At 41.1% G+C, this 72089-nt stretch overlaps 2 protein-coding genes across 2 annotated transcripts in view; both read right to left on the reverse strand.

The window, feature by feature from the left end:
- LOC122745678 (zinc finger protein 501-like) overlaps positions 1-8180 on the reverse strand; it is a 13320-nt gene extending 5140 nt beyond the window's left edge. Inside the window, exons 1-2 of the mRNA XM_043991086.1 lie at positions 8016-8180; positions 6300-6487 (exon numbers count right to left, since the gene is read on the reverse strand). Coding sequence (XP_043847021.1) covers positions 6300-6485 — 186 coding nt within the window. The 5' untranslated portion in view covers positions 6486-6487; positions 8016-8180. The remainder of the gene's footprint in view (positions 1-6299; positions 6488-8015) is intronic.
- A 29348-nt stretch (positions 8181-37528) lies between these two features.
- Positions 37529-55886, reverse strand: LOC122745498 (cytosolic phospholipase A2 gamma-like). The gene is made up of 16 exons (XM_043990835.1): positions 55850-55886; positions 55546-55599; positions 55226-55272; positions 54888-54999; positions 54291-54427; positions 53344-53542; positions 52730-52847; positions 48973-49128; positions 48488-48541; positions 48297-48362; positions 44156-44263; positions 42968-43105; positions 42348-42443; positions 40570-40724; positions 40125-40302; positions 37529-37825 (listed from the first exon to the last, which is right to left on the reverse strand). Exons 2-16 carry the CDS (start codon positions 55558-55560, stop codon positions 37665-37667), a joined length of 1740 nt encoding a protein of 579 aa, XP_043846770.1. The 5' UTR covers positions 55561-55599; positions 55850-55886; the 3' UTR covers positions 37529-37664.
- Positions 55887-72089: the final 16203 nt, after the last annotated feature.

Consider the following 72089-nt stretch of genomic DNA (forward strand, 5'->3'; position numbering starts at 1 on the left):
GTATTTGCAATAAGGAATCCTACATAGATCCTGTTTGTATACATTTATTTAGTTGCTTCTCTCCCATTAAAATATGAGTGCCTTGTGGAGAGGAGCTATTTCTGCCTTTCTTTGTATCCCCAGAACTTAACACAGTGCCTGGCACATAGTAGGTGCTTAATAAATGCTTGTTGACTTAACCATTTAAGGCCCCAGAATGTAGAACTGGCCACAAAGGGTGGCAGCAGGGAGGCAGGATCAAAGAAGAAAACATTTGCTGATGGTTCAAGCCATCCCCAAAGGCAAGGATGCTGATGCTCGTGGGGCCTGTGGGCTGTACAGGAGACTTCTGCATGGGGGGCTCAGGCTCGGCCAAGACGGCTCCGGAGGGCTGCCTCTCAGCTCTGACTCTCTAACTCTGTGAAGACAGAGGTGGAGGAAGGAAGAAGGAAGAGAGTACCAGGCCTGGGCCCCTGGTACAGGGGCAGCTGGCAGGACAGAGCACAGTGGGCCTAACCTCAGCCCCCCTCCCCAGCCCTATGCCCTTTGACATTTGGCTTCACTAAGCCCATAGGAGCTTTCCCTCTTGCCAGTCAGACCATCAGCTCCTTTGTTCTTTGTCTCAGTATCCCCATCCTTTGGCATGGTGCCCAGTACATAGAAGGCACTTAGTTGATGTTTGTTGATTGACTGATACAATGAGTTTACAGTCTGTCAGATCATTCCAGGTCAATGGCTATCCAGTCACAGCTCCTCATTATGTATATGTGAAGTTGACTATTTTTTAACCCAATGTAATGACTGGAATGACGCCACCTGCTGGAGACTTACTGTAGAAAAGCTCTGCCATGAGGTGAAAGTCTCTGAGGGCAAGACCATGTGTCTTTTCTTTGTTGTCAGGAAGTGACATTTGCTTGTGGGAGGAAGAATGGGGAGGCTGGCGCTCTGACTCACTCTCCTTCCTGAGGACTCTGGCAGAGAGCAGAGCTAGGAATGCACTCTCCCTTTAATAGGTAGATGAATCTAGGCCTTTCTCTTTCTCTTCACCATATTCTTATTCTCCTTAATAAATGCTTAAAAGTCTAACTCTTGCTAAAGCTTATAATTTATTGGCGACCACTCATTAAATATTTTAGACAGACTAGCTAGAATTTTAGCCTTAACACGAAGAAATAGTCAAGAAATAGGCTGATAAAATGAGCAAACAAAAAAAATTCTGATCATAAGAAAGTTATTGTGGTGACAAGGAAGATCAGAATATACCCTCAGAAGAAGGTAACAAAGCATTTGTATCCAAAGCCCCCAAGAAAAATATGAACTGGTTTCAGGCAATGGAAAATCTCAAAAAGGATTTTGAAAATCAAATAAGAGCAGTAGAGGAAAAATTGGGAATAGAAATGAGAATAATGCAAGAAAATCATTTTTAAAAGAGTCAACAGTTTAATAAAGACACAAAAAATACTGAAGAAAATAACACCTTAAAAAACAGACTGGGCAAAATGGTAAAAAAAGATTTTAAAATAAAAAAAGCCAATGAGGAGAAGAATACCTTGAAAAGCAGAATTAGCCAAATGAAAAGAGGCACAAAAATTGACCAAAAGAAAAAAGTCCTTAAAAAGCAGAATTGGTCAAATGGAAAATGACATACAAAAACTCACTGAAGAAAATAATTCCTTAAAAAATTAGAATTGAGCAAATGGAAGCTAATGACTTCATGAAAAATAAAAAAACAATAAAACAAAGCCAAAAGAATAAAAATTTTAAAAGAAGACAATGTGAAATATCTCACTAGTGTGAGAACTGGGGAATTGGATTGACACCCCTTGCTGGAGAGATACTATAGGAAAGCTCTGCCATGAGGAGAAGGTGTCTGAGGGCAAGCCATGTGGCTTGGAAGGTCAGTTCCTTGGCATCAGGAAGTGACGTTTGCTGGTGAGTACTGTCGATCAAAGCTACCAGCCAATTAGCTTGGAGCTGTGTGTGTTTGGACAGCCCTACATCTGGTTTCACAGGAGGCTTCTGGGATGAAGAAGGGGCGAGGCTCACTCTCTTTCGCCAAGGACTTCGTGAGAAATGGAGCAGAAATGCAGGCTCCTTTAGATAGATAGATGTAGGCACCTTGGCCTCTTTCTCTCTCCTCACCAAATTTTTGTGCTCCTTAATAAATGCTTAAAAGTCTAAACCCTTGCTAAAGCTTCTAATTTATTGGCGACCACTTATTAGATTTTTAGACAGCCTCGCTAGAATTTTAGCCACTTTACAGACACCAACTAGTCACTGGAAAAACTATTGACCTGGAAAACAGATCTGGAAGAGATAATTAAAATGAATGGACTACCTCAAAGCCATGATCAAAAAAAGAGCCTAGTCATCATCTTTCCAGAAATTATCAAGGAAAACTGCCCTGATATTCTAGAACCAGAGGGTAAAACAGAAAATGAAAGAATCCACTGCTCACCTCCTGAAAAAGATCCCAAAATGAAAACTCCCAGGAATATTATCATAGCCAAATTCCAGAGGTCCCAGGTCAGGGATCTCAACAGGAATTAAAGTGGAACTCACTGGCTCCACCCTGTCCTTCCTCTTCTCCACGACCCTTCAGAAACCTCTGGCAGTGGCTAGGTTGTCTCTGCCATTCATCTGATTTGGTCTTTGGAGAAGGCTTGCATCCCAGCTCTGTCACTGACTATGTGTGACCTTGGACCAATCTGCTCCCTTCAGAGGGCCTCAGTTTTCTCATCTATAAAATGAGGCAGTTGCCTACATGCCATCTGAGACCCCTGTTGGCTCTAGATCGAAGGTCCTGTGATCTGAAGACCTGAATAGGACTTCTGGGACATGGGACCAACAAGATGGAGGACAGGACCCTCTCTCTGAGCCACGCAAGAGATAAAGTGATTCAGCTGCTCCCACAAGGTACCAAGAGCCCCAGCAAGGTAAAGGAGACTCAGTCAACAAGCACTTATTAAAAGCCTACTATGTAAACAGGAGATGGAAAATATTATGAAATGCAAGATGGATGGCTTTGATTATATTAAAATTTAAAAGTTTTTGTACAAACAGAAGCAATGTAGCCAAAATTAGAAGGGAAGCAGAAAGCTGGGAAACAATTTTTACAGCCAGTATTTCTGATAAAGGCCTCATTTCTAAAATATATCAGGAACTAAATCAAATTTGTAAAAATCCAAGTCATTCCCCAATTGAGAAAAGGTCAAAGAATATGAACAGGCAGTTTTAAGATGAAGAAATCAAAGCTATCTATTGCCATTTGAAAAAATGCTCTAAATTACTATTGATTAAAGAAATGCAAATTAAAACAACTCTGAGTTACCACCTCACATCAATCAGATTGACTAATATGACAAAAAAGGAAAATAATAAATGTTGGAGAAGCTGTGGAAAAATTGGTTGGTGGAGCTGTGAACTGATCCAACCATTCTGGACAGCAATTTGGAACTATGACCAAAGGGCTATAAAGCTGTGATACCCTTTTTCCCAAAGAGATTATAAAAAAGGGAAAAGGACTCAAATATACAAAATTATTTATAGCAGTTCTCTTTGCGGTGGCAAAGAATTGGAAATTGAGAGGATGCCCATCAATTGGGGAATGGCTAAACAAGTTGTGGTATATGAATGTATTGTGCTATAAGAAATGATGCTAAGTGAAATGAGAAGAACCCGGAGAACATTATACACAGTATCAACAATACTGTGTGATGATCAACTGTGATAGACTTAACTCTTTTTTTTTTTTTTTTTGGTGGGGCAATGAGAGTTAAGTGATTTGCCCAGGGTCACACAGCTAGTAAATGTTAAGTGTCTGAGGCCAGATTTGAACTCAGGTCCTCCTGAATCCAGGGCCAGTGCTTTATCCACTGTACCACCTAGCTGCCCCCTAGACTTAACTCTTCTCAGCAATACAATGATCCAAAATAATTCCAAAGGACTCATGATGGAAAATGCTCTCCACATCCAGAAAAAAGAACTATGGAATCTAGATGCAGATTGAACCATACTTTTTCTACTTTTATTGTTTTTTGTTTTTGTTTTTTTTGCAGGGCAATGAGGGTTAAGTGACTTGCTAGGGTCACACAGCTAATAAGTATCAAGTGTCTGAGGCCAGATTTGAACTCAGGTTCTCTTGAATCCAGGGCTGGTGCTTTATCCACTGTGCCACCTGTCCCTGTTTTTCTTTTTTGAGGTTTTCCCTTTTGTTCTGATTCTTCTTTTACAACATGATTAATGCAGAAATATATTTAAAGTGACTATACATATATAACCTATATCAGATTGCTTGCTGTCTTGGGCAGGGAGGAGGGAAGGAAGGGAGAAAATTTTGGAACTAAAAATCTTATAAAAACAAACGTTGAAAACTATCTCCACATGTAACTAGAAAATAATAAATACTTTTATGATTAAAATATTTTTTTAATTTTTTAAAAGTCTACCATGTGCTGGGCACTGGGCTAAGTGCTGGGCATACAAAGAAAGGCAAAAATAGTCCCTGCTTTCATCCCCTCCAAGTAGCAAAGATGACCAAAAAGGCAAATGGTCAATATCAGAGAGGCCATGGGAAACAGGAAGGCTGATACACTGCTGGCCAAGCTATGAATGGGCACAGCCGTTCTGGGAAACAATATGGAATGATACACCAAAATTTACTAAAGAGCACATGCCCTTTGACCCTGCTATAATTAGGCCTATACCCAAAAAAGACTAAAGAAAGAAAAGGTCTTACTTGTACAAAAAATATTCCTAGCTCTTTTTGTGGTGGCAAAAACTGGAAACTAAGGACATGCTCATCAACTGGGGCGTGGCTGAATAAGCTGGAACACAAATATGGCAGATTGCTATTGTGCTGTAAGAAATGAGGAAACCATGTTTCCAAAGACATGGAAAGACTTATGTGAACTGATGCCAAGGTGGGTGAGAACCAGGACAGTTTAGACTAACATCACATTTCAAAACAACAATTTTGAGGACTTTTTAAACTAAAAATCAATTAAATGAATAGACCCAGGGTAATCAGTACCATGATATGCAATGACTCAAGATTACAGAGAAATGATGATGAAACATGTTAACCATGACAGAGGGATGATGGATTTAGGATATGAAATGAAACATACATATTTTTGTACAGCCATTGGAGGAATTTGTTTAGCTTGACTCTGTATATTTAATACAAGAAATCTGGTTTTTTTTCCTTTTTTTCCAAAGGGATGGGAAGATAGGAGTGAAAGAAAATGTATTTCTGGGGCAGCTAGGTGGCACAGTGGATAGAGCACCAGCCCTGGATTCAGGAGTACCTGAGTTCAAATCCGGCCTCAGACACTTGACATTAACTAGCTGTGTGACCCTGGGCAAGTCACTTAACCCCCATTGCCCTGAAAAAAAAAAGAAAGAAATAAAATGTATTTCTGAAAATAGAAAGGGGGGAGGGATGCTATAGATGTCAAATGTTGCATGCGTTTTCTGATAAGGTCACTGTGTTGTTAGTTTTATTACTTAACTGTTTTACTCTGTTATGACAGATGTCTCACAAAGTGGGGGTAATCTGTGAATGTGTGTAATATAAAAATAAACTACATCAATAAAACTGAAAGTCTCAAAAAATAACATAAAGCAAGAGGGAAGTTATTAACAACGGAATAGAACACAGCCTCCACATCAGCTAAAAGAGCCCAGAGATCCGTTAGTAAATGTTGCAGTTGAAGGAAAACGAATCAAAGCACAAGGAGGCAGAGCCTCTGGAGGATTCCCTAGAGGGCTAGGGACCACAGCAGCCTGTGCCAGCAGGGTCTAAAGGAGAAATCACAACTGTGAGGGCAGAACCTCTGGCCTACACAGCAGAAATAAAAGGCAGAATCAAAAAACTTGAATCCTCGGTGGCTGCCCTTGTTTGAAAAAGCAAAAGAGAGGGACAGCTAGGTGGCGCAGTAGATAGAGCACCAGCCCTGCAATCAGGAGTACCTGAGTTCAAATCCGGCCTCAGACACTTAACACTTACTAGCTGTGTGACCCTGGGCAAGTCACTTAACCCCAATTGCCTCACTAAAAAAAAAAAAAAAAGCAAAAGAGAAAATGACTGACTGGGAACGCAAATACAAGAAGTGGAAGACAATTAGGAAGAAGAGCAGCCAAGCTCTGAGTTCTAATCCTGGCCCAGCTTTCCACTGCATATGGAACCCAGGGAAAGTCCCCCTCCTTTCCAGGCTTCACCTTTCCCATCTCAGGACTCTGCCTCACCGTAGGATCAATAATGGGAGCACGTCCCCCTGGACCCAACCAAGGCCAGGATGGGAATTCCCGTCACTTACCTTGGCCTTCAGGGTCTCCTGTGCCCCAGAGCCCTTTTGCCAGCCTGGAATGGAGTCCCGGGGACCTGGTTCCCCAGGTCCCTCCCTCACTGGGTGATGGCTTCGAGGATATGACTGGCGGGGCAGTAGGGCACTCACCCCTGCTTCCCTGGGCTGCCTGCCCTGGCCTGTAGAGTCACACTCCATGTCTGTAAGAGAGAAGAGGGGTCTGAATCCAAAAGGAGCCCAGACACAGGTAAAGGGAAGTGGAAGAAAGCCCAGAAGGCTGTCTGGAGAAGGGGGCCCAGGAAAGGGCCCGAAGCCCTCACCGGGAATGACTCAGGACCGAGAGGAGTCGGGGGAGCCAGGGGAGGAAGCACCTCACAGAAGACATGGAAGGGAGGGCACTCAGAACCCTTGGGGCACAACCTGGGAACACAGGTTTCTGCCACTCTCTGGGCCTTGGCCTCTCACCTTCTGTAGCCTGAAGTGAGCAGGCCTCAGGCACCTCCAAGGACCATCCTGACCCAGAGAGCCCAGAGGGGCACGACAGAGGGCACAGCAGAGGGGCACAGCAGAGGGCACAACAGAGGGCACAGCAGAGGGTTCTTGCCCCCCCACACACACAATGACCCTCATATAATAATGGCAGCCTTCACTCCAGGCAGCCCCCATGTCTTCCAACCTCCATCCTCCTTCTCATCATGGTCTCGCCAGCCCCAGGAGCAGCTGGGCCGTATTTGCTCTTCCTTTCATACTGATCTCAGTCATCACGTTGATTCTCCTTCTAAACAGGCCCCCAACTTGTCTGACCATCCCCAGAGCTGCCCAAGTCCTAGGTCCTCTAGAATCCTAGTGCTTTCTTCTCCTCCGGACCGCCTTCCCCAGCTCCCCAATCCTAACTGGGATCCAGGCAACAAGAGGAGTGGAACTCTTCAGAGTCTGGAAGGTTTACAAAACACGTTCCAGACCATGCTGACTCTAAGCCTCCCAGAAAAGGTGGGCCTTGAGCTATTATTATCCCCATTTTTCTCATGAGGAAACAGCCTTGAGAGGAGCAGCAGCATGCCCAGGGTCACATAGCTAAGAAGGGTCAAACAGGACTTTGATTCCTCTGCACAGCATCATTCTGTTTCTTTGGCCAGAGGTTGAATGGCCACTTGCTGGGGAGCAGGCCTCCTCTGCCCCTTCCAGCCTGAGCCAACCTGGGCCAACCTGGGCCATGTGGGGGATGCTCTGGGCCCTGTGACTGGTCATCCGTGCTCCTGCCCCAAAGGAAGGCCTCCACAGACCTGGGACTTCTCCAGCTGTCCTGAGCTCAGGATGCAGAAGCCGCCCAAAGGTCAGGGCAGAGCACACATCTGGACAGGGGCATGGCACTGAGGACCTTGGACATGTCCTCTCACTTTTCCAGGCCTGCTTCCTCACCTCTAAGAAGGGGGCCTAGGACTAGGCCCTCCCCACACAGCCTCCAGGAAGAATGGAAGCTCCTCGTGGGGAGGACCTTGTTTCATCTTTGGCTTGGTCTTTCTGGCCCTGAGGCCCGGCCTGGGAGTGCAGCAGGTGCCTGGTCAGCAAACTCCTGCTCTTTCAGATGCCCCCATCTCTCCTGTGGGACTCAGCTGGGCCTGGCTTGGGCCTCAGTCCACACACCCTGCTGATTATTCCTTCCCCCCATTCAGCCCAGCCCCTCACCCAAACCTTACAACAAATCCCCCAACCTCCTAGCAGGCAAACCTTCTTGTCTGACCCAGACCGGAACAAGAGTACTTCTGGGCCAGACTTCAGAGCAGCAGGAGGGACCCCTCCCAGCCTCCTCTCCCTGGGCTCCTTCGGCGACTATTTCAACACCATCAGTCAGCAATGGAACAAGACCTGTGTGGGCTGTGGCCCCAAGACGGATTCCACCTACACCTGTCACACGGGGCTCCCCAGCCAGCAGAACGACCCGCCTGGGACTGGGTACTGCAGGTGTCCCACTGCAGCCAAGTATCCCAACGGGTGGATTCTCACCCGGCCTCTCCAGGCCCAGGGTTCCTGCCCCTGCCTCTCCTTTCCCAGCTGTCGGGGAGCCCAGCCAGGCACCTCAGCCTGATGACCCACACAGAGAGGGGTAGAGTCCCCTTCTGCTAGCCCCAAACGGGCCTCTTTGTGCACGGCCGCCAGGGGGCACCGCAGGACAGGGGGTGCTTAGCCCCCCTTGGCTGCGGGATCCGGGGCAAGGCCCCCCCAGCCTCAGTTCTTCATCCACCAAATGGGGGTGATAATAGGGACAGCCTGCAGACTTCAGACAATGGCTGGCTTCTCTTTCCTCCTTCCTTCGGGGGTGACAGTACCAGGAATGGGGCCCTCCAGCACAGGGAGAAGGCAGGGCAAGCGCCCAGGTGCTCTGCCCCCCCTCTTCCCTCCCTCCCTTCATCCAATAAACACTGATTAACCTACTGTGTGCCAGGCCTTGGGCATGGGAGCGCCACTTGGGCTTCCTTCCCACTGCAGGGAGGCAGCCAGGCACCTGGTACACAGTTGGCACTTAATCAATGCCAGCTGACTCGACTGGAAGGGAAGGTGGGCCTGGGGGAATGGTGGAAAGGCAGAGGCTCTGGGTTCGAATCCCATCCCTGCTATTTGAAGGCAGGGGCTGTCTGCCTCTGGGTATCAGCAGCACCTAGCCCACGGTAGGCATCTAATCAATGCTTCCTGCCTCGCCGGCCCAGGTGCCTCTGGTCTCCAGGGCCTATGGATCCCCCAAGCCCCCACCCCACTTCCCACCGTGACCTAGAACTAGGATCCCGGGAGGACCAGGTTCCTATCGGCCTAGGACGCTTAGCACGTGAGGCCTGGGGCACTTCACTTTTCTCCTGCGTAAAATGGATGCGCGTGACCCGCCCCCACGCGTCCCCCTTAGGGGTCTACGCTAAGCCCTCCCCCCCTCCACCCGCAATGGTCTCTTCCAAACCCCCCCCCCCCCGCCGGGCCGGCCAAGATCTCCGCCCACCAATTTCCAAATATGGCCATGCCCGGCCCGGCAATTGTCTCTCTTCCCCCCACCCCCAGACTTCAGGACCCGCCCCTCCATTTGCACGCAGGCGCGCTTAGGTAACGTTTCATGGGAAGGGGAGTCTGCACCCCACCCTGAAGCTCTGTCTTCACTCCCCACCCCATTTACATGATAGTTTCTCCCCCCTCACTCACCCAAACGGGGCCCCCCTCAAACCGCTCCCTCCCCTCCTACATCGTCCCGCCCGTCAGCCAACGGGCGTGCCCACCCCCTTCCCTCCCCTCAGCCAACGGGCGTGCCCACCCCCTTCCCTCCCCTCAGCCAACGGGCGTGCCCACCCCCTTCCCTCCCCTCAGCCAATGGGCGTGCCCACCCCCTTCCCTCCCCTCAGCCAATGGGCGTGCCCACCCCCTTCCCTCCCCTCAGCCAATGGGCGCGCCCACCCCCTCTTGCTCATTCATTGGTTCCCCATCCCCCGCGACTCCGTGAAAATGGTCTTTTCCACTACCAACGCCACGGGCCCCGCCCCCCCGCGGAGAAGATGGTCTCGCCCACTGCAGGAGGCGGCCCCGGCCGCGGAGAGAGGCCAAGTCTCCGCGCAGGGGACTCACCAGGGCCACGGCCGCCGCTCGCTCCTCAGCCCCCTTTTCGGCCCTTCACAGCCGTCTGGCAGCCCCCTCAAATCCCTCCGACCCCCCCCTTTCCGAATCAGCCCACACTTCCACTTTCCCTAGCTTGCCCCAACGGCACCACGTGACTGGGCTGCAGTGCGAAAGCGGCATCGCAACCTGCGCATGCGAACAATGGCTCTGGGCGGGAGGGGGACTGAGCATGGAGCTAAACCCAGTGCGCAGGCGCATCCGCTTCGGCGCACGTGGGCTTGACGTTAGGGGATTACTTGTCACTGATTCTTGGACCGCAAAGGCGGTGGCGCTTAGACGTCCTCGTGGGCATCCCAGCCCTGTTATAGATGGGAAAACAGGCCCAGGCGGGGAAGGGGGTTCCAGAGTAATTAGAATGCAGAACCGAAGAGTCCTTTAGAGATCCCGGAGGTCACCACACACAGTTACAGATGGGGAAACTGAGGCTCAGAAATGTCACTGGGATGTAGAGGTGGAAGGCTCTTCGAGTACCTTAAACTTGTCTTCCCTTCGGGGTCTTCTGCCCCCATTACACTGGTCCCATCACCTCCCCTGGGCTCCCTGCCTCTACTTCCTCACCGTTGTTCTGGAATTAGCCTACCTGACCCACCCACCACTCAAACTGAAACTGCTGGGGGGAGGCGAGAGCACATATATAAACATATATACATACATGCGTATATGGGTGGGTGGGTATGTGTGTGTGTGCATACAATATATATGTAATGAAAGGTAAATGGCACCTTCGGACCTCAAATGACATTGAAAATAACCATCAAACTATTTGGGACCATTAATAAAATAGAAAAGTAAATGCGTGGACAAGGCTAGATAAGCAAGAATGAGAAACAATCAAACCTAATTAAAGAAGTATTTCTGTGAGGAGCTAAAATCCTAGCTATACTGTCTAAAATATCTAATGAGTGGTTGTCAGTAAATTAGAAGCTTTAGCAAGAGTATTTAAGTATTTATTAAAGAACATTAGAATCTAATGATCAGAGAGAAAGGTAAAAATCTAACTATTTCTAAGAGACTCCATCATCTGACCTGCCCTGGGGAGGTCAGGAACAAAAAAGGACCCAACGGCCTCTTGTAAAACTGGGAACATCCTATCCACACATAGCTCCAAGCTGATTGGCTGGTAGCTTTGATAGACAGTACCCATGAGCAAACATCACTTCCTGACACCAAGGAAAATCCACATGGCTTGCCCTCAGACGCCTTCTCCTCATGGTGGATCTTTCCTACAATAACTCTCCAGCAGGTGGTGTCACTCTAGTCATTACATTTCTTAACCACTTCTGCGCTAAGCACTGGAGACACAAATGCAAAATATGACACAGTCTCTTCCCTCAAGAAACTTGCATTCTGACACTGAGAATGAAGACCAATAAACTTTAAGAACATAAACTAGTAGAAGAAGTTCTTAACCTGGAGTCTGTGGATAGATTTCAGAAAGTCTATGAAGTTGCAGGGGTGGGGGTATACATCTTTATTTTCATCAACCTATAGATAAAATGTAGTATTTCTTTCCATTGTTTTTGAAGCATTATTCTGAGAAGGGGTTGTAAGGGACTAAAATTCCAGCTAGTCTGTCTAAAATATTTAATGAGTGGTCGCCAATAATTTATAAGCTTTAGCAAGAGTTAGACTTTTAAGCATTTATTAAGGAGAATAAGAATTTGGTAAAGAGAAAGAGAAAGAGGCCTAGATTCAGCTATCTATCTCAGGGAGCTACAGTTCAGCTCCACTCTCCATGAGAGTCCTGGTGAAAGAGAAGAGTGCCAGCCTCGCCCCCTCTTCTTCCCACCAGCAAACGTTACTTCCTGATGCCAAAGAAAAGCCACATGTCTTGCCCTCAAGCGCCTTCTCCTCATGGCTGGGCTTTCCTACAGTAAGTCTCCAGCAGGCAGCATCATTGTAATCATTCCAGGGTTCACCAGACTGGTAAATTAGTCCATATCACACACACACACAGACACACACACACAATTAAACATCCCTGATCTAAAGGGAAAATGGCTAAACATGTTGGGGCACATTAATGAAATAGAATATTATTGTGCCATGAGAAATGATGACTGAAAAGGATTAAGAAAATTATGAGAAAACGTGAACTAATGAGGAGTGAAGTAAGGAGATCCAGGGGGAAAGTATATGCAATGACTACAATGATGTAAATCACAAAATAAATTAATTGAATGTGCATAATTATAATAGCCAAGCCCAGACCAGAATGAGTTGAGAAAACACATCTCCCTCCCTTCATGACAGAAATGGGGGCAAAAGGGGGTATGAGTGTGGATATATTGCATATGCTATCAGATACAGTGGATGTATTTGATTGGTTGTACAGAGGTGTTGGGATTTTTTTCTCTTTTTCTTTTTTAATCTTTGTTGTGAGGAAAGACTCACTGAAAATTGAGAGGAAGATGCATTCGGAGATGAATATGATGTAAAAATAAAATGTATCAAGAAAAAAAGAGAACATGAATGAATAAAAAACTCTTACAAAATTTCTATTCATCATAAAAAGTAAAGAATGCATTATCAACATGTCACATTTTCTTCATGGGCCAGAAATGATTTCCCATTCTGAAGAACAAAGCAGGACACATTCTTGTGATTTTTTTCATTATTCCTCCCCACATTAGATCTTGACCTTTGCCCCCCCCTCCCCACAGATGAACTTTCTGTTATTTTTACCCAGCCATGCTTCACTTTGCTAGTAACTCTCCAGCTGTCTCCTTGGCAACTCCCACCCCACCCCACTCCAGTTCTGAAACCATGAACCATGATCAAAGCAATTAAGCCATTGTTCCTGAATAAAGTGGATTGCTCTGCTACCCTGTGGCCCCATTCACTATCTCTTCAACTTAGCTGACCAGAGCTGGCTTTGCTTCCCTGGCCACCACTGCCTTAGAACGATAAGATCTAGCTAAAGTGGGAGTTAGAATTTCACTTTCTCAGCTGGTAAGCCACCCCACCAAGGAGAGGTCCCACCCTTGGGACTACCTTTCAGGGAGTCACTTCTTCTGGTAAGATACTTCCAAGAGGAGAGGGCACTGACAAATGACTCATGAATTGTGAGGAACATTCTGCCCGCTATCACACACACACATTCATGCCTGCAACACACACACACACACACACACACACACACACAATCCATCAAAACAAATCAACATATTGGCTCTATCTGAGAATGCATATCAATCTCCTTCATCTCTAGTCCACAATCTCTCTGGCAATCAGTAGGAGGTATGTTACATCATTAGGCTCTGGAAGTTACTGTGGTTCACTTTGATCTGAAGGATCTTTGAATCAGAGAGAGGGAGAGAAAGGGGATGGGGGGAGGTGCTCAGAGCCAGACCTGAGTGGAGTCCAAATCTGCCATTGGCTCACTCTGTGACCTTGAACAAGTCGTTTTTCTCTTAGGTGCAATGAGGGAAGGAGAGACTCAAGTATGTTTATTTATTCATCCCTTCATTGACCTTCCTGGATACCTCCTGAGAGAACCAAGGGGGAGCCCAGAATACCATCCCCTACTTGCCTTTTTGATTCCTGACTTCTCCGCCTGCTCGGGGCAGGTCTCCAACCATTCTGGGAAGGTTGTTAACATGTTTCTAACAAAATACAAACTTGCCAAAGAGTTGTTGGATGGCTTTTCTTTTGTGTTCCTCTCCTCAGCCCCTAGCATTGTGCTTAGAGCATAACGAGCACTTAATAAATTATTCTTTCATTTGTCCAGTCATTCTAGAAAGTAACTTCTTATTGTTTCGATTGTTGTGAAATTAGATTTGCAAATCAGTATGTGTAGTACTGTCATTTTTATTATAATAGCAAAGCCTAATCATGAACAATGAATGTCCCTTCCCTTATACAAACATAAATTAATAATGTATTGTTGTCTTCCCAATTATGATGTAAGCTCCTTAAAGGTAGAGACTCTTTTTACCTTTATTTTTTTTTGTTCTTGTTTTCATATCTTTAGCACTTAGTACATTATCTGGCTCATAATAGGCATTGTGATAAGCACCTACACAAAGCAAAGCACAAAGAAAAGCAAAAACAGTGCCTGCTCACATTCGTGCTCTCCTTCTTTGATACTCATTTCCTTCCAGATTTTTGTGATGCTGCTCTCTCCTCCCACCTAGCTGACAATTCCTTCTCACTTTCCTTGGCTGGATTCTCATACAGGTCATTTCTCTTAACAGTGGGTATCCCCCCCCCACCCCTGGGCAAAGATCTGTACTCTTTCCTTCACCCTCTATACTATTTCAACTGAGTTTTCATCCATTCCCATGGTTTCAACTATCACCACTTTGCCGATGATTATCAAATTATTTATCCAGCCCTAACCTCTCCATTTCCAAGCTCCCATCTCCAACTTCCTATTGAACATTTCAAACTGAATGTCTTACAAACAACTTAAATTCAACATGTTGAAAACCAAACTCATTATCTTTCCCCCCACAAACCCTCTCCTCTTCCTAATTTCCCATCATCCTTCCAGTGACTGAGGCTTAAAACCTAAGTATCATCCTTGGTTCTTTACTCTCTCTCATTACCCAATATCCAATAAATTTTCAAGTCCCCTTACCTTTGTAACATGTCTTATAAATGCCCCCCTTTTCTCCTTTGACACTACCCCCATCCTAGTTCAAGCCCTCATATTCTTCCTCCTGGTTGGTCTCCCTAACTCAAATTTCTCCCCATTCCATCCATCTTCCATTCATTTGTCAAAGTGATCTTCCTGAAGTACCAGTCTGAGTATGTCACACCCCCCCTTTACTCAATAAACTCCAGTAGCTGCATATTGCAGCCTATTAGGGCACATTATGAGCTGTTCCCCCTTCCAGACCTCTTACTCCTTCCATCTGCCCCCAACATACACTTCAATCTAGTGACACAGGTCTCCTTGCTGTTCCTCACACCAGATCCCCCAACCCCACTCTGGCCATTTGCTCTGGCTCTCCTTTATGTCTGCACCTCTCTCCCTTTCTGTTTCCTAACTTCTCTGGCCTCCTTCAACTTTTTTTCCCCACAGGACAATAGGGGTTAAGTGACTTGCCCAGGGTCACACAGCTAGTAAGTGTCAAGTGTCTGAGGCCGGATTTGAACTCAGGTTGTCCTGAATCCAGGGCCGGTGCTTTATCCACTGCGCCACCTAGCCACCCCTCTTCCTTCAACTTCTATCCCACCTTCCTCAAGAAGCCTTTTCTGATCTCCTTTGATGTTGATGTTGGTGCATTCCCTCCAAGATTCTCTCCAATTTCTCAAGTCTAGATCTTGTTTGTACATAACTGTTTGCATATGGCTCCCCAATTTAAATAGACTGTGAGATCCTGGGGAGCAGAGATTGTCTTTTGCCTTTCTTTTTATCCCCAGTGCTTAGCACAGTGCTGGCCACATGGTAGGTATTCAAGAATGCTTGTTGGGGCAACTAGGTGGCACAGTGGGTAAAGCACTGGCCCTGGATTCAGGAGGACCTGAGTTCAAATCCAGCCTCAGACACTTGACACTTACTAGCTGTGTGACCCTGGGCAAGTCACTTAACCCTCATTGCCACAAAAAAAAGAAAGAAAAGAATGCTTGTTGACTGAGGAGACATGGGGACTGGTTCCAGTTAGGGTCCCAGCTAGGACCAATATCTCCTAAGTGGTGTCTGGAGCTGTCCTGAACCCTCATGCTGCTTACAGAGGCATACAAGGAAATGCAAAGGATGGGGCAACCACATGTGATTATGAGAAATAAGATTAAATCAGTTCGACACTGACTTTGGGGGAATAAAAGGACATGAGTAGGAAACCCTCTGAAGTAAGGCAAGGGGATGAAGGTGGGACATGCCGTCAGTCCCTTTGTGTCTGTTTTTTTTCCTCAGTGCTGCAGTTATCAGAGTAAGTTGTGATAAAGTATAGTAATATCATACCTTACTACTTGTCCTTTTCTGCTTTCTCCTTTCAGGGTCTCCTTTGAAGGTTTGGACTTTAGGAAGGGGACTGTAGCTGTTGATGCTAAGGTGCTCCACATGCTGGAAGAAAAGCCCTACCATGTCTCTACTAGCATTCTTCCTCTTCTTGATAGATCCTTCAAACTGTCCTTCACCTGAAGTCCTGATTTCACCTTAGCTTTCTCTCTTGTCATGAGGGAAGAAGCAAAAATCCTTCTGTAGTCTTTAGTAACAAAGGCCTTCTTTCAAGGCAGCCGACCTGAAACTTACCTAAAGGTTCCTTATCTACTGCAGTCAATGGAATATCACTCTCTAATAGATCAACAATGTTCGCTGTGTGTGTGTGCCTCCCTCCCTCTCTCCCTCGTCCTCTCTCTCTGTCTTCCCCGCTCTGTCTCTCTGTCTCTTTCTCTCTCTCAGACATCACTCCCTAATGGGCGGCATTGCCCCTATTAGAATATGAACTCCTTCAAAAAAGAAAAGCAATATATATATGAACTCCTTGAGGACAGGGACTGTCTCCTTTGGTGCCTGTATCCCCATGACTGGCACATGGTAAGTGTGCAAAAAGTGTTTTTTCTTTTCTTTTCTTTCTTTCTTTCCCTGTTTTTGTGGGGCAATGAGGGTTAAGTGACTTGCCCAGGATCACACAGCTAGTTAGTGTCAAGTATCTAAGGTCGTATTTGAACCCAGGTCCCCCTGAATGCAAGGCTGGTGAGTTATCCATTGTGCCACCTAGCTGCCCCCTAACAAGTGCTTTTGAATTCCTTTATTCTAAGGATTCCTGCAATAGGGCTGAGTGGAGCAAGTGGATGAAAGAATATCATTCTGGGGCAAAGTCCACACTTAGTGGTACTGGGGCTAGAGCCAGTGCAGATCAAAAAGGGTGACCTAGAGAGGGGTCACAGAGTACTTTCTGCTGGGGAAGGGAAGGGATTTATTTAAACAGAAGACAAATATGGTTCCCTGAGCCTGAGAAGACAAATAATCAAGAACATCCTGAACAGGCAAATGAGTGACAGATCAAAAAGACAGAAAGTCTAGCAGTTGCCCTGGGGACAGTCTCTATAGGTGTGACTCTCACCTGGCAAAAGCCATCCGACAGGCCCACCAGGCAGGCCAGGGCATGGATCTTTTTCATAATCATCTTGTGTTCCTGGCATTTGCTGTAGGGTATTCCAACAAAAGCAAAGCTCCTACATCCAAAACCTCCAAGAAAAATACAAATTTGTCTCAGCTCAAAAAGGATTTTGAAAATAAAATAAGGGAAGTAGAGAAAGCCCTCTGTTTCACTGAATGTCCATTTCCCCCCCTAAAAGATTATACTCAGTTTTGCTGGGTAGGTGATTCTTGGTTGTAATCTTAGCTCCTTTGCCTTCCAGATTATCATATCAATCCCTCTGATCCTTTAATGTAGAAGCTGCTAAATCTTGTGTTATCCTGACTGGGGCTCCATGATATTTTGGAAAAGAAATGAGTGTTGTAAGAAAATCATGAAAAAAGAAAAGTGAACTGCTTGGTAAAGGAGACACAAAAAAAATTCTGAAGAAAATAACACCTTAAAAACAGACTAGGCCAAGAAGTCAAAGAGGCACAAAAATTCACTTAAAAAAAAAAACTCCTTAAAAAGTAGAAATATTGGGGGAATCTAGGTGGCACGGTGGATAGAGCACCAGCTCTATCAGGATTGAGGAGGACCTGAGTTCAAATCTGGCCTCAGATACTTGACACTTACTAGCTATGTGACCCTGGGCAAGTCACTTAACCCTCATTACCCTGTAAAAAAAGAAAGAAAGAAAGAAAGAAAACAAAAACAAACCAAAAAGTAGAAATATTTCTTGCAGCTCTTTTTGTGGTGGCTAAGAATTGGAAATCAAAGGAATGACCATCAATTGGGGAATGGCTAAATACACTGTGGTATACGATTATGATGTAATATTATTGTGCTATAAGAAATGATAAGCAGGGTGATTTGAAAAAGACCTGGAAAGACTTGTATAAACTGATATATAGTGAAGTGAGCAGAACCAGGAGAATGTTGTGTACAATGACAGCAATATTGTTCAATGAAGAACTGTGAAAGACTTAACTATTCTTAGCAATACAATGATCCAAGACAATCCCAAAGGGCTAATAATGAAGCATACTATCTCCAAAGAAAGAACTTATATTGATGGAACATATACTGAAGCATGCTATTTTTCACTTTCATTTTTTTCTTTTATTCAAGTTTTCTGACACAAAATGACTTATATGGTAATGTTTTATATAATTGCACATGTATAACCTATATTTGCTTACTGCCTCAGGGAGGGGGGTGAGAATGGAGGAAAAGAAAGATAAAATTTGGAACTCAAAACTTTAAATAAAAATATTTATTATTTTAAAAAATAAAGGCAATTTAACCTGCAAAAACACCTTGCTCTGGCTCACTATTGATTGTAGAAATGCAAATTAAAACAATCCTGATTATGTTAGCTAATAAAACAGAAAAGGAAAATGACAAATGTTGAAGGGGATGTGGGAAAAATGAGACATTAATGAACTGTCAGTGGAGTTGTGAACTGAAATCAACCACACTGTTGAGGAATTTGTAACTATGCCCAAAGGGATATAAAACCATATATACCCTTTGACTTAGCAATACTATTACTAGGTCTGTGTCCCAAAAGTGATGATAAAAAAAAAGGAAAAGGACAGAGTATGAACCTGATTAGATCAGGGGATCCCCAAAGTATAGATCTGAATGTCATATCCAGGCCTCTCTGAAGAGAGCAACAGATGACCAGAAAAAGAGCTAAAGAGAGAGAAATGCCCCAATCCCTTCTGTAGGTTTCCCATGTAGTGAAAACAGCCCTGGACTTAAAGTGAGCAAACTTTAGTCTTAGAATCTCAGCCCTTCCTTGACTCCCTAGTTCACTTAAATGTGAAGTTCCCAGTCCACTTCAGGGAACAGTTTCCCACTTTGAAAAATGAGGATTTGGGACTCTTTCAGTATAGATCTGAACAGACATGCCCAGGAGTAGTGTCTCTTTCCATAGTTCTGAATGCCCACAACCACACTAAGCCACTGACTTCACCCCTGATCTTTAATCTGGTCAATGGAGCCCTGCTTCCCTACTAATCATGTTAGGTCTTTCAGGATTCACTTCATTGATCAAGAAAGCATGGGTTAAACTCAACAGGTCCTACAGAATCAGTTTCAAGATGTTGCTTGCTCAGGAAAGACAAGTATGGACAGAAGCCTTGCTGCCTGTCAGCCCCTAGAGCCAGCTGGTTCTTTGAAGGAGAAGCTTCTATCAGGTTCAGATACAAAGAGCTCTGCCCATCATTGCAGACCTCTGTATGAGTGGCCCCCAGGGCTCAGCCCTTCACCCTCCTCTTCCCTTTCTATCCTCCCTGTGACTCTATCAGATCATATGTGTTTAACATTGCCTATCCATCCTCTTCTCTCCATTCACTTAGCGACCACGGCTGTTCACCCTTATCATCTCTCTCCTGGACTACTGTGATAGTCTTCTAATTGGGATATCTGACTTCTGTCAGATCTGTCCTCCACACAGCTGTTAAAGAGATGTTCCTGAAGTACAAATCTGGTCCTGTCATTCCCCTGCTTTGGCATCTTCAATGACTATTGCTTCCAATGTGATCTTCTCTGCTTGACATTCATAAACCTTCAAACTCTAGCTCCTGTCTCTCTTTCCAGACTGATTTCCCATTACTTTTCCCCATACTTTCTGGCTCCCAATCAATAATCAGATTGAATCAAATCACTCTAGTTACTAGACAAATTTAAATTTGTCTCTATCCAACACTTCCACCTATTGCTCCTAGAGCCAAACAAAACAAGTTTCTCCCTCCTTCCATATCACAGACTTTCTTTTTTTCTGTTTAGAATTTTATTTTCCAAATTACATGTAAAAACAAATTTTGACATTAACTTAAAACTTTGTGTTCCAACTTCTCTTCTTCCCTCCCTTCCCACTCCCCACCCCCAAGAACTAAAGCAATTCAATATAAGTTATACATGAGTAGTCACAGAAAACATCTCCACATTAGCTAGGTTGTGAGAGAAAACAGATAAAAACAAAACGTCAGATTAAGGAATTGTCAAAAAAAAAGTGTTTCAATCTTTTTTCAGATACCATCAGTTCTTTCTCTGTAGACAGATTGCAATTTTCATAAGTCCTTCAGAGTTATATTGGATCATTGCATTGCTGAAAAGAACCACATGCTTCCCAGCAGATCATCTTACACTATTGCTGTTATTTTGTATATAGTACATTTCACTCTGCTTCAGTTCATATAGGTCTTTCCAGGTTTTTCTGATAGCATCCTGTTCATCATAACTTTTATATAGTACCTTAAACTTGACAAAGAATTTTCTTCTCAGTAGCCCAGCAGAATAGGTACCATACATTTTGCCATTATAGTCAATCATCATAACTATGTCCCTCCATCCTATTCCCTTCCCATGATATTTACTCTATTTTCTATCTTCTTTTACCCTATTCCTCCTCAAAAGTGTTTTACTTCTGACTGTCCCCTCCCCAACTCTGCCCTCCCTTCTTTCACCCTTTCTTTCTTATCCTCTTCCCCTCCTACTTTCCTCTAGGGTTAAATAGATTATTCCCAATACTCCCAATTGGGTGTGTATGTTATTCCCTCCTTGAGCCCACTCCATATCATAGACTTTCAAAACCTTGACAATAATATCCCCTCCCGCTTTTAGATTTCCTCTTCTTTAGACTTAAAATGCCCAGTTCCTTCAACCAATTCTCTGATGACATGAACCAAGGCTCTCCTTTCTCTCTCTTAGTTGCCCTCCTCTGAATACTCTAGCTTTTCAATGTCCTTTTTAAGCCATCCCCAAATGAACACCATCACCCCCAGGGAGGCTGACTTCATCAGTTCAAGTATTACCACCTGATTCCAGAAGGTCATGCTTCTCTTGATAATGCCCAAAATTAAATTGGATTTCTTAGAAGCAATACCACACTGTTGACTTACATTCACTTTTCGATCCCCTAGAATGCTCAGTCTTTTCCAGATAAACTAATGCATAGCCACAGGAACCTCCATTTGTTCTTACAGAGTTGACTTTTTTCACCTCAGGTGTAAGACTTTCCATTTATCCCTTATCCATATTTTAGATTTAGCCCAATGCTCTACCCTAACAATGATCTTTGCAAGCATAAGTGTCATACAATATATTCTCCCCAGTTGCCCTTTCTCTTTACTCCTCAGGGAAGAAGACTCCATAGTTTCCTTTGGTACACTGAATCAATCATCCTATAAGGAAATTCTCCCTTGCATCTAGGCTCAGTCTACTTGATTGGGAGGAAGGACAGACAGAAAGCACCCTGGCCTGAGAGTCAGGAGATGGAGCTTGGAACCTAAGCTCCCATATGTGTTAGTTTTGTGGTCTTGGTCAAAGTCATTCCTTTCTAGAGGCCTCAGTCCACCCAGTAAGACATTGAACTAAATGTGCTCTAAAGTGCCTTCAGCTTCCAATCCTGGCTCTGACATCTACTTTTATGATTTTGAAAGTCACACCCTAGAAACAGTCAAGAAAAACAACATATAGAACATTAGACCTAGTGCCAAGAAAACCTGAATCAAATCCAGGCCCACACACTTTCTGTGTGCCCATGAACAAGTCACTTAATCTCTTTGTGCCTTGGTTTCTTCATCAGTAAAATGAGGCTAATAACACCTCTCTCACAGTTTTGTTGTGAAGATAGAATGTGGTAATATTTAGAAACCACTCTGCAAACTTTAAAGTGCTACATGAATGCTAGCTATAATAATCAACAATATTGTTATTGTTATTATTACTATTATTGCTTCACATCTCAGAACCTCAACTTCCTCACCTGTAAATAGAAAGAATAAAAATTGTGGTACCTACCTTCCTAGATGCTTGATGGGAAAAATACTCTGAACCCTCGAGTGTTAATGATGACAACAATGACAATGATGATGATGATGGTGATGGTGATGGTGACAAATAAGTTCGTAAATGATGATGTTATTATCAAAAACCACAAACAATTATGTGGTTCATAGGCTTTTTGAAAGCTTGTGTCTCTATTCTTGCCTTATGGCCCTTATTCACTGGACACTGGGGAAATAACAACAGATTTGGACTCAGAGAACATAGGTCCGAATCTTGACTTTGTCACTTACTATATGTGGCCTTGGGTAGATCACTTAACTTCTCTTTACCTCAGTTTCCTCATCAATAAAATTAGGGAATTGGACTAGATGACATCAAAGGTCCCTTCTGGCCTTGAACCCTAAAATCCTCAGAAGCCCCTTCCCCTGTTAGTTATTTTTTAATTTTGTTTTTTTATTATGAATGTAATAGTCATTTTATTTTTTAAATTTTTATGAGTCATTTTCAATGAACAAAGAACAAGAAAATTGTTGTGTGCCATGAGCTTCATCTGTAGAATGTGTTTGGGGAAGGGGAAGGTTAGATGGGCTCTAAAGTGAATGCTAGATCTATCTCTTTAACCTGTGATTTCTTTAGCATAGGAAATTCCCTTTACTAATGCAAATTGGCACCTAATTTGCAGCTTGTATTTTGGAGAAAGTTGCTTAGTGCATGAAGATGCAAGCTTATCTCAGGCTCAGATAGCCAGTATGCATCAGGACCCAGTTCTTCCTGATGCTGAGGGTAGTTTTTATCCACTATACCACATTTCCCCTCTCCCAATTATATTCCTAAGTCCCCTCCTCCTTTATAGTCCCCATATACTCAACTGGGAACCAAGGGGATGAGATCAAGTGGTCCCAAATGTCTATTTGCATTCTGAATTCTGTGTCTCTATAGGTTACAGATGGAGCACAGTAAGGAAGCATAGCTCCCACTGAACTCAAGGCTGTGTGTGTCAGACATGACAACTGAGCCAAGGATTCAGTCCATCCCATAAAAGTGACCAGGCCAAGTGGGTGTTCTAAGCAGGATAGAAACACCTAAGAAGGACAGAGTTAATATTGCAGAGAGGAAGCCTTAGAATCTAACTTTCCCACCATACCTCCTTGAAACAAAGATCTAGATGAGAGGATTAAGTTTGATCTTGTATCATTTTCTTATTGATCCTATTTACAATGAATTGATTTTGTCCTGTAACTACTTAAGTCATGGTTCTTTGTCTCTGAACTAAGTTCAAAGTCCAACTGACTTGTGATGGATTAAATTTTAAAGTTTAGCTCTTTGCTCAAGGAATTTAATTGACCTTAGATAATGTGTGTGAACAGAAAGGGAGTTTGGGGCCAGATATCTTTACTTCACCAAGCTATCCTTCAGTATGTCTGGTTTACTATCCAAAATTCTGGGCTGTTATCTCACACCTGCACTCAGACATTGAGGATTTCTTAGTCTCATGAGAGAAGGGAGGTTGTTACTGGCCCCCATTACCAAACTTCCAACCAATCATGTTTCTTCCTGCACCTCAACCCTGTAACAAATTATGTTGCCCGTAATTCCATGATGATGTCATCTACGCTGTTCTGTTCTTTGTTCTGTTCAAAACCCTACATAAGGAGAAATATATTTTTGCTTGGGGTCTTTGGTAACAACAGTGAGTCATCAAACCCACTAGCATGTCCCTGCTAGTAAATGTTATCTCACTTGGAGAAATGCCTCTGTTGACCCTTTTGTTCAAATCTGCAACATGACATAGAGAATGCATTAGACTGAATTCTTATGAGAAAAAAAAATCCAAATTTACAGTGAGTCATTTTTTCAGCCCAAGGAAGCTTACTTAGATGGACAGAGAGATATGAGGACACCAAGGAATGGATCTGGTCAGGAGTGCATATGGCAACAGGGAGTATTCCAGTGCCTAAACACTGAAAGGGCACCAGGACAAGGCATCATGGCAGGAAACACCGGGTCATAAAGAGATCCCAAAGAATCCCTGAGCAAGTGGAGAAGGCAGAAAAAGATACCATCTGACAGCTCTGTCATCTAATACCTAGTTCCAGGTCACATATCCAGGGAGGAGAGAAATAGTTGTGTCAACCCTAACAATTTACTGAGCAAGGAACAAGTTCTGGAAAGCAAATGGTAGCCATATGACTCTGATCCTAAGAATAGAGCAGGATTCCAGACCAAAAAAGAACCAGGAGTTGAGTTCCTGTATGTCAGCAAAACCTCCCCATGGGCAATGTTGCTGAGTGAAGTAGCAGTTTACTTAAATTCCCAATCAGAAACAAACCAATAGACCCAAACCTGCCTTGGAAACTTGCAGAGTTCAAACTGGGGGCGAGGGGGGAGGATGGGAAAAGAAGAGCTAAGCAGGACATTATGAAAAGAGAATCAACAACTTGGGGGAGGGGTAGATGCAAAACCTTACTGAAGAAAATAAATCATTGAAGATCTGAATTGACCAAATGAAAGCCAATGACACTATGAGACATCAAAAAATAATAAAATAGTAAAAAAAAACCTGAAAAAATTGAAGAAAATGTGAAGGATATCATATAAAAATCAACTGACTGGGGAATAGATTGAGGAGAAATAATTTAACAATTTCTGGGCTATGTAAAAGCCATGAACAAAAAAAAAGAGCCTAGACATTTCAAGAAATTATAAAATGGAGAAATATTAATTGTTCATGGGTAGGCAGAGCCAATATAATAAAAATGACAGTTTTACCAAAATTAATCTACATATTAATACCATACCAATTAAATTACCAACAAAATTACTAAGCTAGAAAAAATTAATAAAATTCATTTGGAAGAACAAAAGGTCAAGAATATCAAAGGAACTAATAGGGGGCATGTAAAGGAAAGAGGTTTAGCAGGAGCAGATTTTAAACTAAAAGGCAGTAGTTATCAAAACTATCTTGTACTGGCTAAGAAATGGAAAGGTAGATCAGTGCAACAGAGAAGACATACAGTCTATAGCAGCAAACAAATATAGTAACCTAATGTTCAATGAGTATAAAGACATAAGTTTTGATGATAAGCATTCATTATGTGGGGAAAATTGTTGGGAAAGCAGGAGCGCAGTCTGGAAGAAATTGGGTATAGAGCAATATCTTACACCATTTACCAGGATAAGGTAAAAATGGATACATGACCTAGATATAAAGGGAGATACTACATGAAAATTTGAAGAACATGGAATATATTACCTATTAGACGTGGATAAGTGAACAATTTGTGAACAAAAAAAGACATAGAAAACATTGTGAGACATAAAATGGATAATTTTTATTACATTAAATTAAAAAGGGTTTTATACAAATTAAACAAATGTGCCACAATCAGAATGAAAAAAGAAAATGGGGGGGGGGAGATTTTATAGACAGTTTCTCAGGTAAAAGTCTCATTTCTCAAATATATAAAGAACTTTATCAAATCTACAAGAATATGAGTCATTCCCCAATTGACAGTCAAAGGATATGAACAGGCAGTTTTCAGAACAAGAAATCAAAATAATTTATACTCATATGGAAAAAATGCTCTAAATCATTATTGATTTAGGGGAAAGTAACAAATGTTGGAGGGGATGTGGAAAATTTGGGACCTTAATTCATTGTTGGTGGATCTGTGAGCTGATCCAACCATTTTGGAGAGAGATTTGCCTATACCCTTTGACCCAGAAATACCACTCTTAAGTCTGTTTCCCAAGATGAATAGAGAAAAAGTAAAAGAACCTACATGTTCTAAAACATTTTATAGCAGCTCCTGTGGTGGCAAAGAACTAGAAATTATAGGGATGCCCATCAATTAAGGAATGGCTAAACAAATTGTGGTATATGATTGTGGTGAAATACTTCTGTGCTATAGGACATGATGAGTTCGATGATTTTAGAAAAGCATGGAGAGACCTCTATGAAATAATAAAGAATGAAACTAACAGAACCAAGAGAACATTGTATACAGTAACAGCAGTATTGTTTTAAGAACAACTTTTGAATATGAACACGATATTATATCTTTATCCCTTAGGTTAATGCTGCAATATCTGAGTTAGTTTAGTGAGATGCAAATATAAGATTTAAGCTATTTAGCCTAGAAATTCTGGTCCTTTCTATATTTTAAATAACTGAAGTAGATGAATATCTGACCTTGTCATCCATCTGTTACTAGTTATGCATCTTTTATGTATAAAACAAGGTTCTCATATGTTTTGTTTTTAAAAACTGATGTAAGAATAATTGGGTATGGACGCAATAGTGTTGGGGACCAAACTATTATTCTATTAATTATTAAAACTGAATCAGGGGCAGCTAGGTGGCACAGTGGATAGAGCACCAGCCCTGGAGTCAGGAGTACCTGAGTTCAAATCCAGCCTCAGACGATTGACACTTACCAGCTGTGTGACCCTGAGCAAGTCACTTACCCTCAATTGCCTCACCAAAAAAAAAAAAAGAATCAGAAACAAAAAGTTTGTTTTGAAAAAGAGAATTTTAATTCAATCAGTTTTCTTAGAGGATAGTAACATGGAATATTTTGTGGAAATTAATAACTCAATTTTATTTGAGTTTATGTGTAATGTGGAAATCACATCTATATAAAAAGCATGTCCTATAATACAAACATGTTTTGTTGTAAACAATTTATTTCATATGCACTGTTTTGAAATTAATTACTTAAGTGTCATCCTAAGTCCTTTGCTACAATTGAAGTAAACTTGGTCATTTTTATGTAAAAAAAAAAAAAACAACTTTTGAGCAACCATGTCATTCTATTATAAATACCCAAATTTACCACAAAGATTCCATGAAGGAAAATGCTGTTTGAATCCAGAAAAAGAACTGACACACATACATGTATATGTATGTATGTATATGTACATATATATATAAACACACATATATATATACATGTATATATAAAGAGAGACAGAGAGAGAGATTTGTGTCAAATGGTAGCCATCTCAAAGTTTAGTGGGGAGCATCTAGGTGGTGCAGTGGATAAAACACTGGCCTTGGATTCAGGAGGACCTGAGTTCAAATCCGGCCTCAGATACTTGACACTTACTAGCTGTGTGACCCTGGGCAAGTCACTTAACCCAAATTTCCTCACCAAAAAAAAAAAAATTAAAATTAAAAAAAATCAAAGTTTAGTGGGGAAGAGAAGAGGGAAAAAGGAAAGTTACATGATAACTTTACTATATATTTGAAAGAGTTAGCAAGATGTATATAATGGATCTGCAATTTCAGGTGCAATCCTCTTTTGCTATTCTATTTTGTTATGGAAATGCTTGTTTTGTTTCTTATGTTCAGAATAAAATAAATATTTTTAAAAGGAAAAAAAAGTTATAAAACAAAGCTGTCCATATATTTTAAAACCAAAGGGCAAAGTAGAAGAAATAATTCACCAGTAACCTCCTGAAAGAAACCCCAAAATGACAGCTTTCAAAAATTTTATAGCCCAAATCCAGAGATCTCAGGTAAAGAAAAAAATATTGCAAGCAGTCAAAAAGAAAGAATTCAAGTACTGAGAAAATGCAATAAGGATCACACAAGATTTGGCAACCACCCCCATAAAGAAGTAGAAATCTTGGAACAGGATAGTTCAGAATGTCTAAGAAAGGATCTAAGCTTACAACCAAGAGTAACCTTCCCCCCCACCACCACCCTGAAAAAACTGAATATAATCCTACAGGGTAAAAAAATGGATCTTTGTGGATAGAGTACCGGCCCTGGAGTCAGGAGTACCTGAATTCAAATCCGGCCTCAGACACTTAACACTTACTAGCTGTGTGACCCTGGGCAAGTCACTTAACCCTAATTGCCTCACTAAAAAAAAATGGATCTTTAATAAAATAGAAGACTTCCAATCATTAAGCCAGAGGTGAATAGAAATTTTAACATACAAACACAGGGATGAGGAGAAGCATAAAAAGACTCTGACTGTGACCAAAAAAAGGGAAATGGGCACCAGAATATCCTAAGGGATTAAAAAATAATCTATTGAATTTCATTGGAATGTCTGAGAACCAGCACCAAAGATTCATTAACCAAAAAAGAACAGAAAGAGAAAATAAAGGTAATTTTGAGTGACCTAATCTTCAACCACTTTTTTTTTCATTCACTTATTAATGTGGCAACTTTCTATTCCTTTTAAATATATAATAAAGTTTTCTTTCTATTCTACTACATCATGAAAATGCTCATTTTATTTCTTAAGTTCAGAATAAAATAAATTTAATTTTAAAAAAAGAAACAAAAGCCACTTAATGTGGCAGCAATCAGAAAACTGTTGACACATTTGCCTTAAAAAGACTGATTCCTAAAAAAAGGCATATTGTTTTGCATTGGCCCACTGTTTTTCTCTATACTCTCAATCTTTTTTTTTTTGTAGGGCAATGGGGGTTAAGCGACTTGCCCAGGGTCACACAGCTAGTAAGTGTTAAGTGTCTGAGGCTGGATTTGAACTCAGGTACCCCTGAATCCAGAGCCAGTGCTCTATCCACTGTGCCATCTAGCTGCCCCCTCTATACCCTCAATCTAGAAGGACATGAACTGGTGATTTACAAAAGAGGTACAAAGAAACCAAGAATAAAAGAATGCACCAGACTGGGTGGAGCCAAGATGGTGGAGGAAAGGCACAGGCACACCAAGCTTCCAACCACAGAGAATCAGATTTCAAGCAGACATCAGCTTCTGGGTTGAGATGAATAGGCAAAGAAAACAGTGGACAATAGAGAGCTTCTTTGGGGGCAAGATAGACCAGAATACACCCTCAGAAGAAGATAATAACAAAGTCAAAGCTCCAACATCCAAAGCTTCCAAGAAAAATACGAATTGGTCTCAGGCCATGGAAGCACTCAAAAGGGACTTTGAAGAGCAAGTAGGAAAGATAGAAGGAAGATTTAGAGAGGTAGAGGAAAAAATGGAAAGAGAAATGAGAGCAATTCAGGAGAGTCATGAGAAAAAAGTCAACAGCTTGAAAAGCCAAATGGAAAAGGAGATACAAAAGCTCTCTGAAGAAAATAATTGCCTAAGAATTAGGATTGAACAAATGGAAGCTAGTGACTTTATTAGAAACCAAGACATAGTAAAGCAAATCCAAATGAATAAAAAAAAAAATAGAGGGCAATATGAAATATCTCCTTGGAAAAACAGCTGACCTGGAAAATAGATCCAGGAGAGAGAATTTGAAAATCATTGGACTACCTGGAAACCATGAAAGAATGCACCAAATCATCCTTTGGGGGAAGGGGGAAGTCAGTGAGGGTTAAGTGACTTGCCCAGGGTCACATAGCTAGTAAGTGTCAAGTATCTGAGGCCAAATTTGAACTCAGGTCCTCTTGACTCCTGTGCCGATGTTCTATACATTGGGCCACCTAGCTGCCCCTCACCAAATCATTCATAAGAGAAATGTTGATTAAATCTATTCTGAGGTTTCATCCCATACTTATCAGAGTAGCAGAGGTGACAAAGGAAAACCATCAATGTTAGGAGTATTGTGGGAAAACATATTCACTGTTAGAATTGTGTATTGGTCAAACCATTCTGGAAAAAAATTTAGAACTATATAGAAGAACCACTAAGCTGATTATATCTTTTGACTTATTTAAACAATTATGAGAATATACCCTGAGGAGGTCAAAGACAGAAGGAAAGGTCATATGCATGCATGCATGTATGTGTGTATGTATATGTGTATGTATATGTATGCATGTGTGTATATGTATGCATGTATGCGTATTTGTATTTATATTTATAGCAGCAATTTTATGGTATCAAAAATGGAAAAAAGTAGAAAGGGGTCTATTAATTGGAGAAGAGTATATCAATTGGGAAAGGGACTAACCCCATGATTTCATTGATATAGGGATCTCACTGGATAAAGAAACTCCTTTTATCAATGCAGGAGATAACTCCTTTTACCAATACAGGTCAACACATTCTTGGGAACTTCAAGTTCTAAAGATTTTTCTAGAACACAGACAACTTGCCCAAGATCATGCAGCCAGTACATGTTAGAAGTAGAACATACACCCACGTCTTCTTAGTTTCAAAGCCAGCTCTCTACCCACTCAGCCAACTTACTTCAATGTGTGGAATAATTCTTCTGACAAAGCTTAGGCTGGATGCCTTGTGGGAGAGATTAAGTCATTATTTCTTCCTACTCTAGAGAAAGTATTACAATCCTCTCTTCTATTAACTCAGTTATTGGGGAGACTGGACCAGTAGGAAAAAATATATCCAACCATTAGATTGACTAACATATGCAAATACTAACAAAAACAAAAACAGAAATATCTGATGGAGGAGGCAATTTCAGGGAATGTTACACACACACACACACACACACACACACACACACACTCACAATTATCCAAATTAACTACAAAGGAACTATAAAGAAAGAAGCTATCTGCATCCAAAGAAAAAACTGATAAATAGATGTATGTATAGAATAATTTTTACAGATACATACACATTTGTTTCTAATGGTAGCCATCTCTAGGATGGGGGAGGGAAGAAAAAAGGGGGAAAAGAAATTTACATGATAACTTTAAAAGAAATAGCAAGTTGTACATAATAGATTTGCAGTTTCATGTGCAATCATTTTTATTATGCTATGTTATAAAAATGATAGTTTTATCCCATAAATAAAAAATTAAATAAATATTAAGAATGTTAAGGGGTGGCTAGGTGGCACAGTGGATAAAGCACTGGCCCTAGATTCAGGAGGACCTGAGGGCCTGCACTAGACTGATAGCATTGTCAGAGGAGAGAAGAGGGCATATTCAAGAGATTTCACAAAGGTGAAATCAACAGGCCTTGGTAATAGGTTTGTGATAAATTATTATTTGTAACCAATATCTTGGAGGTTCAGTCCATTGTGAAAAATTTATTATTTGTAATTAATGTCTTGGATATTTAATCCTGACTTCCTGTGATAATTGGAATGACACCCCCTGCTGGGAGGGACATTGTGAGTTCTAGCCATGAAAAGAAAGCATGCCACTTTAGCATCCAGAAGTGATGTCTGCCACCCGTGGGACCTGTCAATCAAAGTTATCAGCTTGGAGTTGTGCGTGTGTGTGGACAGCCCTGTTTCCTATTTCACAAGAGGTTCTGGGAGAAGCCACTGAAGAGTGGCCTTTTTGTTTTAGGGACTGAGGCTTGGCAAGAACACAGATTCTGGGCTCTCTTAGATAGATAAATGAAGTTTGCTTTTTACCTCTCTCTCATCACTAACTTCTGATGCACTTTAATAAATACTTAAAAGTCTAAACTCTTGCTAAAGCTTCTAATTTAAAGCAACCACTCATTAGATTTTAGACATCATAGCTAGAATTTTAGGCCCTTACACTTCCCCAATCCTGATTTCCCCCATTCCAAAGTCCATTTTGATAAGATAAAATCAACTCTCCTTGGTCCTGGTCAGGGTTATAAACCTCTACTAATCTTCATAAGATAAGATACTAACCTTGGACTTGGCCACAGCTATAAACCTGTAGAAATCCTGACAAGATAAGACTGACCCTTCTTTAGGGCCATAAGAGTTTGGTCTGGGGTGAAGGTTACCATTGTGTCCTGCTAAAAGAGACAGACCTTTTTTTTTTTAGATAGAAAGGCCTCTCCTCCAGTAAGTGGTTATTCAGCTTATTTGTTTGAAAGAGGATTATTATTTGAATAGTTAGCCCAAGGTTGAGTGTGGTCAGGTACGATCTAGCCTACCTTTAATTAAGTTGACTCAAGAGATTTGATTGCTTCTCAATGGACCTCCTCTTGGCCCAAAAAGCATAAAAACCTGAAGAAATGTCCAGGCTGGGACTCTTTTCTTTACTTTTTTTTAACTACACGAGTCTTTGTCAATCTATTACTGGTTGTGATTTTTAAACATGGTTATAATTTACCCAGAATTTTGTCTTTCATGATTATTTTGCTCATCATAGGTTGGATATAGAAGGAGAGATCAACTTTTTGAGGAGTTTAGCTACAAAGGGCAAAAAGGCTATAAGACAATAGAGATCATGGAAGTATCAAATGAGGGTTTTTTTTTAAGATGGGAGAACACAGGGATGTTTGTAGGCAGCAAGAAATAAGCCAGTACACAGGGGGAGATTGAAAATAAATCAAATAGTGGAGATGACAGAGGGAGCAATCTGTTGGAGGGGATGGGATGAAATGGGATCACTTGAACAAGTAGAGGGATTGGCTGTGGTAAGGTGGTAAGGCTACATCATCAAGTAAGACAGGATAAAGGAGGAGAGATGGGCAGAAGTCATCTGAGTGATAAGAAATGTGAAAGAGAGAAGAGTGAGCTCACATTGAATGGCCTCATTTTTTTCTATAAAATACATGGCAAAAAAAAATTAAAGATGACAGATGAGAGGCAAACACCCTGCTGAACTTTCTCAACATTCCTCTCCAAACAACTTTAAAATAATGCTTCATATTATTTTTGAAGCGGCATAGACAACCAAATGTCAGAGTGAGACATGTTTCAACCTAAGAAAACTTAGGTGACCACAATAAAGATCTATGACACCAGGGTGGAGGCCTGTCCAGAGTTCACAATCATTGTGCAAAGTAACAGCAATGTTATAATGATGATCAACTAGGAAACACTTGGCTATTCTGATCAATATAGTTATCCAAGACAACTCCAAAGTACTCACGATGAAAAAATGCTCTTCATCTCCAGAGATAGAACTGATGAACTCTGAGTACAAACTAAAGTATAATTTTCTCATTTTATTTTTCTTGCTTTTTTTTACTATATGACTAATATGGAAATGTTTTGCATAATTCCACACATATAATTGATATCATATTGTTTGTCTTTTCAGTGGGAGGAAGGATGAGAATTTGGAATTCAAAATTTTTAAATAGTGCTAAATATATATATAGATGTATATAATTAATTTTTGAAAAATTAAAAAATATTAAGCAAGATTCCCAGGTGAGAGAGTGGAAGGTGAGAAACCATAGGAGATTTAAGGAGGTATAAAAAGGTTTAAAAGAGCTGTTGTGGAAAGTGGAACAATCAGTTAATAAGGAAAGTACAATAGGATTGCCTTATAGGAGTGAGGGCTTTTTGAGGTAGAGTAACATAAATGTGTAGTGGACCCAGTAAGAACAGTTGCATGAATTGCTCCATCTTCATCATCAACACATGTGTAGGAGCAAAGGCAGCAAATAAGGGGAATGATACAAAGTTGAGGCTTGACTGGGTTTAACCAGAACTATGACAAGGAGGGCTAAAGATTCAAGAAACGAGGATAGTTTAGAGTTGAGTTGCTTAAGGAAGGGATTAAAATGGGCAGAAAACTAGAGTGGCTAGTGAAGGGGAGATGGCCTGGAAAGTAACTGAAGAGCCAAGAAATTGGAGGCCATGGTGTGGACTAAGAGTAGGGTTTTGTAAGGGAAAGGAGAGAAAGAGGTGAAACACCAACAGTTTATGGTGAAATTAGGGATATTATAATTCTTGAACATGGAAATGGTACATTTATAGGTAATGGCAAAATCAAGAGTATGACCATCTGTGTGTGGGACTGAGGTTTAAAATGTCAGAAAGTGGGTTAGCGATCACATCTGCTAGTGATTTTTTTTTCTTAAGGAACCAAGGCTGGAGCAGGTTACTAGAATTCACCAAGGGTAGAGAGCTAAATGCTCTCTTACTCTCTCTTTACTTATTTTGAGTATAAACTAACTCCCTATGAGTCATTTTTCTTCAGTCATTCCCAATGTAATTCTCCTTTGCAGACAAAATGGAAACCAAACTGTAATTGGGTATCTCTGCCTTGTCTGTTACCAGTTATCATAGCGCCATCCACCCCAGGCAAAGGTCCTGTCCCTTCTTTGATGCTTCTTTCAATAGAATTTTTGTAAAAAAAAAAAAACAAAACAAAAAAACCACTTTTTGTTGCCCTTAACTTCCTTTGAAAATCTTTGCTCATTCTGAGCCCTAGCAGTCCTGACACTATTTTACAGGAACCACATTTGTGTTCACATTCAGCTACCTGGCCTTCTTCCATCTTCTATACATGTCTTTTTAATGTCTAAATTGGTTGGTGGGTTCACTGTGCATTGATCTCTTCAGACAAATCCCACTTTTCCTCCCCAGAAGAATTGGTTCCCTTTGGGTACTGATAATTTCTTGAGCAACTCACATCTTTCCTGAGCTGACATCCCCTGAAACACATTTGCCATGGGATCATGATTAGTTTTCCTCTGAACTCGATGAAATAATCTTTCATAAAATTCAAGCTGTATATCAAACCACACCCATGTTTTCTTTTTTTTTTCCTTTTTTTTTTTTTTTTTTGGTGAGGCAATTGGGGTTAAGTGACTTGCCCAGGGTCACACAGCTAGTAAGTGTCAAATGTCTGAGGCCGGATTTGAACTCAGGTACTCCTGACTCCAGGGCCAGTGCTCTATCCACTGCGCCATCTAGCTGACCCTATGTTTTCTGTTCTCTATCATAGGATAGAATGTTCACTTCTACCATGTGAAAATCAGATCCAGGAGAGAATTTCCCCTTTGCTATCTTGTGAAGGATTGAATTGTCACTAACTCAAGTCAGTAAGTTATTAGCTGCTTTGCTTTTGGCAGAGAGAAAAAGAGACGTAGAGACAAAGACAGAATATATCTGGATAATTGAAGTACCCCATCACTACTATACCATTCCCCTATGCCAGGCTTGTAGGCAGCTTCCCAAAGTGCTCTTCTAGTTCTACTTTCTGTACAGGTGGTCTGTAGTATATCCCAATAACTATAACTTCTATTTTTCCCTCCTCTGACTTTCACCCAAATATGCTTCTCCCTCCATTTCCTAGATTTCCTCATTAAGCACACCTTCCTAAAATACAATGCTACTCCACTGCATCCAACTTGTTTCCTTTGAATATTAGAGTCATTAAGATCCATGGTCCAGGAATGGATGTCTTCCCACCAACTCCATTATATCTTTCCTTGAATTAGGCATGCTAGTTCCTCTTGTTTGTTGTCCAAACTATGAGTGTCTGTGTAAAGCCACTTAAGGCCATGTCTTTAACCTTCTGTGAATCGGATATCACAGTCATCATTCTTCTTTCTTCTTTGAGGCTACTCCCTATAGGAGCTAACATAGAAGATGTAAACAGGCAGTCTCCTCTTTCTCCCTCACCATCCTTTTAAGTTTAAAACATTTCATTAGTTTTGCAAAATATCTGGCCAATACATCCTTAGTAGCCTTGGTTAGGTGTACTCCATCTCCAGCCAGGAATCTGTCAGTCCTGTATTATAAACTGTGACCCAGAAATCCAAATCCCATTCTCAAATACTTCATTCTTACCCAGGTATTCACTTCCCAAATTCAATTTCCTCTTCTGCATCCCTTTCCTTTAGTATGTAGCAGTGAGGAACATGCAACCCATGCCCCACGATCTTCAGTTTCTCACCCAAGACTTCATGGTCATTGATAATATGTCTTAGGTTCCTTCTAGTACTACCAAATATGTCCATGTGAATCACCAAAGATGGATATTTGTAATTCATTTTGATAAGTAGAAATTCTCTTAATTATCTTGGATGCATGCCCACCAGGAATATAATAGGCTTCTCTGTTGTTATCAGGATCAACTAATAGCTCACATTACTCCTTTGGCAGGGAATCACCAACTACTATTATTCTTCTGCTCTTTAGTGAATCTGCATCTTACTGGATTTATTGCCATATTTTTTAATGTTATAATATAAAGGTACACTGTAATTTGTTTTATTATTGATGTTGTTTTTGTTTTTTCAGGGCAGTGAGGGTTAAGTGACTTGCCCAGGGTCACACAGCTAGTAAGTGTCAAGTGTCCGAGGTCAGATTTGAACTCAGGTCCTCCTGAATCCAGGGCCAGTGATCTATCTACTGTACCACCTAGCTGCCCCCTACACTGTAATTTGTTGAAAGTTTTTCTGTGTCTACATAACCTACATGTGGTTTTATTAATTTTATTATTAAGATGATCTATTATACTTATAGTTTCCTAAAATTGGACCAACCCTGCATTCCTGGTACAACTCCAACCTGGTTATTGTGTCTAATCCTTATGATATATAATTATATCACCTTTGCTAAAATTTTATTCAATAATTTTGCATCAATACTCATTAGAGATAACGGTCTACATTTTCCTTTCTCTGCTTTCTCTCTCTAGTTTAAGTAGCAATATCTTGTTTGTCTCATAGAAAGAATTTGGTAAAATCTCTCTCTATTTTCACAAATAATTTAAATAATATTTGAATTAATTATTGTGTTTGATATAATTCACTTATAAATCCACCTGGTCCCCCCAATTTTTTTCTTTTAGATTTGTTTTTTATGACCAGCCTTATCTCTTCCTACTGTGAGATTTTCCCCAACCCTTAGAGATAAGTAATTGAACTATTGTAATCATCAGTATTTAGACTATAAGTTGTGATTTAAACTGTTTAGGTAATCTTTAATAGTTTAAGCAAATGATAATAGAGTGAGATAGATATTAGGAGAGCTTATATAAACCACATAATTGAAACCATTTGTTTAATCCACTGTGGTTAAATATCCAGCAATCAAATCAGCTTGGACACCAAATACTAAAAATAGTAACTCCTGAGATCTCCTGGACCAATCAGGACTTAAGAAAAGCCATCATCAAATGGAAGTTGATAAATTCCAGCAACTGCCATTAAAAGAAATCGTAGTGGTTTTAAGGAGTTAATACTTCTGGATTACATAATTTTGCATAAGACTAAGGTCTCCATCATTCTATGTGAACTTGTTTTACATGCACCACTTGAACTGTGTGGTGTTTGTGGGAGGACTTTGTCTAAAAATAGCACTGTATAAATACTTTTGAGCCCTGATTTGAGTATAGAAACCCCCGGATCCCTAGGCTCAGGGTCTTTGGGTCCTAGACTGAGACCAGCTTTATTGTGAGACAGGATCCCTTGCTCAATAAAACTATTTTCTATAGCTTAGAGACTTCACTGTTTCTTTTTCTTCATTGGACTTAGACATTTTTGCGACATTACCAATTCCCCTTCTTTAGAATACCCCCTCTTCTCTGTCCATGCTGCTTACATTCCCAGAATGAACTCTCCCCAACTTCAGTCTCTTGAAAGCCCTCCATTCCTTGAAGGTCCATCTTAAGGAATCATGTCCTACATGAATCCTTCTCTGCCAGCCTCCAGATAAGAATGGTATCTCCCCATAAAACTTTCCATAACTTTTTTTCTAGATCTTTCCTTTTCCCCTATTGCATTATTATACCTCATGACAAAGTAATTTGTGTTGTGCCTAATACCATATGAGGTTCTGGTCCAGTAACTACAGAAAACAATTAAGTGCTTGTTGATTATGTCATACACCCCAACCTCACTTAACAAACATGTGAGCTAGACATTGCATATATTACCATTTTATAGATGAAAAACCAGAAGCTCAAAGAAAGCATGTGAGTGACCCAGTGTCACATATCCAGTGTCTGAGCCAAGAGTCAAACTCCTGACCCTAACTAAGATCATCACTCCTCTTGATAACACTAAGCTTCTGCAAATAGAACTGAGTAAAGTAGACAGATGAAACAACAGACTGCTGGGAGCCAAGCCAACATTTTATTGGGCTGGGGAAAGGGCAAGTAGAATGTGGGTAAGTTACATGAAGCATGAGGGTACAAAGCAAAATTCTGGGCCCCTAGAATGACTCAGCAGCTTGACACATTTAAGTGAGAAGGTGAATGAGGGCCTCTCTTAAGAGGGCAGAAGGAATGACAGCTGCTCCCAGGTAACAGAAGCCAGTGTACTCTGCACTGTGCACTCTAGGAAGACAGAAGCTATCGGGGCTGCTTCCTATAAAATGGCCTCTGCCAGTTCACAGATCTTTGCCAAGATACATTCCTTGTTGTTTCTGACATTTGCCTTCGAGTCTTCCAGGAGCTGACACACCTCAGCATCAGAATAGTCTTTGAGGCGGAATGATGAGTATGTCTTCTGCCTCTTCTCAATGACCTCTAAGACAGAGACAAAGAAAGCAACATGTTACCCAGCAGCCCTTTCTGGACTGTGTCCTTCTCATTAGAAGACAGCTCTGAGGCTCAGCTATCAAAGGGACTCTAAGAACAGGCTGCCACAGAATCTCAGAGCAGGAAAGGCTGGACCTCAGGGAGACTCTCCATAGACTGTAACCTACTGTAGTAATACTCAAAATTCATGGGGCATTTGCTAACATTGACATCAGTTACCAACTTTAGAATATTTATACAGACAGCCTATGGAATGCCTTACAATGATTATAAGCAATAAAATTCACTGTGGAAGGAACAGCCCATTAGAACAGCAGTGATGCTAACCTTTAGTCAGGGATACTGGTTGCTACTGGGTTAGGCACTGAAATGTTGTCATGTTCACTAAATTAGAAAATAGAAATGGTGCTGGCGGTGATTTCAGAAAAATCAACAAGTCACCAAGCAACAGGAGAACGCTTGCAGGCTGCTGATGAGGGCATTTAGGGACATACCAGAATATTAATTACTACCTGCATAGCTCAGTGGGATCCATGGGCAAGCATGGGATACCAGGGTGAAGAAGGTTGTGACAAGTCTTCCTGACATTCAACATTTTCTTCCCTCCCCTGAAATGAGCAGCCCCCATCTAGTTGACCACAGGTCTGATTATCATACCCACTTAATAAATGCTAGTTGATGGGGCAGCTAGGTGGTGCAGTGGATAAAGCACCAGCCCTGGATTCAGGAGGACCTGAGTTCAAATCCGGCCTCAGACACTTGACACTTACCAGCTGTGTGACCCTGGGCAAGTCACTTAACCCTCATTGCCCCGCAAAAAAAAAAAATGCTTGAGTTGACTTATATTCCTTGGACAGTGTGAAATTCTAGCATATTAACTAGTTCTTCTGAACCTTACCCAGGGTCAAGTTATTGCTATTGTTTGTCCTTCATTCTCAAAAAGGACCATGAGATCAGTAGGTGATATTATGACTTAAAGTGAATTGGATTTAAATGAGGGAGGCCTGTGCAAGGTCACCAGCCTCATCCTTTCCTTGAGAACAATCTAGATCCAATGACAAGATAAACATCAAGGTGACTGGAGATGCTGAAGATGTTTGAGGCAATTGGGGTTAACTGACTTGCCCAGGGTCACACACCTAGTAAGTGTCTGAGATTGGATTTGAACTCAGGTCCTGCTGACCCTAGGGCCAGTGCTCTATCTACTGCACTGCTCAGGATCAAATAGGACTCAAAGAAACTAGGTCCAGCACTGCTAACCTGCTTCTTAGATATGGACGTAATGAGACATAATCAATATCACCTTAAGAGTGTCCCTTACCCTATCTCACACTAAATTCTCCTGGTCCTTAAAGAGAATGGCCAATACCTCTAAGATGAGCATTCATACACACCTAGCTGGCAATGGCAGAAAGGTTTGGAGAACCTGGATAGATCAGGAGAGAGATGGAAGAGTATGTATGTCTAAGACATATGTACCCCTGAGACTTCAAAAGGTGGGGAGGGACTGCACCACAACCCTTTGCTCTGCTTAAGCTTGGGTTGGCAATATCCTGTTGCTATCCTGTGGCTTGATTCTGTTTTCCTAAGCACAAGGAGTACTTCTCCTCATCCCCCAATATCCACCAGGTTAGGAGCACCCAGGCCCAGGATTGACAAGATTCCAAGCACTAGTGATACCTTGCCAGGCTACAGGGTTGTCATGGCTGATAATGGCTTTTGAGAGGTCTCAGAAATCCAAACTGCATGTGCAATTCTAGAAATTCCAGTGTCTTGTCCAGCAACTGGGCCTATGCTGCTAGGAGATCAGGTGCAGTCCAAGAGTCAAAGCCAATTTCCCTATACTAACTCTGGGAACATGCCCGGTACTTGCCATATTGTGGAAGAGGATGAATACCCCTGGGCCTGACTAAGCCCAACCCAAGTGCCTTCATGCAAGCTAGTTTGCTTAGAGAATCTATATGTCTCAAATCCCTCCACCACCACCATTCAGATGCTAGCTACTTAAGCCCTCACAACACTGGCTGCTGCATTGTCCCATTTCAGGCAGGACTGGAGTAGAGGGGAGTATAAAGAAGGACATATCAAAACTCAGAACTACCTGAAGGCTGGTAACATTGCCCTCTTGCTTGTCAAGCAGTCTTCACCAAAGCTCATGGTTGCAACCCCACAGTGAGCATTCCAAGTGACAGGAAACCCTTCAAACCCAGAACCACAATGCTCTTTAGCCCTACCTCCACCAACCCAGTACAAGGCACCTCAGTGTCTGTATAGTCCAAACCCATACCTGCGCTGCCACAATTCACTTTATTGAAGAGTGGGAAGTGCATGACCACAGGTGTGTTCTCCCCTTCAAAGATGTAGAAGTCAGATGGAGTCTTGGCTTCTTGGTTGAGCTTAGCTTCATCCACTGGAGGGAAGGGGATATTGCAGGCTTTGCAATACTTTGCTGTGGCCTTGATGGTCTGAGGAGAGGAGACACAGGCCCATTCTAGCTACCGCCTGAGGGGCCTCCAGAGCCTTAAAGGTCTCTAGAGACTTTTAAGCCTCCTCCAAAATTATATTTCCTATAGAGGGAAACTGATGCTAATCAAAGAGAGGTAAGGACTGGATGAGGGTCATACCATGAGTTGGAGATGAGGACTCAGGTGTCATATCCCAAGTCAGGGCTCTTTCTTTCTTGATTGCTCCTGACTAGGGTCTCTGGGAGGGTAAAATTCCCTTTCAAATACCTTAAATGGATCCCCACTACTGAAATCAAAGGAGAGGATGATCTCTGTGTTCCGCAGTGGGGGCAGGACCAGGGGATAGGCACAGTTGATAGTGAAGCCAGCATCTATCAGATATATATTTTTCTTTTCTGTAAGCAGCTTGTCTTCAATGGCTTCTGGGGGTGGGAAGAACAGAGACTCTTTGAGAAAATCACAGAATCTCAGATTTGGACCTACCCCAAACCACTTCTGAACAACAATCACATGAGCTATAGCCTAGAAAGAAATAAAATCTCAAAGATGTGAGTTTGTTCATTCTTATGTCTAGCTATGACCTCACTCACTATCAACCAGAGAAACATTATCTTCCTTTCATTAATAAGAAATTATTCTATGTATGCCCCCTCAAAATCTCCTCCACATGTCTAAACAAGCTGTGGTATTTGATTGTGATGCAATATTGTGCTATAAGAAATGACAAATAGGACAATTTCAGAAAGGTCTGGACAGACTTGTATAAACTGATGTATAGTGAAATGAGCAAAACCAAAATGTTGCGCACAATGACAGCAATATTGTTTGATGAAGAATTGTGATTGACAACTATTCTCAGAAATACAGTGATCCAAGACAATCCCAAAGGACTAATGATGAAGCATACTATCCATCCTCCAAAGAAAGAACTGATATTGATTGAACACAGACTGAAACATGCTATTTTTTACTTTAATCTTTTTTCTTTTATCCAAGTTCTCTTATACAAAATTACTAATATGGTAAAGTTTTGCATAATTGCACATGTATAATGTATATCTGATTGCTTACCACCTCAGGGATGGGGAAGGGAGGAAGGGAAGGAGGAAGAAAATTTGTAACTCAAAACTTTAAATAAAAATGTTTATTAACAACAACAAAAAAAAATCTCAGGATCACTTAAGGAATCCAGCTCTCAGCCAAAAAGAAATTCCCTCCACATTTCTCACTCTTGCTTTGTTTCTCCACTTTCTTACTTCTTTTCTGAACCCCCATGCCAAGAGGTTTCTAAGAATTGCCTTTGGTGGAGTGAGAAAAGGGGAGGGTGGGGAGTAGAGAATTTCTCTCTTCAAATATTTGAAAGATCAATATGGGAAAGAGGGATTTGATTGTTCTGCCTGGTTCCAGAAAGCATTGCTAGGAGCAACAGAAATGGGAAAATATTATGACAACAAATTTCACCCAGATATGAGGAAAAACTTCCTAATATATCACACTATCTGGACTCTAGCCATCTTTATTGGTTGTCTCCAATGCTTGTAATATTCTTCCTCCTCATCTCTACCCCTCTGGCTTCCCTGGTTTCCTTCAAGTCTCAACTAAAGATTCACCTTCTGAAAGAAGCCTTTCCTGGTTCCCCCTTAATATTAGTGAGTTCCCTCTTTTGTTCTCTCACAATTTATCTTTTCTCTATCTTGGTTGTACATAGTTGTTTATATATTGTCACCACCATTACACTGCAAACTCCTGGAAGGCAAGAACTGGGGGTTTTCTTTACCTTTCCTTGTTTCTCCACTGATTACTACAGTGCCTGGCATACAGCAAGTGCTTAATAAATGCATGTTAATGTGACACAATAACAAAGATAGCTATTCCAACATAGAATGGTCTGTCTTAGGATGTTGTTGCCCATCACTTAAGACCTTCAAGCAGAAAGTGGACAACCACTTCCAGGGATGATCTACAGCTACCCAGATCTAGATTGGATAAGGATGATCACTCCAGTCCTTTCTGCCTCAAATAGTATAATCCGACAAAGCCCTTACCATACTTATACACAAAGTTATTGGTTGTTCCCCATGTCCATGATAAGAGACAGCTGAAGGTCTTCCATAAAAATTTGAGGAAAGATGAGACACTGCCTAGAGGGAGAGAAATTCGAATCAGAATTGAAGATATCTAGGAAAGAAGCCCAGTGTTGGCAGAAGCAAGGACTAAAAAGCCAGATCAGTGCAGGAGAGAAAGTAGAGCCATAAGACCTGAGTTTGAGACCTGGCTCTGATGCTTACCAACCATGTGACTTTGCCCAAGCTATTTCAACTTGAGTCTCCATCTCCATGAAATGAGGGGGTTGGACCAGATCAACTCTGAGATCCCTTATAGCTCTAAATTCTGTGATCCTGAATATTCTAGTCCAAAAATTGGGCCAAACTTTACCTCTTTCTGAGCCTGTTTCACCACCATGAAGAAAAGGGGTTTGGAAGAGACATTCTCAGATTGTCCTTAAACTTTGATACTCTGTAGAATTTTGGGTGAGTGTATCCCATTCCCAACTATCCTCACCTGCCTCTAGGGAACACATCAGCCATCTAACATTGGACAGAGGACATGTATGGCCCCAGATTGTACCACTGCAGCTGCAGGGAAATTTTCAAATTTCACTCACTCTTTTCCACCAAATCTTGATTGAAGATCTTTTCCAGTAATTCCTGAATGAGCTGTCTCTGTTCATCTCTCGAGGTCTGAAATGAGTGCTTAATCATCTGATCAGTCAATGTTGCAGCCTCAGAAAAATCTTTGTTCCCTGTGGCCAGAAAGAGTATACATCAGTCTCTACCCAGTCTGAGAGCTCCATATCTGCTGACTGAGTGATTCTATGTCATAGCCCTTTGTGCAGGAATTCAGCTAGTCTGGAGAAAGGTAGGACAAGAAGTGTGGAAAACAATGCACACACCCTTCTGGACTTCAGAGGCATCCTGATGGACCATGACTGGCTATGTCAGCATCTTGGCCAGTTCACTCTAGGTCTCACAGAGGATATTCACCCAGGAAAACTTGTCAAATGTTTTTGGAGGACACAGCACTTGAGGCTGAGTCGTCCTCAAGAGTTTTTAGAACAAAACTAAAAAATTATTCTCTAGTTCTGCATCTGTGCCCATACCATCAGCCTTGCTTATCAATCCTCAGCCCTGCTGCAGTATTTTCTCCCAACCCCATGCTCCCTTCTTACTCTCTCCCCTTACCACATCTCACTGGTATAAGGCTAGGTGCCACTACAGATCATTACACTGGGATACAGTCAGAACTAAGTTTTGTATCTCAGCCAGGTGCCAAATCTCTTCTCTCAGACTGGGGGCTGTCTGAAGTAATGTCTACACTGTCAGGCTAGAACTGTCTCTGTGGCACAGCCGTGCCTCCTACCTCAAGCTAAAGGATCCCCCAAGGCCAGGACTATATCTAAACCTCACACCAGAGACTCTTAGAGGTGAAAAATGGCTTCTCTTTTAAAACTAGGAGCTGTCCAAAAGTTGATATCTTCTCTTATTCATCAGATCAAGAGCTTCCCGAGGGAAGAGGTAATAAAAGATAAGAAACCTAAGTAAAGGCCACACACACACTTCAGACTTCATTGTGTAGTGTCAAGAAGCCTGAATTTGGAGTCAGAAGTTCTGGGCTTACCTCCCAGCTCCACCCCTTACTCCTTGTTGGATCTAAAATAAATCCCTTGTGCCTTTTTCTGAAAAATCGGTCTAAGAGTCATTCTAGTTTTGACATCCTATGAGATTCTGCTCAAGGGAGGGGCTCTCTCCGTGGTACTGAACACCTTATAGGAACTGCCAGCATCCCTTCCTACCTGTCATTTTACTCTGTAGATTTTTCAGGATGGGCAGACAGTCTCCATCTGTTAAGAAGGTGTAAACCAAGTTGAACAGGTCTTCTATGATGGCTTTCAAAGTAATGCCTGATAAGAAAAGTCACAATATAAACAATATCCCTTCTTTTTTACTCCCCCAGTCCTCAGGGCCAAGCTAAGGGAGCTGAGAGGTAAAGAACCCTCTCTTCATGTAGGAGGCCTAGGAATATGAGAAAGTTATTTGTTTACAAGTAGATGCCAATGATCTGAGCTTAAAAGTCCTAGAAGGAGTCAATAATTCTAGCTCTCAAGGTATCCTCAGAAGCTGTACCAACACCAAGATCCTTAGAGAAGAGGAATCCATGACCTCCTTTGGTTACTTAAATTGATCATCCTAGAAGCAAATTCTTCTTTAGAGCCGCCCTAAATATCCCTGGCTGGAGAGCAGCAAACTTAGTGGAAAGACCACCATGAGCTGGATTTGAATCCTAGTTCTGACATTTCCTGCTGGTGTGAAATTAGTCAAGTCACTTCTCTCTCTGAACTGTTTCAGTTTCTTCATCCCTAAAATGAGGGTGATGACATTTGCATGATCTATTTCCCCAAGTTGTATTGGAGAAAGTGATTTGTAGGACTTAAAGCGCTCTGAATATGGGAGTGACAATTATGGCTGTTGTTAATATTTTCCCTACTATATACTAGGAACTGGGGTTATAAATACAAAGAATGAAGGAATCCTTACTGCCAAGGAGCTTACGTTCTACCAGAGGAGACCAATAGGATAGATAGATGGATGGATGGATGGATGGATAGATAGATAGATAGATAGATAGATAGATAGATAGATAGATAGATAGATAGATAGATAGATAGATGAATATAGAGATATTAATATATATATAAAGATATACAGAAGAAATATAAGGACAAGGACTAAATTTGTCATTTTATTGATATAGGGAATTCCCAGGAGAGGAACACTCCCTCTACCAATGCAGGATGTCACTTTTTCAACAATTTAAAGTCCTAGAGAGTTGCATAGAACACCATGCTCAGGGTCATGGTCAGTATGTTTTTCACACAATACAGGTGCAAAAGCAAGGAGGTTGGACTAGTAACCCTGAAGTGCTTTTGCCTTGGCATTTTTTCTCTATAACAAGGGGAAATGAATGAGTTTTCCTAAAACCATTTCACAAATTGATGTGTTAAATCTCTTTTTTTTTGTGAGGGGGAAATGAATGAGTTTTCCTAAAACCATTTCACAAATTGATGTGTTAAATCTCTTTTTTTGTGAGGCAGTTGGGGTTAAGTGACTTGCCCAAGGTCACATAGCTAGTAAGTGTTAAGTGTCTGAGGCCGGATTTGAACTCAGGTCCTCCTGAATCCAGAACCGGTGCTCTATCCACTGCACCACCTAGCTGCCTTTGATATATTAAATCTCAAAGGGAAGAACTAAGGAACATAGCTAAAGAGAATGGCTCTCACTGAGGACAAGGTGTCATGCTGTCAGTCATGATTCAAAAACTACTGAATCCTGTCTATATATTCTTGCTCAGGAAGATTTCAGGCAACATGGGCATCTAAACTATAGGGTAACTATGAGTCTGAAGACAATTATGTAAGACTTATATATTCCAGTAATTCAGCAGCTCTCCAGTAGGATAGTGCCTCAACAACCCGAGGTGTAATGCCTTCATGGGAATCTGCCCTAAGTGCTGTATTGTAAAATGCTCCAGGGCAGCTAGGTGGTACAGTGGATAAAGCACTAGCCCTGGATTCAGGAGGACCTGAGTTCAAATCTGGCCTCAGACACTTGACACTTATTAGCTGTGTGACCCTGGGCAAGTCACTTAACTCTCATTGCCTGCAAAAAAAAAAAAGAAAAATGAAAGTAAAATGCTCTATATTTTTATATGACCTTTTTAGTTGCTTAAGGGAACAGGAAAAAATAATATTCATGTGAAAGATAATGAGAAAAATGAACTTTAAAAAACAACCCTCAAACAAAAATACTTGAGGAGAGATGCAGATGTGCTGTGGACTTGAGAGGAAACTTCCTCTTACGCAAATTTATCAACAGAACCTGATGCATGACAGATCAATTGAGGTAGGAAAGGCTGCAGGGCATTGTGGTCTATCCACTAATTTATACATCACTCTGTAAATATTTTGAAGATTTAAATAGAAATTATTAATCAAATACCTGTTGAGAATGCATGGAATAATTCTATATGGACTATTGGGGTTATTCTTGGCAGAAAAGTAGAATTTTTTAGTTTCATATCATAAGATAAAAATGTGTCACCATTTATGAGGAGGCTCTGATTTGAAGCATTATAGATTATGTAGAGAAAACCAGAAGATATAAAAATGGGATATGAGAAGCTGAGCACAGTTGGAGTCAAAAGTTGAAAAGAGAAGGCAGAGAGAAGCAACTGACAAAACACAGAATATAGAAGCTGATAGAGACTGAACAAGGCTCACAGGTAGGCTTTGCAGTGGAATTTAGTAGCTGTTTGATTGGAGAAGAGCTCTGTAAGAACTGGAAGGTGGTTGGAGAACATCAGAATCTTCTCTCTGTAATGATTGGAATGATGCCACCTACTAGAGACTTACTATAGGAAAGCTCCACCATGAGAAGAATGCCTCAGAGGGCAAGGCCATGTGGCTTTTCCTTGGCGTCAGGTAGTGACGTTTGCTAATGGGTGCTGTCTATCGAGGCTACCAGCCAATCAACTTGAGGAGCCTCCTATTTTCTGGGAGGGGACAGGAAGGAGGAAAGAGGGCCTGCGCAGAGAGCTCTCTCTCTTTTGGGTTGCTGACTTGATGGTGGTGGTGGCGGCAGAGGACTTCACAGGAAATTTGAGGAAAGATAGGAATGCCAGGCTGTTGGAATTCTGTTCTCAATCTTTCTCTTTCTTTTTTTCAATAAACCCTTAAAAACCTAAAATCGTTTTATCAGTGATTTTAGTCACTTTCCCCCAAAACTGGGGGAACAGATTAGAATCCACATTTAAAATCTTAAATTACACATCTCTATCAAAAGAGTTGCTTTGGCTCATTGTCAGCAAGTGCCACTTGGGAAACAGGAAACCTTTCAAGGGTGCCTTGTTACTCTTTGTTACTCTTTGTAGCTTGAGAAGGGACTTTTCATAACTCATAGAGAACAGACCTGATTAATTTAGCTATTTCCACATTAGTTAAGTGAACTACTTTTCACCAAAAGAGCATAATATTATAGTCCAACACTTTATCAATGCCTTGCCACTGGAAGCTATGAGCTAAAAGAACTTGACTACTTCAGTAGCCCAAGAGTAGCACTGAAGTGGCTTTGCTCAATATGACAGCATCTAGCTAAAAAATGATTTTGCCCACCAAGTGATGCATGATGCATAATAAAGAGAGCAAAAATTCTGAAGACTATTCCAGAGGCATTTATTGCTCCAGGCACATGGGCTTCTCTATCCATTTGACCTACTGCTTGACCTCAGTAACTGTATCCACTCTACTCTCCTTTTCCCCTCCCTTAGAAACACTATGTGCATCAGTAGGAGTATGACCCAGGCTGTAGCTTTTCCATTATTCCTATTTGGCTACTACTGAGTAGAAGTTATGGTTACTTTTGCCTTATTGTTTAGTAAATGTTTCATGTTTAAGAGGCAATGGTCCTTTTTTTGAGCTGGTTCCCTGTAAACCTAGGGGAGTTGAGTCAGTTTCCCTAAGATGATTTCACAGGTTCACATGATGGATCTCAAAGGGATGAAACAATGAACATAGTTAGGGAGTACAGCCCCCACTTTGTAAAAGGATAGAGCTATTAGGTATAATTCAAAAGCCACTGTTTTCAGCCCATGTGATCTAGTTCATTAAAGTTTTGAGCAAGATGAGTATATTTATATGGCCATAATTACTCAATATGACCTTTTAAAACCTGATCCTTGGGGCAATTAGATGGCACAGTGGATAGAGCACTGATCCTGAAGTCAGGAGGACCCAAATTGAAATTTAGCCTCCAACATTTACTAGCTGTGTTGTCCTGGGCAAGACACTTAGCCTTTATTGCCTCAAAAAAAAACTGATACTTGGTACCCAGGACCAAGCACTTCCCAACCCATGAAAGGAGCCAAGTTCAGGTTCTTACCATCAGAATCAACAATGAGCATTTTTTCCTGGGTGCTTGAATCATGGATAAATTTCCACAAGAAGTCTAGAGGGAGAATGGAGATTCTTTTGCTAGAAATTAAGACAAAGACCCATCCTGGCCCGAAACTCCACCTTGTTCCCCCTCCCTCCATCTCTGAACCCTGATGAAAATCTCTTTCTCACACCTACCCTTGATGATTTTGAGAATAGCTCCTATGTCAGCCAGAGCACTACCACATAATGCTGCAGAGAAGAAGAGGAGGAAAATGTCACAAAAAAGGAATTAAAGGCTGGGTTCTTATTTGGTACTTTGTATCTCTAAGCATCAAAGAACACTGCTCTGTCCATTTGACCATTCAGATTGATAGAGAGAATGAGACACCCAAGTCACCAGTAGAGACATGGAAGTAAGTGTATTTCACATCTGGGTACCAATTTGCATGAAGAATTAATAAGGCTTCATACTGGGGGTTCACATCAGGAAGTAATCTCACCCAGTTCAGCAGAGGTTTTTCAAACTGCTCCCATTCTCTCCTGGAGCCCCCAAATTGAGGAATCTCTGGGAACCAGTATTTTAGTTGGATGCCAAAGGGTGTGAGAATGGCATGCGAAGAAAGGATAGGCCCATTGCTTCTGTTACCCTGCCTCCTGATGAAGGATAGATTTAGTCTTACCTCGCAGGTAGGAGAAATCCCTTTCAGCTTTTTGTTGGATGAGCTTCCCTCCCTCAAACCTGCTCCCACAATGAGTGGTAGAGACATAAGCACCAGGTGTTGAGGGGCCAAGTGTTGAGTAACCAGTCCAATCAGGAGTGAATTCAAACCAGGCATCTGGGAAGATAACAAAACTGTGGTGAGCAGATTTTACACCAGGGTAGGAGTCACAACAAGATGAGATTCACACTCAAAAATTCCCACCATGGTCTGGGGTTTTTACAAGCATAGACTCACACCAACATGGAGTTTTATAGCAAGCTCCATTCACACTAAGATATGTTCCCTGTGACTTACTTTTCCTGGGGAGATCTATTCATTATACAAGTCTAGTAAATCCCTGGCACCAATGAGTTAGACCTAATCGGGAAATAGACTGGACCAAACTCAGTGGGAGAAAACCACTGCCCTACTGTTCACTTAATAAGGTACTTGGGAGACAAGTAGTAAACACCAAAAAGTAGTGTTTTTAAGGGAGACTGAGGTCTCAATGAGCATGGAGAACAGGAAAATTTTGGTAATGACCTGCAATGAGTATGTGATCTTTGTATTTTTCAACAATAAAATGGCTTTTTTCTATGTTCAAAATATTAATTCTCACCCCAGGAAAGAAGAATGACAATATGACAAACTGAGAGAGTTAGAAGGGATCTCTAGATACTCCATATACTCCAATATCTAATCAATCTAACCCTAATTCCCTCACATACCTAGCAAGTGGCCATCTAGTGTCTCCTGAAATAATTCCAAGGAGAAGCAAAGCACCAAGTCAGCAAGGAGATAATGAAGGAAGGCACCATGGCAGGAGGGAGGACACTGTACTCTTAAACAGTTCAAAGATTGGACAGTTTTCCTGGTTTTTTGTAACTCCCTCCTCCCAGCCATTGCCATCTGAGATGAAGCTGAATAGATTTAACCCCTTCTCTACAGAACAGCCATCCATAGATCTGAAGATAGCCATCATATGCCTCTAAGCCTTCTCTTCTTCAGGTTAAGCATTCCCAGTTTCTTCAACTAATCTTCATATGTCATGAATTTGAGACTCTTCACCAGCCTAGTTGTCCTCTTCCAGGTACTCTCCCTCTTAAACCATGGTACCCAGAACTAAACATGATGCAGTGATATAGAAGGTCAAACAATTCATCTTCATGCTCCACATTATAAGGAGGAAAGAAATTATTCTTTGAAAAAATGTTTAAAAGTGGAAATGGGGCTTCGATGTGAAAATAAAAATTTTATGAAGGATGTAAAGAAGCAGAGGGGAAAGCTGACCTGTGTCAGGAAGCTGGAGAATAAAAGAATGTTGCAAAGATGAGGAAGGGAAGATTGTCATTATACATTTCAAACCTAAAAAGCAAAGTTGAGAAGAGGAGGGAGCCAACTGTACATTTGGTAAGGAAGTAGCTGCAGATTCTCTGATAAACGTTAAGGTAGATACCCAACATCTATCAGGTGAGATCACTCAGTAATGATTAGGAGGAAATACCAAAGAGTAGAGGCATTCAATTCCTTCCCTCTGAGGCATACTCAATTAGCTGTTTGTTGACCTCCTAAAAATAGAGGTCTTCTTAGAGAATGTATCTGCTGCATAACAGAGAACCTACCAAGATTTGTCAAAATGGATAACCACTATGATTTTCCAGGAATCCAAACACAAATACTATTGCAGTTGAAATCTAAAAAAGGATAACCAAAGATCACAAAGTCTTAGGATGAAAGTGGTCTGCAGAACACAGGGTCACATGTGGTATTTTTTTCCTTCTTGTCTATTGACAAGAGTAATCAAGAAGAAAAACTGATCTGAGAAATGAACAACCAACAAAGAAGTTGATATCAGAGAGTGAAATCTGGAGTTCTAGACCATGACTGACTACCGGCTGGGGATAAAACCATACCTAATAAAAGCCAAAAAGAATGTGTACTCCAGTGTCTTGAAAATAGAATCAAAAAAGGCTCTCAACAGAAAAGTGTGTGGGTGTGTGAGATGGCAGCAAGCTCAACATGAATCAGCCATGTACTACAGAATCTCCCAAAACCGATGCTACCTTGAGTGGTGTTGAGGGGTATATCTTTCAGAAATAAAGGGATAGCTACATTCTATTGTGATTCATTTTATAACTCATCTGCATGATAGACATCCATTCTGAGGTTCATTGTATAGGAATTACAATGATAATCATAAGAGACTCTAGAGAAGGGCAAAAAATGGCAGAGATGAGTCCAAGTGACCTGAGGACTGGTTGAAAAACTTGGAAATGCTGAGGCATGAGAAAGAGGACTCAACAGGGACCTTTGACACTGTTGATGATCATCACCTCTTAGATAATCTCTCTTCTGCAAGATTTTGTGATACTGATTTTTCTTAGTTCTCATTCTACCCATCTAGCCACTCCTCCCAAGTCCTCGTTGGATCATCAAGAAGATGGGCATGTCCATCATGGGTGTTCCCCAAGGCTCTGTCCTAAACCCTCTTCTCTTTTACCTCTATACCTTCTTGCTTTTAAATTGTGAGAAATAACTATTAATAATCAATATCTTAGGGGGCAGCTAGGTTGGTAAAGCACTGGCCCTGGATTCAGGAGGACCTGAGTTCAAATAAGACCTCAGACACTTGACACTTACTAGCTGTGTGACCCTGGGCAAGTCACTTAACCCCCATTGCCCTGCAAAAAAAAAAATCAATATCTTAGGGGACCCAGAGATTTCTACTTCTTTCCTAAGGCAAGCTCTCCTTGAGAGGTTCCATCAAATCTCATCTGGGTCAAATCCAACCCAAACTAAGTTTACAAAGAAATTTGGGTAGAAACAGATCCTTTTCTCTAGATAGCCCAAGGAAATTTATTGATGAGATTAAACCACACACAGGTGGGACAGTATTTTGGGGGTAGGGTCTTACATTCTTTCTCTAATGTCATCCCTGGACTTCATTTTAATATAAGCCATTTCCAATGGTGTCAATCCATTAGATTTGATTTCTGTGTAATGGACCTCCTATAATGGGAAGGAACTGAGACCATGAGGAAGGGGTCTGTGGTCTGAGAGAGATGCCACAGACCTCATTTTGTTAATATCCTGTGGGCCATGTTAATAAAATTATTAAATTACACAGAAACTATGGCTCTCGTATTTTTGCCACATAATCTTATCAGCTCCCATGGGTCCAATTATTACCTCTGCATGTCTGACTCCGAGATCTTTATATCCAGCTATAATCTCTCTCCAAAGCTTGAGTTCTACATTACCAACTGGTTTATAGAAATCTCAAATTGGACATTCCATAAATATCTCAAACTCAACCGGTCTAAAACAGAACCCATTAACATCTTCCTCCCATCTTTCATACTTTCCTATTATTTTCAAATAAATCATCTTTCCAATCATTCAGCCTTGATTGCAGTCCTCAATTCCCATTCACAACAAATATCCGATATTTAACAATTCTTTTCATTTCTACTTTCACGTCACTAATATGGGTCCCCTTCTGGTCTGGGCTGGACACAATGGTCACTGGGATCCCCCTCCATCTCTGAAATTCTGTGATGATTCGGCAAACATTTCCCTAAAAAAAATTCAGCTCCATAAGCCATATAGACCTTTCTAGGGCTAGGAATCTGGCCACACACTGTCTGACATCTTTGCCCAAAATAGACCTTCTGTACATATATCTTGTCACCCCACCCAAAGTCTCCTCCAGGAGAGATGCCAGGCCAGTACTCACTCTGAGTCTTCTCCTTTCCACAGGACTTGAAGTATTTATCAATGGTGGCAAATATGGGATATGGCACAGTCCCCTTCTCAGACTGATCTCTCACATGAGACAGACGGGCATCTAGAAGCTGACAGAGTCAAGAGGAAGAGATTACAATACAGAGAAACAGAAAAGGATTAAGGGAGTTGTGTCCCCCATGGACCTGGAAGGTACCAAGAGGTCACCAATTTACAGAGTTTGCAGCTATAAAAGGCCTTTTTTCAAGTGAGGAAATGGAGGTCCAGAGAGGATGAAGTGTTTTCCTAAGGTCACACAGAATCAGCAGGAGAGACAGGATTTGAATCCAGGTCTCCTGACTCTAAACCTAGGGATCTTTTGATGATGATCAGGCTGGAAGGGACCCTCCCTGCCACACCATCAACAAGACAACATGACCTCATCCCCAGAATTTAGCACAGTATCTGGCACATAGTACGTGCTTAATAAATGCTACTTGACTGACCAGCAGGAAGGAGGCCTGGGCTGGGGAGTCACCAAAACAGGGAGATAGAATGGGAACACCTTCACCTGAGATGACCTCTCTCCCTGCTCCCAGCTGCCCTGGGTCCCAATAGAGAGCTTACTTCCTTCGTAAGATAATAGACAACGGAATAGGACCAGAAGTCAGTGAGGGAATAGTCATCCCTCTCTGCAGCCACACAGAGCCCATCCAGGGCAACAGAGAACTTCCAGGAGTCCTCCTGCAGCCGCCTCCGGAGCTCATTTTCTGCCTTCACCAGGTCCTGAAACCCATCCCTCTGGCTGTACAGGGAGGACATGCACCTAAGAATGAGAGAAACATGTCTACCTCTCTGGTGAAAGGTCTGAACAGTTACAAAGCCACTAGACCACTAGAGGGCACCATAGTGCACAGAGTGCCAGCCCCTGGAGTCAAAAAGACCTGAGTTGAAATATAACCTCAGATACTTACTGGCCATGGGACCCTGGACAAGTGACCTCACCTCTGCCTGCCCCAGCTTCCTCAACCATAAAATGGGAATAATAATAGTCCCCACCTCTCAGGGTTGTTATAAGGATACGACGAGATGGCATTGGTAAAACTGCTCAGCGCAGTGCCTGGCACGCAATACATGCTCAAGTAATGCTTGCTTCCTTCCTCCCTTCTCTGGTGGTTTCCAAGTGCTTAGTAGTTACAAAGGCCTGGATGGCCCTTCCTTCTCAAAACCCATTGACTATTAGCCAAATGCATATTTACACAGCTGGTTAGTTTCCAAAGTGCTTTAAAGTCTAGCTCTGCTTTGTCATCTACGAAGACCACTGCTCCCCCCAAACTTCATAGTTTCACCAAGTTCTTTCTCATTCATTGTGTCCTCACAGAAACCTCTCCACTATCAGCCAAGTGCTAGGCTCAACATTATGCATGAAGCAAATTTGGGCAGGAGACAGCAGGGCATTTGTGGAATGGGATTTTGTGGATTAGAGAGCCTGGGTGTGAACTCAGGTCCTCTTCCTCCCAATGGAGCTGCAGATCCCCTCCCCAGAGACAGCACCCACACTGAGAGGTTCTTACCAGGTGGAGCCAGAGACTCCTGCAAGGTAGGTGACCACATCCAGGAGCCCCACATGACTCAGCTCACTAAGTACACCTTGGCAGGCTATGTCAGCCCTCAGGCCCCCACCAGACACCAGGACAGAAAGCACAGGGCCCTAGGCACAATGGAGAGAGAGCTGAAAGTAGCTTCCCAGGGCTCCTACCTGGGAAGGGAGGTGAGAGAAGGAAATGTGACATCAGGGGAAAGGAATAACAGGTAGGCTTCACATTTGGGTAAGGTATAGAGGAAGTTACACTGTAGAAGATAGGAAGAGGGTGAGGATTCACACCCTGGAAAAAGAGGAGAAAGGAAGGAATTCCCATTGAAAGAAGGAGGGTAAAAGGTTAAGGATTTACTCCTGGGAAAGAGGAGGACCCCTAAAGGTACCAGGAGGGAAGATACCAGAGTTCACACCCTGGAAAGTGAGTCAGAGATCAATAAAGTCTGAATGGGAATGGCTGGGATAATAATGCCAATAATCAAGCAAGTCTGGAGTACCCACTTCCAGGAAACTTCTGCAGAACATCTGGATACTCCTGGGTTCTGCCCATACCATGGCCTCTCTGGCCTCATACCTTTTTGACATTTAAGCCCAATTTCTTCAGGGCTGTCAAGACCTTCTCCCCCCGATTTTTCACTGCTGCCTTCTCTTCATCTGAGATTCCAAAATGGACGCTGATGTCAGAACTGCCCAGAATAGTAAGAGACTCGTTATAGACAGCTGCTTAGGCTCAACCCTTGACCTTGAGTTGACTGGTCAGTGTTGAGCTCTGCTCTGGAAGTTCTTCCCACCATTGAGCTGCAACCCCTCAGGTTCTCAATCTGCCACCCATGGACCCACCTACCTCTAAACCTTCTCTGCTTTTCACCAAACCACCCTCACATCTAGTTGGGTAGCATGTTTGCCTCTCACCTTTCATAATACTTGCGAGGGTGACCCTTGGCACTGCAGACAACTTGCTGAAAAAGACAGAGGCTAGTAAGGGTCTTTTATACAGGCCCCTTAGTAGAACCATATCCCACACCCATACCAATGTCCATACTGATGGAGCGATGAACCCCCTCCTTTTTACAGGTGCATCCCCTGACAGCCCTTCCTGACATTTAAGGTTTTACTTCACATCTCCAACCACTTCATTTCCATACCCACACCTCTGCCCCAAGGTGACCATTTCAATCTCACATATGAAGTTACCTGGAAGGTACCAAGTAGAGCAGAAATTCAGACAGTACCTGGGTTTCAGCCATTTTTGCTGTCCTCACAACCTCCTCTGATCACAGAAAGATCTGGGCCAGAAGAGAAAAATGGAAGGTGGGAAGAGGAAAACAGAAGCTGCCTACAAAGTTCTGTCTCTGTCTTTCTCTGGGTATGTGTTTGTATATTTCTCTCTGTCTCTGCTTCTCTCTTCCCACCTCACTCCTACTACAATTCCTTAGATGGCCATGCCAAGTAATTGTGAACTCAGAGGGCCCACTCAACCTGATAATGAGCCATTTTCTAGGGATTGGAAAACAAAGAATTACACTTGGCACCTACCTCCCTCAGGTTCCATACTGTGTACCTTAACCTTCTTTTCCATTGCCCTTGGGAGAAAGGCTGATGATCCTTCCTTTATCTTGTTGTTCATCATTTCTTAGACAATATCTCCCTACCTCCCTCCCATCATCCCTTCCAATTCTATCTCATGTCTGCCCAACTCTAAACCACAAAATAACTATATAATCCATGCTTCTCTTTCTTTTCTCTTCCTAATCCCTTTGCTCAGGTGAACCCTAGGCTAGGTGGAGATTTCCAAAGCTGCCTGAGCAGTCCTATAACATGATTCTTCTTAAAGTATACCTATCCCTCCTAATCACTCGAGAAAAGGAATTTCATTGTCTGACTCCCTTTTCTTCTTTGGACCTTAGCTCCCCTCTCTATAAAGTGAAAGTGGCGGAACTTGAAAATTCCTAAAGCCAGACATCATGGAAAGAATCCTAGACTTGAAAGCTTACCTTGAGACAGAAAAGCCTTCTGCAAGGATCCCATAAAACTCCCACTCCCAGATCCTGACATAATCCCTTTGCTCAGGAATTCAGTTAAGTTCAACCTGTTCTGGGAATAGAGAGCTAGACAGGGACTGGCCATGTATGTTGGAAGGAATATATTAAAGGAAGTCGGGTTTCTTACATACTCTACCAAAAAAGAAACCACCAAATCATAGAAACAAAAATAGAAATTACAAAACTAGAAATGATTATACCACATGACAAAATGAAAACCAAGCAAAAGACAAAAGAAAAGCAGAAGATAAATGTAAGGGATGCAATTGATGCAGTGACTCCATTAAAATGGCAGAAGCAAAAGAAGTTAAAAAAGAAGCAGGGGGCAAGAATCCCTGAGAAATATTATCAGATGGGTAAACAATACAATTGGGGAAGTTAAGCAAGATTTGCAAGGCTAAGATCATGGGAGCAGAGAACAGGAAAGCTCAGAGAATATAAAAAATCAGACATAAAAATTAAGTGAGAACTAGAGATTTATGGGTCTGTGGTGAATGACCAATAACTTAATATCATGCAGGTCTAGAAGGATGAGGGTATTCTCTGCTGACTACCCTCTCCTCCTCCAGGATACTCTCTTTTGGTTCTCCTGCCATCTACCTGATAACTCCTTTCCTGGTTCATCATCCAGATAACGCCTCCAACAGGTCCCTCTTTCCTTCTCTCTTTTGCTTTCTACTCTATCCACTGATAATCTCATCCGCTTTCATGGGCTTTATTATTATCTCTATGCAGATTATTTTGGATATAAACTCTGTTGTAGCCTCTCTAAGCTCCAATCCCATATCATCAACTGCCTGCTGCACATTTTGAATCTGACATCCCATCAGCATTCAACATATCCAAAAAAGAGTACATGAATTTTTCTGTCCCATCTCTGTTTCAAGGTTTCTTATTACTGTCAAAGGCTCCACCATCCTTTCAGTAACCAAGGTGGATCCACAACCAAAAGGTCATCCTGAACTCCCCTACTCTCACTCTCCATAACCAGTCATTTGTAAAGTCCTGTCATAATTATCTTTGTAGCATCTCTTGAATACACTCCCTTCTCTCCTCTGACACTGCCCCTACTCTGGTTCAGGCCCTCAACACTTCATCTTGGATCACTTCCATGACTTGCTGGAGGATCTGCTGATCCCAAGTCTCTCCCTACTCCTCCATTCAGTCACCTAAAGTGTATATCTGACCACATCATCCCTCTACTCAATATATTTCAGTGGCTCCCTATTGCCTCTAGGACCTATGTATAAATTCCTCTGTTTGGCATTTAAATACTTTCACAATGAAGGAATGGGGTGGGTGACCTTCCAGTTTACATAAACAACAAGATTGTAGACTATACATTTTCTCTAACTTCCACAAATTCTCAAACTTTTAAAATCAGAAATGGTGCCAAAGATAGAGCAACTTCAACTGTTTCCATCATCTAAGACACCCAGAATCCAAAAGATTAAAAAAAAAAAACCAGAAAGAGAAACTCACTGACTCTGAGCTTACTCACCACACTTTCAGCACCTCATACACTTCCAGCAGCAAGGGGACCCTAGTAAACCCAAGAACACAACAAAAGCTTACATCTAAACTCACCCCTGAACCCCAGTCTCCCCTCCCTCTTTCTAGTGCTGTGGAGACCCCCTGCTCCAGGCTGTGGAATTTTCTGCAGGTCTCAGAAGCTCCAATTCCAGTTCAAGAGAAAGTAGCTTCTGCTGATCCAGGAAAAGGAAACTGAACTGCTGCAATTGGGATGGAGAACTAAGGAACAGAGGAAATGGAACAAGTCAGCAGGAAAGGACACCTTGAATGTTGAGATCTGTGCAGCATTCCACTAAGCCTGAGGGAAAGAGCACAGCATCCAGCTGGGGCCAATTCTGACCACCCAAAAGTCAGAAAGGGTGAAGACCTAGGCTGGTAAACTATAAATTGGCCAGTGTGGGAGACTGAAACATTTTGAAATACAACATCCAAGGAAACCACAATCAGAGGGGAGGAAGTCAGAAGTGAGCAATAAGGAAAATAAAGGTAGAGGGGGGAAATATTGTAAGTACCAAAGATTCCAAGAAGAAATCTCTCTCTCTGTTTTCACTTTTCCTGGTTTAGTTATCAGCACCATATTTGTCTTGTAAGAGGAATTTGAAAGACTCCTTCTTTGTCTATTTTTCCAAATAATTTATGTAGTACTAGAATTATTCTTTGAATGTTGGTAGAATTCACTTGTGAATCCATCTGGCCCTGGATATTTTTTTCATAGGGTGTTCATTGAAGGCTTGTACAATTTCTTTTTCTAGGATAGGATTGTTTTAAGTATTCTATTTGCTCTTCTGTTAATCTGGAAAATTTATATTTTTGTAAATATTTGTACATTTCACTTAGATTGTCAGATTTATTGGCATATAATTGGGCAAAATACCTCCTAATAACATCTGTAATTTCTTCTTCATTGGTGGTGATTTCACTCCTTTCATTTTTTATGCTGATAATTTCATTTTCTTTTTTTAATCAAATAAACTAATGGCTTATCTATTTTATTGGGTTTTTTCATAATGCCAGCTCCTACTTCCATATATTTTTTTTTAGTGAGGCAATTGGGGTTAAGTGACTTGCCCAGGGTCACACAGCTAGTAAGTGTTAAGTGTCTGAGGCCGGATTTGAACTCAGGTACTCCAGACTCCAGGGCCAGTGCTCTATCCACTGCACCACCTAGCTGCCCCCACTTCCATATATTATTGGTTCAGTTTTTTTCTTATTTTCAATTTTATATCTCTCCTTTAACTTTCAGGATTTTTTATTTGATATTTAATTTGGGGTTTTTACTTTCTTCTTTTTCTTATTTTTTTAGTTGAATGCCCAATTCATTGATCTACTCATTTTCTATTATGTTTATGTAAGCATTTAGAGATATAAAATTTCCAGTAAGTACTACTTTAGCAGCCTCCCATGAATTTTGGTATGTTTTTGCATTGTCACTCTCTTTAATGAAATTATTGCTTATTTCTATGACTTGTTCTTTGACCCACTCATTCTTTAAAAATTAGATTATTTAGTTCCTAATTAATTTTTTTTTTAGTGAGGCAATTGGGGTTAAGTGACTTGCCCAGGGTCACACAGCTAGTAAGTGTTAAGTGTCTGAGGCCAGATTTGAACCCAGGTACTCCTGACTCCAAGGCCGGTGCTCTATCCACTGCGCCACCTAGCTGCCCCCCTAATTAATTTTTAATCTATCTTCCCATGGCCCTTTATTGAATGTAATTTTTATTGTGTGATGATCTGAAAAGGATGCATTAATATTTTCTGCTTTTCTACATTTGATGGTGCAGTTGTTATTCCCTAGTACATGATCAGTTTTTGTATAGATACCATGTACTGCTGAGAAAAGGCCATATTCATTTCTATTCCTATTCAGTTTTCTCTACAGGTCTAAAATATCTAACTTTTCTAAAATACTATTCACATCCTTAACTTCTTTCTTGTTGATTTTTGGGTTAGATTTATCTAATTCTGAGTGAGGGAAGTTGAGGTTCCCCAATAGTATAGTTTTACTGTTTATTTCCTCCTGAAACTTGTTTAATAAGAATAAGAAATTTCCACAAACTTGAACATAAACAGACAAATTAAAAGACAAAACAGGGGACAGCTAGGTGGTACAGTGGATAAAGCACTGGCCCTGGATTCAGGAGGGCCTGAGTTCAAATCTGGCCTCAGACACTTGACACCAGCTGAGTGACCCTGGGCAAGTCACTTAACCCACATTGCCCAGCAAAAAAAAATAATAATAATAAGACAAAACACTAACAAATCCTCAAGATTTAATCAATGAGTTCATGTATCTATGAATAAATACTGCAAAACAAAGGAAGATCCAACACTTGATGAGACAAAGGACCCTGTGGAATTTGAGGAGAACTACAGCATACTCTTCCTGAGTGGTTTAAAAGAGAAATGAAAAGTATAAAAGCAGAATTTCTGTCCTGTCCAGCAAAAATAATGAGCAGAATAGGAATACCTGAATCTACAATGGCAAGCTTCACCAAAGAAACAAAAGAAAAAACAAAAGATTGGGAAGCAAATGAAAGACAACCTAGAAGAAGAGAAGCAAAAATGCAAGAACAATAAAAAAATACACTCACTATGCAAACAAAATATATAGGTTTCAATGATAGGATCAGAGGTCTCCTAGAAGAATAGAACAGGACAAAAACCTTAACACAATAACGAAGGAAATAATAGAAGAAAACTTCCCAAAACTTCTGAACATCAAAAATGAAATCTTGATCGAAAGAATTCACAGATTGTCTCCAGGGGAAAAAAAAAAAAAACAAGGCTAAAAACTCCAAAGACATGGTGGCTAAATTTAACAATTCAATTCATAAACACCAAGTTCTGCAATCCATCAGGAGAAAGACCTTCATATACAAAGGAAAGGATATTCAAGTAATGCAAGACTATTCTGCACTCACTAGGAAAAGGAGGAAGGAATGGAATAATGTGTTCTGAAGAGAACAGAAAGCTCAGGATGCAGCCCAGGGTGATCTATTCTGTAAATCTGAGTTTAACCATACAGGACAAAAGATGGATCTTCAATAATTTTTTTTTTAGTGAGGCAATTGGGGTTAAGTGACTTGCCCAGGGTCACACAGCTAGTAAGTGTTAAGTGTCTGAGGCCAGATTTGAACTCAGGTACTCCTGACTCCAGGGCCGGTGCTCTATCCACTGCACCACCTAGCTGCCCCTTCAATAATTTTTAAAGGAGTATGAAAAAAAAATTTAAAGAAAGACAAAACTGAAGAGATTATTTGCTTCTCAAACACCCCAAGCAACAGAAATACAGGAGGGATTAATAAATGCAGACTGCAACAGTAAGAGAATGACCACAAAATGACCAGTAAGAGATTTCTTTCTAAAAGGACCCAAGGAAACAGAAGTGAATACAGATATCTGCTAGAAGTAATAGTGAAGAGGCAGACAGGAAGCATTGTGGACAGAAGCTGGTAAAATTCTGACTTACAAGTCAATGCTTCTTTTGTGGGACTACATTATAACATGGGAAGGTACATGAAAGGAGGAGAGCAGGATAATGAAGAGAGTAAAAGGAATCCTTTTTTGCAAAGGGGAACTAAAAATGAAATTTTAAAAATCTAAAGAATGGGTGAAGGGGAGAAGAGGAAAGGAGTATTTACCTGAGTGGAAAAAAGAAGGGGAAGAAATTTATAAGCAGGTAAAATCAGAAGAGAGGAACTAATAAATGAAACCCTAAATGGAAAGAGATAACAAATGAGAAGAGAGGATCAGAGGTTAGGGAGAAGACATCTAGTGGAGATAGGTTCATCTTTAAAAAGATTAAAGTAACTGAAGGAAGATAATACTGTGTTTATATCAGAAGAGGGAAAAATCATAATGGGAAATAAAATTTTAGAGACAGATGGATGATGAAAAGGCATCCCTAATCTACCTCTTTGTGGAAGTGGGAGATCCACAGGTATTACACATTGTATATGTTTTTGGACTTTCTCAATGTATCTATCAGTTGTGCTGACTTTTTTCACCTCAAGAAAAAGCTATTTTCCACAGAGGCAGAGATACATGGGATATCATGGTGATGTAAAAAACAGAAAATGTCAGTAGATTTTCTATTCATTCCTTCACAACCTGGATCCAATCTACCTTTACAGTCTCGTTATATATTACTCCCCTTTGTGTGCTCTATAATCCAATCAAAATGCCTCCTCACAAGCCCCCATATATGTTTTTATCTTTAACAGTCTTTAATAAAAGGAGACTATTAGCTCAAAGAAAAGACAATTGAATGAAATGGCATAGTAAGAAAACATCTCCCCCTGAGTGCCTGGGGCACTCTGCCTTAAAGGGTTAGCAGAGAGAGTGGGCACACATAGTCAGACATCCAGTATTTATTAAGTACCTTCTATATGCTATGCACTGGAAATACAAAGAAGGGCAAAAGACAGTCCCTGCCCTCAAAGAGTTCATAGACTAATGGGGGAGACAACATGCAAACAACTATGTACAAATAAGATAGGGACAGGATAAATAGGAGATAATCAACAGAAAGAAGGCACAAGCCCTGAGGACACAGAGAGGCATGTAAGGAACACATCTGGTCATAGCAACTTACTCTCTGAAGCAAGGAGTGGCAACTCACCCTTCTGAGAATGCGGGCCTATTGATATCCTTATGCTGCAGTAGTCCAGGTCAGTTTGGTCTAGATGAAGCCTTCCCCTCTGCCTTCAGTTCAAGACTTAAAAAGAAAAGAAAGAAAGCAATCACACCTTAGGAAGCCAGCTATGCTTTGCTCCCTCAGAGTCCTCCCAATAGGAGATGTGCAGCCCTAGACCCTGAGTTCTTTGGAATGATGGGGAATCATTCCATAAGGCCTATGCATAACCTTTTCCTTTGAAGACTTTTCCTGATTTAGTGCCCGATCTTCTCTCGCCTCACCATAAAATTTTTACCTAGCTTATGGTGACTGTCTAATATATTTCCTAAATTTTCACCTTCACAGAGATGGCTATAAACCAGGTAGTTCTTATTGGCTTAATAATTATGAAATAACTCTGAGGTTTAGAGTATCCCAGTTTTTAAGCTCCAAGTCTCTCCTACGGAACACATGTAAATTAATGGGTGGAGACAAGCATAAATAAGCCCAAAGGACAATGTCATTGTCTCTATTCATCTGGCCTCTCAAAGTTTGAAAGAATTTATTCCCCCACATATTATGCAAATGCAGACACTCAAAATCTGAATAAATCTGACATAAAGATATCTCAAGTGTCTGTTTCCTGCTCAGCCACATTCTAGGGGTTGTTTCTTTCACCTAAAAACATCACCCCTCTTTAAACTGAACCTAACAATGTGTAAAAGGAACTTTGTTCCATATTCTTAAAAATATATGAAGAAACAGAGTCTTTGGTTCACCAAATTTGTAGTCTAGTGGGTGCAAAATCTGTCCCAGATACTCACTATATGACTCTGGTCAATTCACTTCATTTTTTCATTCTATATCATTTCCTTCATCCATCAAATGAGGGGGCTGGACTCAGTAGCCTCTAAATTTCCTTCTATTTCCATGTCTATGATCCTAGCATCCTAAGATTCTATGAAGGTAAAGCAATTCACCTTATAATCTGAAGAATTCTTCTAGAGAGTTGAGTTAAATCAGAATATCAGGCATGATTGACATGTTTGTTCTTTTTATGATTTTCTGTCAACTTATACAGGATAGATTTTCTCAAAAATTCTTCTACTTGAAGAGCCAAATCTTATCTCAAGAAGGACACACCCTAAATCTATCATGTAATGAGTCAGACTCTTTCCCAACTGCTCCTTCTCCTTTCTTTGTCCCATCAACTAATTAGCATGTTCAAAAATCATCAAATGTAGGTCTAGAAAGAGAAGTAACAAATAATACCTTGTTTCCCCATGAATCCCTACCCTTGAACCTTCCAAAGTTGATAGAGCATCCCTAAAAAAAAAAAAAGTCATATGTGGGACATTTCATATACAAAAGTGAAAAGTTGGGAAGGCATCTTTAGAGAGTCTCTTCAATGGAATTGATTGCCTGATCTATGATTGATTTAGCAGATTCCTCACACTTACAAACCCAATTAGAATAAAGAACAAAGATAAGACAACAGATCCAATAAAACAAAGACATTGTTGACTTTGAAAAATGAGTATGGACAAAGGCCAAGACATGGCAGAGTGGATAGAGTATCAGGGATTAGTGGGTTGGGGTGATTGACTGATCATGCTCCCTCTCTCCCACTCTAATAGATATTAATTTTGTCTCAAGTTCAAATCTGGCATTAGACACTTGCTAGCTTGGTGGCCCTGGGCAAGTCATTTAACCCTGTTTGCTTCAGTTTCTCATCTGTAAAATGAGCTAGGGAAAGAAATGCCAAACCACTACAGTATCTTTGCCCAAACAGGGTCACAAAGCATCACACATGACTGAAAAATGACTGAACAACAACTCTGCCAAAAGTAAGAATTGAAATGGATAAGTTTATTGTGTTCTCATTTTAAAGCTCCTAAAAATCAGAGAGGATCCATTCAGACTTTTGTGGAAAATGATCTGGACTCAAAAGTTTCCTTTCTGAAAATCATGAAAACTATCTTCAAGAATACAGTTAGGGGGGCAGCTAGGTGGCGCAGTAGATGGAGCACCAGCCCTGGAGTCAGGAGGACCTGAGTTCAAATCCAACCTCAGACACTTGACACTTACTAGCTGTGTGACCCTGGGAAAGTCACTTAACCCCCATTGCCTCTCAAAAAAAAAAAGAATACAGTTAGAAGACATGTACTGAACATCACAGAGAAACATTGAATTGACTCTCTCACAGATAGGGGAAAAACTGGTGGGAACAAGACAAAATTAATATCTATTACAGTGGGAGAGAGGGAGCATGATCAGTCAATCACCCCAACCCACTAATCCCTTATTACCTTAACCGAGTCAGAATATCTCTATTGAATTAAAGTCTTCACATTAGGTGAAAAAGTCTGCACCAGAAGTATATCTTAGATTGGTTGAAGAGACATTTGGTCACTCCCTATGGGACTTGTATAAAACCAACAAGGTAGTTCAGAATTAGGAATTTTAATCAAGCCAAGTCTCTTCAGTGGAATTGATTGCCTGATCTATGATTGATTTAGCAGATTCCTTACACTTACAAACCCAATTAGAATAAAATACAAAGATAAGACAACAGATCCAATAAAACAAAGACATTGTTGACTTTGAAAAATGAGAAATGGACAAAAGCCAACACATGGCTATGATGATCACTATTTCTTAGAGAAGTAATAGGGAATCGTAGCCACAAGAAAGAGACCAAAAGACCCTAGACATGGCTATAATGAGTGTTATTTCTCAGAGAAGTAATGTGGAATTTTTGTCACAAAGAAGAAACCAAAAGAGTCCAGACATGAGCTCAGCAAACTGAAATGTATATAATTTGGGAAATGTATATAAGTTATTTGAGCGGCTGTTTGTTACAATTCACCTGCTCACTACTCATGTTATACTAATGGGATGATATTTGTGGAAAAATCACTCAGCACGGTGCCTGGCACATAGTAAGAACTATATAAATGTTTATCCTTCCCCTAATGGGTCAAATGCATTCAACTTTTTTAAAGAAATTATAGGAGGCAGCTATGTGGCGCAGTAGATATAGCACTGGCCCTGGATTCAGGAGGACCTGAGTTCAAATCTGGCCTCAGACACTTGACACTTACTAGCTGTGTGACTCTGGGCAAGTCACTTAACCCTCGTTGCCCCACGAAGAAAAATTTTTTAAATTATAGAACTTTTATTGTCCTCAAATTTACCATATTGAAGATTGCATGAAATAAAGTTGGATATCAGTTATCACTTAGAAATAATATTTGGGTATCTGGTTGTCTACAAAGTTAATATGAGTTATATTCCCTAAAGCTCACTTCTGAGTCATTTTTCTTCCCATAGATCTAATTTCTCTCATTGAAAGGGTGAAACAAAAGTTAGTAAAGCTTCCAGATCTGATTTAAAAAAAACCCACCTTAAAGCATGTTTAATTAAAACTTTGCTGTAGGAAACTTCTTTCAGAAATGAAGATCTTGGCTCTGTTTAAGGAAAATTTAACAATTGGTTATCCCAAAGTAGAATAGAGTGTTCTGGAAAGTAGGGGGTTTCCCTTCCTTTGGAAGTCCTTGAGTCAAGGCTAAATAAGTCTTAGCTGAATACAGCATAGTGCCAATTCTTGGTCAAGTGTGGCTTGAACTAAGTGTCTCTGAAGTTTCTCAACACAGCAAAGATGTTGGATTCTGTGATGCTGGGATTTTTTTAAAGGGTTAAAGGAACTCATTAAAAGCACTAGTATGGGGGCAGCTAGGTGGCACAGTGGATAAAGCACCAGCCCTGGATTCGGAAGGACCTGAGTTCAAATCCAGCCTCAGACACTTGACACATACTAGCTGTCTGACCCTAGGCAAGTCACTTAACCTTCATTGCCCCGCAAAAACAAAACAAAACAAAAAAAAGCACTAGTATGAAGAATCTACTCCAAACTGTTGAAAACTCATATAAATCACAAATGCCTCTTTTTTTCTTTGTATCTTCAGTGCTAAACACAGTGTCTAGCATGTAATAAATGTTTGGTAAACTTTTGTTAATTGATTTGAAAAGTTAGATGGTGGTGGAGCAGGGCTCAAGTGAGTAAATCAACCAAATCTCACACACACACACACTCGAAGTGATAATATGCTATTAATCAGGTGAAAACCTATCTCCATTGAATAACTGTAAAGAAAAAGTCATTCATTAATGTAGATGCCCTGGAGAGCCACTGAATGAACTGATATAACCTTGTACAGGAAGTATGTTCAAATTATTGAGGAAGCCCAATAAACTCTTTACAATTCTATAAACTACTTCATCAATCCATTGGATGATCTATAATTAGTAAGCCCATCTAGAACCCAGTTGATTTGAAGGTCTAATAACTTAGGGTAGAAGTTTTCCAGATCAAACTCAAATGGGGTAATATTTGTAAAGTGCTAACACAGTGCCTGGAACATTGTAGGTACTTAATAAATGTTTTTTTCCCTTCCCTTTCCCAGACCTCGAGAAGGAATCACTGGGAAGAGAAGAATAAAGTACCTTGGTCTCCTCCCCACCCCATCCTTCACCAGAGAAGGTCCTTCAACAATAAATTGAACTTTTTATTAATGTCCTACCAGTATCCCCAGGACCATGGCACCTGGCTCTTATGTCTATATTGGGAGTCAAGGATAGACTGTATAGTAGACGAAGACTGGACACATGAGGAAAAGTAGATCTGAGATTCTACAAGGATCCCAGCAGAAAAGCTGCATTATAACTAAAGGAAACAGCTTGAAGACTCCAGCAATAGAACTTCCTAGATCAGAAGTTGGGAATTTACCTAATTTGCCATAGTCACTCCCTAAACTTGGGCCCACTTTCCTTCTGAATTCTGTGGATATTGGTGGGAAAGTGTGTCAAAGACTTCTGGTAGGATATTTCTGTACCAATTGTTATTACTATACTACCTAAGTAAATAGCCCTTTCTAAAAGCTAATTAGAACTGGCTAATTAATTGATTTTTACTGATCATCAACGTGGGAAGCACACTGAGGGAGTCCACAAGCAATAGTACTGAAAAAGGGAGTGGAGCCAAGATGGCAGAGGAAAGGCAGTGACTTGCCTGAGCTCTCCCCAAGACCCCTCCAAATATCTTCAAATAATGCCATAAGACAATTCCTGGAGCAGTAGACCTACAAAAGGACAGGGTGAAATCATTTCCCAGCCCAAGACAGCTTAGAAGGTCGGCAGGAAAGGTCTGCTGTACTGGGATGAGAGTGGAGTGCGGCCCAGCACAGGCCATGCCAGCACAGACCCAGCCCTGACACAGACCCAGACCCAGCCCCAGCCCCAGTGAACCAGAATTCCAAGCCTTTGAATCAGCTGTGTCATCATCTGCTTTTGGAACTCAGTCCAGAGGTGGTAAGGGGTTGAACAGTTGGCCAGAAGGAGATGACAAGGGTCTCGTTGCCATCACTGAGGCAGGTCACAGTCTTGGGTGGGGTTCACAGGTGGGGGAGCAGTACAAGTACACAAGATCTTGCAGACATAGTGGAGCAGGCATCATAGCTCCAGGGCAGAAAAGCAGACTTTTGGTTGCTTGCTGACCAGAGTACAGGCCAGGAGAGTAGTAAACATACCTCTCCTTGGAACAATAACACCTTGGAATAACTAAAGACTTACAAATTCCTAGTTGTATCTCAGAGAACAGCTGCACAAACCCCCCTGAAGCTTGGAACAGTATGTCCTCCACCCTGGAAGCAGTGTCCTACTTTAACAAAGAGTTCAAAGTCAACAAATAGGCTGGGGAAATGAGCAAACAGAAAAAATGCTGACCCTAGAAAGTTTCTATGGTGACAAGGAAGATCAAAATACACCCTCAGAAGAAGATAACAAAGCCAAAGCTCCTACATCCAAAGCTTCCAAGAAAAATATGTATTGGTCTCAGGCCATTGAAGTGTTCAAAAAGGACTTTGAAAATAAAGTAAGAGAGGTAGAGGAAAAATGGAAAGAGAAATTAAAGTGATGCAAGAAAATAATGAGAAAAAAAGTCAATATCTTGAAAAACCAAATTGGCCAAAAGGAAAAGGAGGTACAAAAGCTCTCTGAAGAAAATAACTCCTTAAAATTAGGTTTGAGCAAATGGAAGCTAATGACTTTATGAGAAATCAAGACACAATAAAGCAAAACCAGAAGAATGAAAAAATAGAAGGCAATGTGAAATATCTCCTTGGAAAAACAACTAACCTAGAAAATAGACCCAGGAAAGATAATCTGGACATTATTGGACTACCTGAAAGCCATGATCAAAAAAAGAGCCTGGACATCATCTTCCAAGAAATTGTCAAGAAAAATTGCCCTAAGATTCTAGAACCAGAAGGTAAAATAGAAATTAAAAGAATCCACTGATCACCTCCTGAAAGAGATCCTAAAATGAAAACTCCCAGAGATATTATAGCCAAATTCCAGAGCTCCCATGTCAAGGAGAAAATAGAAGCCAGAAAGAAATAATTAAAGTTTTGTGGAGCCACAGTCAGGATAACACAAGATCTGGCAGCTTCCACTTTAAAGGATAGGAGGGCTTGAGATATGCTATTCTGGATGGCAAAGGAACTGGGATTACAGCCAAGAATCACCTACCCAGCAAAAAAGAGTATAATCCTTCAGGGGGAAAATGGGAATTCAATGAAAGAGAGGATTTCACAACATTCTTGATGAAAAGGCCTGAGCTGAATAGAAAATTTGACTGTCAAATGCAAGATCCTAGAGAAGCATAAAAAGATAAACAGGAAAAAGAAAATATAAGGGATATTAAAACATTTAACTGGGGGCAGCTAGGTGGCACAGTGGATCAAGTACCAGTCCTAGATTCAGGAGGACATGAGTTCAAATCCGGCCTCAGACACTTGACACTTACTAGCTCTATGACCCTGGGCAAGTCACTTAACCCTCAATGCCTTGCCAAAAAAAATTTAAACTGTTTACATTCCTACATGGGAAAATGATACTTGTACCTCATAAGACCTTTCTCATTATTAGGGCAGCTGGATGGAGTGTATTTAGATAAAGGGAACAGGTGTGAGTTGAATTTGAAGGGATGATATCTTTTCAAAAAAAAATAAGGGGTGGGGGCAGCTAGGTGACATAGTGGATAGAGCACTGGCCCTGGAGTCATGAGTACCTGAGTTCAAATCCGGCCTCAGACACTTAACACTAGCTGTGTGACCCTGGGCAAGTCACTTAACCCCAATTGTCTCACTAAAAATAAATAAATAAATAAGGGGTGAGAAGAATGCACTGAGAGAAAGGGAAAGGAAGAGGTGGAATGGAGTGAAGTATCTCACATAAACAATAAAAAGAGAAAGATGGGGGAGGTACTGGGGAGTGAGGGAACCTTACTTTCATCAGAATTGGCTCAAGGACGGAATAACATATACACTCAATTGTGTATAGTAATCTATCTTACCCTGCAGCAAAGTAGGAGGGGAAGGGGATGGGGGGGATGATTGAAGAGAGGGCAGATTGGTGGAGGGGGCAATCAGAAGCAAAACACTTTTGAGGAGGGACTGAGTGAAATAAGATAGAGAATAGAGTAAATGTCATGGGGAATGAATAGGATGGAAGGAAATACAGTTAACAATAGTAAATGTGAAAAAAATTTAAAGCAAGTTTGTCTGACAGGCCTCATTTCTCAATCATGTAGATAACTGAGTCAAATTTGTTAAAATAATAGCCATTCCCTAATTTATAGATGTTAAAAACATGAAGTTTTCAGATGAAATAATCAAAGTTACCTCTAGCCATATTAAAAAAAAATACTCTAACTCACTATTGATTGGAAAGATGCAGGTCAGAACAATTCTGGGGTATTACCTCATGCCTTTAGATTGAATAATAGTACAGCAGAGGGAAATGGCAAGTGTTGCAGGGTACATGAGGGAAATGAGACATTAAGGCACTCTTGGTGAAGTTGTAAACTGATTCAAACATTCTGTAGAGCAATTTGAAACTATAGCCAAAGGGCTATAAAACCATGCTTGATCTTTGACCTAGTAATACCAATACTAGGTCAGTATCCAAAAAGAGATAAAAAACAAAAAGTTGAATTCAAAATTCAGGAGATGCCCATCAATTGGGGAAAGGCTAAACAAATTGTGGGATGAGATTATGATGGAACATTATTGTGCTATAAGAAATAATGAGCAGGATACTATCAGAAAAACTTGGAAAGACTTACATGAACTGATGTAAAGTGAAATGTACTGTATACAAAGTAATAGCAATATTGTAAGATGATCATCTGTGAAAGACTTGGCTGTTTTCAGCAATGCAGTGATCCAAAACAACTCTGAAGAACTTATGAAAAATGCAATCCATCTCCAGAGAAAGAACTAATGGCATCTGAATGCAGAAAGCATAATTTTTTAGTTCCTTTTTCTTAAGTTTTTTTTTGCCTGTTTTATTTCACAACCCGACTAATGTGGAAAGGTTTTGCATGACTACACATGTATAATTTATATTGAATTGCTTGTGACCTTAGGGAGCAGTGGGGAGGGAGGGAGGAAGAGAATTTGGAACACAAAGTTCTAAAAATTGATGTTAAAAATTGTTTTATATGTAATTTGGGAAAAAATAATATTCTAAAAAAATAAATTTTAAAAACAGTAGTGAAAAAGATACCCCTCAGAGGTACTCCAAGAGCCATGAGGAGAGAAGTAGCAGCTGAGAACTGTAGACCCATCTCCTTAGTTCCAGTAAGCGTTGGGAGCGAAGACCCTAGAGAATGCCCTACAGGTTGATTGGTTAACAATAAAAGGGGTGGGGGTCCACAATGCAAAGCATCTGGAAATGCAAACTCTGAAAAAAATCACTGAATCATGGAAAACACACTAACCCTTGTGACAGACCTGGAAGATGGATTGTGCTACAGCAGACTCAGGATTACTAACATCCCAGAGAATTTAGAGGCAGCTGGTGGTGCAATGGATAGAGCACTGGGCCTAAACTCAGGTAGACTTGAGTTCAAATTTGAACTTAAAAAAGTATTAACTCCGTGGTCCTGGGCAAGTCTTTTAACTTCTATCTGCTTCAGTTTTCTCAATTGGTAAATGGGGATAATTATAGCTCCTACATTCAAGTTGTTAGGTGGATCAAATGTGATAATATTGAGGACTTAGCACAGTGCCTGCCACAGAGTAGACACTAAATAAATGCTTATTCTCTTATTCACTATTATGCACCAAGAAACAGTCGCAGAAAATTTTCAAATGTTGCCCCCCCCAAAATGGTCAAAATATAAGAAAAAATCCACAGGATACCCACAGAGCCAAAATTGTAGATGCTAAAATAAGAACAAAAATATTACAAACTACCTGAATAAGTGAAGAAACTATTTACCAAAGAAATACAAGAGAGAATCACAGAAATTGGAATATAATATTTATGGAAAGAAGCAACCTAGCTCATTAGTCAAGAAGTATCTACTTGGGCAAATTCAGGATGCTTTATGAAGTCAGAAGCTGAATATTTGAGAAGCAAACAGAATGTGGAAAGTTTACAGAATCATATGCCCTATTTCTCTCACCCACAATCAAAAATTTCCAATGATTCCCCATGGCTTATAGGATAACATACAACC

The sequence above is a fragment of the Dromiciops gliroides genome, chromosome 3 (assembly GCF_019393635.1).
Source record: "Dromiciops gliroides isolate mDroGli1 chromosome 3, mDroGli1.pri, whole genome shotgun sequence".
Taxonomy (NCBI): Eukaryota; Metazoa; Chordata; class Mammalia; order Microbiotheria; family Microbiotheriidae; genus Dromiciops; species Dromiciops gliroides.

Coding starts and splice junctions, on each gene's coding strand:
- LOC122745498 (XM_043990835.1), bottom strand. Junction 55,000..55,225: donor CCTCGCAAGTATTATGAAAG/GTGAGAGGCAAA, acceptor TATTCTGGGCAG/TTCTGACATCAGCGTCCATT. Junction 53,543..54,290: donor GGAGTCTCTGGCTCCACCTG/GTAAGAACCTCT, acceptor TCTCATTCTTAG/GTGCATGTCCTCCCTGTACA.